We start from the raw sequence: 72,089 nt of genomic DNA, 5'->3' as shown, positions 1-72,089 counted from the left end.
TTTTTTTCATAATTTAAAATAAAACATTTATGATATCAAAATATAATATTTAAACAAAAACAACGTAAGGCATACACTAAGTTTTGAGTCAACTTTATTTAAATGCAAAGTTGATAGATTTAAAAAATAACATTTCTACATCATTAGATAAACATTCCTTAGTAGTTATGCAGTTGTATATGATCAATCTTTCACATTGTCATCTATCTCTTGCAAGACATGCATTATAATATGTGTTTCAATCACCCCCTTAAAATTTAGAAGAATACATGCATTTAAAAGTATACCCTATCCCTTCATTGGTGTCACACACTTTTCAAGATCGCGTTACTATATCACTACTCCACCACCTTTCACTACACCACCTTTCATGGCATTTATAACTATACCAACACCTTTCATGAATGCCATGCAATATAAGAATTGTCATTATGCTGAATCACTACTCTAGCACTTGCCTCCAAGTTTCATAGCTCTGTTCGCACCTGCCTCCATGTTTAACTTCAACCATCATTTTTTCTTGGGTAGCTCCACATAGCATTTGAGGTGCATGTTTCATGTTCAATACTACCTCGACCACTTACTTTTGTGAGTTGCAGCCGTTCTTGTTCTTTTGCTTTGGCACCATTGAACTTTCCTGGCAGGTGAGGTATCTCCACCTTCAAAAACTTTCCCTTCCTTTTTCGGCATTATTTATGGGGCATCAGATGGTAGATACTGTTGAGATATCGAGCTCCACTCGCGATATGCCAGGGTGACTGTTGTGCATTTATGTCACCGACCTGTTAGCTGGAGATGCGGTTGGTACACCGCCCACGAATAATAGCTGGATGACAACTATCCTTATCTACTCTAGTTTGTGGCTCAGTTAGTATGCCACCTTAGTTAGTTGAGTTTGGTTTGAGACGCACATATAGGGTTCTTCTATTTCTTTGTACTAGAGTTCTTTTGGCTTTCACAACTAAGAAGAGGAAAACTGTTTTTAGCCTCCACCTTTGTGTGTATTCCCCCATTGTGATTGTGAGAAAGCCTCAAGTGAGACTCCTTTCCTCTCTCCCACAATCTTCACATGGTATCAGAGCCTTGTTCGTGGTTAGGAGCTCAAGAAAGCAAGCCAAGTTCGTGGTGTCCTGGTAAGAGGACCAGTGTTGCTTTCCTATTTCGAGTTTGGGAGCAAATCTCTGCAGGTAGCACAGCCAGAAGTGCAGGAGTTCACTGTTTCAGATTGAGACGCCCTTCGCGGTGTGGCGAGAGCGCAGTATATGCTGCGAGATTGGGCGAAGCCCTCAGTGAGTTTATTTTTCTGATTTGAGGCCGTTTCGGGGCCCGTTTTGAAGGCGGAAGTTCTTCGCAGGCACTCAGAAAAAGGCCCTATTTTTTGCTGTGCAGTTATGTACTGGCTGTCTATCAGTATTTCGGACTCCATGATTGTGCATATTCAGGATGCAAATACACCAAAGGAGGCATGGGATACTTTGGCAAAAATGTATAGCACAAATACGCAAGCCAGGAAAATGCAACTCAAACAGGAGTTACACAATGTGCAGAGAGAAAATTTGAGCATAAATGACTACCACATGTAAGTGAAGAAAATTGCAGATGCACTTGCTTCCATTGGGTCGCCAGTGGATGATGATGATTTGGTTTCTGTGACCTTGAATGGTCTAGGAAAGGATTATGCACAGTTCTGGACATCCATTGCCGTCCGTGAAAACTTTCCTGATTTTGAGGAGTTGATTGCTCTTCTAATTTCTGAAGAGCAGAGAAATGGGGGTGCATCTTCTTCAGTAGGAACTTCAAAAGAAACTGTCTTCTACTCAAATGCTGGCAGAGGTAGAGGCAGAGGTAGAGGAGGCCGATCTGCAGGCCGTGGTAGAAATCAGAATATGCAAAAAACGCAAGAAAACCAGTCCTATGCAGGAGGACGTGGTAACTCTAGAGGCAGGGGGAGCCAAAGAGGCCGTGGTGGATGGCAGAGAAGCCAAAATGCAAACAGCAATGTTGAATGCTACTATTGTGGCAAAATGGGTCATATGGCTAAAGACTGCTACAAAAAGCAGAATGACATTATGAGTGGAAAATTGCAGCAAGGCAATTATGCATCCTCTAGTAGACAGGGCGATGACAGAAATGAGCATTTGTTTATGGTGCAGCATATGACAAATTCTGTAACAAGTGCAGAAGAAAGCAATGATGTGTGGTATGTTGACTCGGGTGCGTCAAACAACATGACAGGTCACGCTGAATGGATGCAGGATGCAAGAAAAATGGAAAAACCAGGATTTGTGGAGACTGGTGATGATACTGCACATCCTATTGTGCAGATTGGCAAAATTCCTTTGTCTATGCAGGATGGGAAAAAGAAATACTTGTCTGATGTATTTCATGTCCCGAACATCACCAAGAACCTGGTTTCTGTTGGTCAAATGGTTGAGCAGGGCTTGCAGGTTAGATTTAATCCTCATGGATGCTTTGTTGAGGATATGAAAAATAACGGTCGCTTGATAGCAAAAGGAAAGAAGAAGGGCAGGATGTTTACGTTGGATGCAGACATGCCTGAATTGAGTGCAGCAATGTTTGCACATGGGACCGGTGTAGTTGCAGATATTGATATATGGCACAAACGCATTGGTCATGTTAATATACAGCGACTAAAATCAATGCAAGCCCAAAATATTGTTGCAGGATTGCCTAAATTCAAGGTTGCAGAAATGCACAAGGTTTGTGAAGCATGTCAATTTGGGAAACAGGCAAGGAAACCTTTTCCTAGGCATGTTCAAGAGAGTAAAAAGCCATTGGAATTAATCCACTCTGATGTGTGGACTACAAAAGCTGCATCTATTGGAGGCTGTCACTATTTTGTCACATTTATTGATGACTTCAGCAGAAAACTGTGGGTGTATTTTATGAAAAAGAAAAGTGAAGTGTTTGGACACTTCAAAGCTTTCAAAGCTATGGTTGAAAAAGAAATAGGCCTGCAAATAAAATGCCTAAGGTCAGATGGAGGGGGAGAGTACCTCTCAAATGAGTTTGCAAGGTTCTTGCAGGAGCATGGTATAAAGCAGCAATATTCATGCAGTCATACCCCACAACAAAATGGAATTGCAGAAAGAAAAAACAGGCATATTGGAGAGGTATCTCGGGCTATGCTAAATGAAAAAGATCTACCAGATTATTATTGGGCTGAAGCAGTTGCTACAGCAGTCTATATAATGAACAGGACTCCCACTGCAGCAATACATGGCATGACGCCAGAGGAGATGTATACTGGTAGGAAACCAGATATTTCTCATTTGAAGATTTTTGGTTGCATTGCTTATGTCCATGTGCCAGATGAGTTGAGGTCCAAGTTGGATCCAAAATCTGAGAAGTGCGTCTTTTATTGGTTATTCTCTGCAGCAGAAAGGGTATAGATGCTATAATCCTTCTACACGTAAGTTCACAGTGAGCAGAGATGTTGTTTTTGATGAGATGAGCAGCTGGTATAAACCAGTAAATGTGATGATTGATGTAGATGCACAAAATGGTAATGCTGCACAGAATGCACAGCAGCAATCACAAAATATCAGTGGACCTGGAGTGTCCTCTACCAGTGGTTCACATACTTCGCCATGGACAGGCAGATTGAGATCAGGAGAATCCCCTCAAAGCAATGCAGATAGTGGTACGCAGGTATAACAAAAAGGAAAAGAGAAGGTAGATCAGCCCATGTTTGATGTGAATGCAGGTCACTCTTATGTGGATGGTGAATCCAGTGGCTCAGAACAGAGCATTGATGATGAGTTGGGTATTCCTTCTGTTGTTACACCTGGAGTAAGGAAGACCAGGGATGTTTTGAGAGCACCTGGAAGTGAGCCTATTTTGCGCAGGTCTACCAGGGTTAGGTATCCTGTGGATAGGCTGAAATATGATGGATTTACAGCCATTCACTATGCCTATATGGTCAAAGTGATACAGGAACTAGAACCCACTTCTTTTGAGCAAGCCATGGGAAATGAAAAATGGGAGAAAGCCATGGATGAAGAAATGGATGCCTTGGATGCTAATGCTACATGGGAATTGGTGCCTTTGCCTAAAGGCAAGAATGCAATTGGTTGTAAGTGGGTTTATAAGATCAAGCACAATGCAGATGGTTCTGTGAATAGATACAAGGCAAGATTAGTTGTCAAGGGGTATGCACAGACATATGGCATTGATTATGAAGAAACTTTCAGCCCGGTTGCAAGGATGGCAACTGTAAGAGCAGCCATTGCTATGGCTGCATCAAAGGGATGGTCTTTACATCAGATGGATGTAAAGAATGCCTTCTTGCATGGTGATTTGCAAGAAGAGGTCTTTATGGAGCAGCCAGCAAGTTATGTTCATGCTATTCATCCTGAGTTTGTTTGCAGGTTGAAGAAAGCCTTGTATGGCTTGAAGCAAGCACCTAGAGCATGGTCTGACAAGATAGGACAGTATCTTGTCACTATTGGCTTTCAGATTTCCAAGGCAGATTTCTCACTCTATGTGAGAAAAACAGAGAAAGGGATTATGCTGCTGGTCATTTATGTTGATGATTTGATCATCACAGGTGATAGTGATGAAGATATCCTTCATGTGAAAATGCTATTGAGGTAGAAGTTTGAGATGAAGGATTTGGGAGAGCTGCGCTATTTCTTGGGCATTGAGGTGATTAGATCACCAAGTGGGATACAGCTCTTGCAGAGGCAGTATGGATTGGACATGCTGTCCAAATATGGGATGACAGGCTGTAAGCCTATTTTAGTTCCTTTGGAGCAGAATGTGAAGCTGAGCACAGATGCAGGTGAGCTTCTGGAAGACCCTACTATGTACAGATGCATAGTAGGAAGTTTGATTTACATGACTATTACCAGGCCAGATTTGAGCTATGCTGTTGGGTTGGTAAGTCAGTTTATGCAGGCTCCAAGGAAACCGCATTTGGATGCGGCTAGACGCATACTCAGGTATGTGAAGTCCACATTGCAGTATGGACTATTTTATGAGGCTGGGGTTCAGATACAGTTGCATGGATACACTGATGCTGATTGGGTTGGTAGCATTTCTGACAGACGATCTACCAGTGGATATGTGTTCTCTTTTGGGAGTGTTGCAGTCACTTGGAGCAGCAAGAAACAGCCTACAGTTGCCTTGTCGAGCACAGAGGCTGAGTACAGGGGTGCAGCAATGGCTGCATGTGAGGTAGCTTGGTTGCATAAGCTACTCTATGATATGCATCAGTCTACAAATGGGCCAGTTGTCATTTATTGTGACAACATGAGTAGTATACATTTGGCAAAGAACCCAGTCTTTCATGCCAGAACAAAGCACATTGAGGTGCATTATCACTATGTGCGGGAGAAGGTTTTACTAGGTCTCATTGATCTAGTTTATGTCAGCACAGAGGATCAGGTAGCTGACATCTTCACGAAAGCATTGGGCGCAGAGAAGCTGTGCAAGTTCAGAGACCTGCTTGGTGTGCAGGAATTGGGATTGAGCTCGAGGGGGAGTGTTGAGATATCGAGCTCCACTCGCGATATGCCAGGGTGACTGTTGTGCATTTATGTCACCGACCTGTTAGCTGGAGATGCGATTGGTACACCGCCCACGAATAATAGCTGGATGATAGCTATCCTTATCTACTCTAGTTTGTGGCTCAGTTAGTATGTCACCTTAGTTAGTTGAGTTTGGTTTGAGACCCACATTTAGGGTTCTTCTATTTCTTTGTACTAGAGTTCTTTTGGCTTTCACAACTAAGAAGAGGAAAACTGTTTTCAGCCTCCACCTTTGTGTGTATTCCCCCATTGTGATTGTGAGAAAGCCTCAACTGAGACTCCTTCCCTCTCTCCCACAATCTTCACAGATACTTCTTGACTTCTACAGTCTACTACAATTGCTTTCACAGATTTTGAAGCTTCTTCTGTAAAAGGAAAAGCATTTATCCTTGTTCGAAAGCTTTGTGATGGAAATGGAGAGTGTGTTATGCTTCATGACGAGAATGGTGTTTTGTTGCTACAAAAGGTTGCTCAAAACGGTGTGTGCATGCTTGAGAAGAATGAAATAGTTTTTGTCTTCAATTTGATTTCTTCTACCATCAGGATTCACCAGTGTATGGATGTGTCACAGTAAGAGGTTGTGTTTGAAGTGCCATTTGCAATGAGAGGAGATGGGAGGGAATATACCTTGGACATTCAATTCGGGAAGAAGTTCATTGTGACTGGGGATAGATTGCCTTCAATAGAAAGAGACAAAGATAAGCCATTCCACAGTGTCATTGACTTGTTACATAAATTGCCACCTTCTAATTCTCTTTTTATTTCTTTCCAAATGGTCTCTTCAATTAAATTTGTCAAGGAGCTACCTAAGTCGTATGATGGAAATATTCTGTTTGAGCTGCCTCCAACATTCCAGGAGCAAAAGACAGTAGGATTGGAAAACAAGTTTGATGGTCATGTCTAGAGTGAGGATGTTACAACAAATATTGCTAGCTTCAATGGGATAGTTAGATTGAGAAAATCTGCAGGGTCGATTGCAATGTGATAGTAAGATGTGTCCTTTCTTTCTGAGATCAGGTGTTAGAAATGAGAGTCATTGTAAGGGACGATTAATAAAGATTCCAGAGATCCACCACACAGGTGGTACTCTCAAATGCTATCATTGCAAGACTAGTCCACTTTGCATTGCCAGCTGTCCTTGCAAATTGTACATATGTCTTCCAAGAGACACCATGGAGCATCCAGTGAGTAGATGTGAGATTCACATTGGTTTTCATATGCATTTGGTGGTAGAGGGATCATCTAGGAGTGAGTTGGATGAGTTGAAAGGAAAGGTTTCTAAAATGGTGGAAAGTAAGCATCCTTCTAGGCCTAAGGCTTTGCAAAAGATGGTGGCGGAAGAGATGGTGTTGGAAGCTATCATTCAAAACAATGATCGATCCAATGCTTTGACTGATACTGAAATGGATTTGTTGCTAAAAAAGATGGAGCCTTTGCTTGACAATCCAAACACACAAGAAACTCTGCAATTGACTGTAAGGATCTTCATCATCTATGCCTTTAAAATTTTGGAACTTTACTTTGATATTGGAGCTAGACTTGAACTTCTCTGCCCAAAACTTGAGTAGGTGTGTCTATTGCTTAGAAGAATTGACTTGCTCACTTCCCACCCATCACCTTCCTGATTGTGAGGATGTTGTAGACCCTTGACTTGGTTGATATTGTCCTCAAGACTCCAAGGTGCAACCGGATGTATACCTATGGCCGAGTAGATTCTCTTTATCTAGTGCGAGGAACTCAAGAAAATTGCCTTGGTTGCTCTTCATTGACCCTTGGCCTATGGTGTTGTCTCTCTCCATCAAAATCACGCTTGTCTTCATGACGATGGATTCTTTGTCCAGCTATCATAGCTGATCTTCTGGATTCATCCCTTTTTGGACATTCTCTTTCAAGTACAATAGCTGACTAATGTTGAAGACGTTCTCGTCGCTCTTTGAGTTGGTCTTCACGTTCATTTTGTTATTCCATCGAGGAGATGACCATCCATTCAAAATCCATTCTTTTCATGGATGAGTGCTCGGATTCCATTTGCCATGATGGGCCTTCACCCACAAATCTTCTGGGATGCCTCTACCCAACACCATTGTTCTGATCTTTTGGCTCTGCATAGTGGTCAACTTACGTGCTTGGGGTAGTGTGGCTGAGTGTCTCTTCTCATGCTCATCATTCCTATTGGATAGTTGCCCCTGCCAGCCTCCTTTGGGGATTGAAACTCTAGTTCTGAGACTACTCCAACTTGTATAGTTGGATATAGCCATTGCCACTGGTTTAGATATTCTTCATGTCTAGCCGCAGATCTTCTTCTTCTCTCCAAGCCTTTGTCAACCATTTCTTAATTCAAAAAGCAATCGCAGAACAATCCAATTACTTTTTGTGCTCCACACCTCGATCTTCAAGGACTCTATCAGTTGTTGCCATTGACTTGGATTTGCTTGAATAAACTTCCTATAGTCACCCATGATTCCCAGCATTGGTTTGGCTTTGTCACAAGTAATCATGAACTCTCATTTTCACCACTAACACTAAAAGCTTATTGACTCGATTCTCTAAATTTCCTACCCTAATAGCTTGTCAACTCGCAATTCCCTTGAACTTTCCCTTGCAGAATTGCCAAAATGTTGACACTCGTGTTCACTCACCCTACTAACTTGGAACTCTCGGGTTAGTTCTTAACCTAGTTCTATACCTCATGAAGATGATCACACTTGTAACCCCAAGGTAGGGGTGCAAAGACGTGCCAAAATGTTGACACTCGTGTTCACTCACCCTACTAACTTGGAACTCTCGGGTTAGTTCTTAACCTAGTTCTATACCTCATGAAGATGATCACACTTGTAACCCCAAGGTAGGGGTGCCAAAAATTAACACTTGGAGGTCGGGGTTAGCTAACGAGATAGAACCATGTGGTGATGATATAATATTGAGTTATCATCCACACTAACACTTAGTAAACCACACAATAAGTGGAAAACCAAGAAGAGAGACTTTTGCTCATTCATCCAATCAGAATCACTATTTACTATGAAGCCACCTCATCTTGCAATGAACACTCCCTAACCTATCAACTCAGGTCGGAGGAAGAGAACTTGGCACAGTGCTCTCTTGTTTTTTCCCCGCCTATTAAGTTAACTTCTACCTAAGAACTGCCTTTCATTTTAGCACGCGCTTGGTGTGCTCATTGCTACTCACCTATAGGTCGATACCTTGAAATCATCAGTACCCACTACTGCAAAACGATGCTCAGCTGCTGATCCTGCTATCTGTGCTCAATGCTCGGTGACAGCATACCATTTGGTTTGACCCATGATCAACAATATCATATAGTATTTGCCCTTGATTTGATTGAGGTGGTCGATTTCTAATAATACATATTTCTTGTTGAATTTGTGGTGTATGAATCTAAGATTGTAGCCTTCAACTCATCCCATGTCTCAAAGTTTCCATTGGGATACCAGCTGTACCATTCGATGGCTTTGTTGACAAAAGTGGTAGGGTATAGCTAAAATTTCACTAGTATCTTTGGTCCCCTTGCTTCATCGTCTCTCTAGTGAGGGCTTGCTACTGGACTTATCAGTGAGGTGTCTTCATCTAGGGAAAGCAGACCTCTGGCCAGATTGACATATGCTTAGAAAGGCAAAGCAATTCAAGTGGAAACCACCAACTATGCTCTTATGCTTGCTCTTCTTGATTTGATCTTCTCCTTGCTGATGATGATGAGGATCCACTCATTTTTCCTTGCCAAAGCTCACCCAAATTTGTTGGGGATGGGGCTTGTCAACCCTTTTGACCACTTCCTTCTTCATCTCTTTGTTTGACATCGATAGTGACAAACTCTTTTGACCACTTCCTTCTTTGTCTCTTTGTTTGACATTGGCAATGCCAAACTCATCAGCCTACTCACTTCCCTTGATCAAGGATTTAGGTTCTTCAACAATCTTCTCAAGCCTTCTTGTATTTACTTCAAGTCTAGCAATCCACTTCTCTCTTTATCGTGGGTATCTGATTTGATGTCTTGTTCTCATGTCCTTTTGCTCCTTCATCGTTCACTATAAGCTATTTCATTTACACTCCATTGGCTTCTCCAATGCTACAAAATTTTATTTCCCCAATAGGATCATCAATTGTTGATGCTGAATTATAGTGATGGTGGTATTGATTTGTCAATTCATCGCATGTCCCTTTGTTCATGCAAGTATGCAATGTGATTGGCTTTGCTAGATGGCCATAAGGGTGATTGACTTTGCTAGATGGCCGTAAGGGTGTCACCCTCCTCAAGTGAATGTGAATTGGGGTGAAGCAGCATGGGGGCAAGTGGGAAACAAACAACTCATGAATTACTGAAAGAGAGAGAGAGAGAGAGAGAGAGAGAGAGAGAGAGAGAGAGAGAGAGAGAGAGAGAGAGAGAGAGAGGTTACAATGCTTGAAAGAAAGTGCTTTTCCACTACTTAGCCCAAATGTCTCAAATACAAAACAACTCTTTGTTGTATTTCACACACATGAGTTGCCTATGTTGCAAGAAAAACCCTAACTTCTAGGACTCTAGAACCTTATATACAAGACTCTATACTAAAATTCACGGTGGGTAAAACACACAACTTTACAACATTTCACATCTCCCTTGTCAATCCTTGCTATGCCAATTTCCAAATCCATCCTTTGGCACGTAGCTCTACTTGCTTTGTCCTTTATGTTGTGATCTCTCCTTTGATCCAAGTTAAATCCCCAAAACATTAGTTTCAGGGTTCAACAAAGATAATATGTGAGTCAATCAACATTAATAATCATGGATAGCAATATGAAAAATATTAACTTTCATAAAAAACAAATATTTTTTTGGCCAATGCAAATCACACCAATGTATGTGTGCAACCAAAATCAATATGCATTGTCAAATTTCAATGTCATGAATGGAAGTTACACAAAGCAAATACAAAAGTAAAAAAACCATACAAAGATATCAATAAAAAAGATGATCAAAGCCTAGATGATCTAACATGGTTCAAGATAGAGTGTCTTCCTTAGAAAAAATTCTTGAAATGTGCTTTAAAATAACCTTAACAAATCCCTTTGGAGATGTTCATAAGGATTTTAAAACTTTGAACTTGAGGTGTTTGAAATGACATCGAAACTTTTACAACAAGCCTTGAAATTTTTGAATTCAAAATAGGGTTAGAAGTAGTAGGTCACTTGGAAGCCTTGGGGTCATAGATTTTTTTCCATTGATAGAGTTTCAAATTTTTCTTGAGATCCTTCAAGAAGCTTGAGCATAGTTTAAGTTAACAAGTCGAAAAGTGATCAAGAAGATGTAAAACTTCATTTGAATAGTTAGAATAGAATTTTGGCTAAGGGTAAAAGGAATCTCATTTACTATGTATGAAAAGAGGATACCATTATAGGATAATTCTCATGGATGACCTCCCACATGTTCAAATATGGTGAAGATGGAGAAGCCACCACATATGTGTTATGTGTTATGTTTCCCAATGCTTGTGTTGCTGCATTGTTGCTACAAGTTGATTGTCATTCGCAAATTCATAGACAATGCGAATCCCAAGAGTGGCAAAAGAAAGTTGCCAATGTTTTCCATTCACTATGGTTCATCATAATGAGAAAATGATGCTCATGGGGCATTAGTGCATGTGGCAAGTTCAAGGTGGGAAACAACCTTTATAATGGCTATAGCACTTGACCAAGAACCCTTTAAGGGAGTGTGAATCAATGAGTGATTTTGTTAACGAAAAATTCATCATCCTAGAGTGGCCAAAGGAGAAAGTACATCTCTCAAAAAAATATTCCCTCTATCTTCTCCACGATGGAACAATTTTATAAGGATCACATAAGGCTCTCTTCACACTTGACACCACATGTCCTTGTCTACTTCTTTGTCTACATGTCCCTGCATGCTTTTCTTGTTTCCTTTCTAAAAAAATTACAAAGCGCTCGCACAAGTTTCAAAACTTTATGCTTTCACAAAATCATATGCTTTCCAAACACACCCTATGGTGAGTATAGCTTAGCAGTTGCACATTTCTACTATTTGGGTTTATAATACTTTGTTGTGCTTTCTATTGCATTTTTGTGGGCTATGTTAGCAATTTTGGTTTCATTTTTAAAAAGTGTAATCTATTTGGTGTACGTTGAATTTTCATTCTTGAATAGTTTAATCTATCTGTGCATGTAGTAGAGGTTGAACTTTCAAACCTAATTGTTAGGTTTTCCGACCATATGATGCAAGTTTAGGAATTTTTGGTTTCCACGGAACTTTTATGTGGTTTTCCCAATATTATCTTCAATGAGCGAGTCTCTTAAAGCAAAATCACAACTCTTTAGTCTCATTTTAGACAATTGCAAGTTGGAATAATGAGATTTTACAAAGTCAAATTATTGTAGGTGTCAACTATCTCAACTAAGTAGACCCACATTAACTAGGGTCTAAGTTTATACAAGGGTGGGCAAACTAGTTTCCAGAAAGTAAAAATCAAGAGACTTTTAACTCAATGATGTTCAAGTCTACCCCTCTTGCTAACCAAGTCTTATGCTAGTTGCTTTCAATACCTCCCAATACTCTAACACTCAACCTTACAACCTCTTTTTATCTTCATGCTAAGGGGAAAAGGCACCCATCTAAGGTAAATAGACACTCAACCTTACAAGCTTTATCCATATTCATGCTAAGGTGAAAAGGAACTCATCCACAATGACTTTGATACTCTTAAGGAAATATTGAATGTTACTCTAAAGTCTCCTAGAAGCACCCCATTAGCCTTACCAATTGAAAGATTGGGAACTACAAAGTTATGGGTGACTATGCAAATGTGCCTTTTACATTAGTTGATGATTTCTAGATTTATCAGGTGTGCCTTTTTTAGGATTGACAACAAAGAAACATTTTAGACGCTAGACATGTGGTCATAATTTGGATACAAATTTCATGAAATATCTATGTTGTGTATGTAAATTACAAAAAATAATTATACAAAGGGACCATCCTTATCAGCAAAGGTAGTTCTTTAATGGATGAGTTCCAGCACAGAAACCCAATTTGAATTAGTTTGCATGCATGGCATGTAAGGTGGAGCCTCTAAAGAAAAGGATGTGTATGCCAACACAAATATCTAAAACTCCAACATGATCACAAAGAACAAATCATTGAGACAATTATAAGAAAGAAAAGAAATAAGACAATTGTGACTTTGATTAGGATATCTGTGACGTGAGACTCTTGATAGATATATTCACAACCCTTTCTCGTGACATTTTCAATTTGTAAATAAGAGGTCATTCTAGCACTCTAGAGCATCATGAAGCCCTTTTAGACTACAGTGCTTCAATGGGACATTACTCCAATGTCAATTAAGTAGATGCCTTGACTGTGAAGCATGCGTTGTTGAATGATGGAAATACACATGATCATACATTTTCTCAGGTCCATCTAGTGCTGCACAAGGTAGTAATGGATATCTTTTAGTCTTTTTTATTTTTTTTCCAAGACTATAGAACTTAAATTATCACAAATGAAACAATTGCTCCATCTTTCTTTTTGTTGCCAAGACTATGAAACTTACCAAAAAAACACTTAGCAAATATTAATGTACCTAGCTTCTATTATAAGACAATGATAGAGACAATATCACAATGACCTACTCCATCATATACCAAGCCACACAATGAGTATTCTACATAAATGTGTGTCTTGATACCGCCTTCCATTTGGGATCACCTTCCTAATTTTCATTACAATAGCCAAATGAGTTGTGGCTTTGAGATATCCTTTCTTTAAGGTATGACATTTTAATATGGTTTCTTGCCCCACTAAGGTTTTTAAAAATACTCTATTGCAATGGTATGCATATTGTTTCAACATAAATAGCCTAAATTTTTTACTGCATAGCATACATTGCTTTATGTTGCTATTATGAATATATTAGCTATAAAATGGAAGTTGAAAAAGATTCTCTAAATCTTAAGCATATTATTACCAACTCAATGGCCATGCTAACTAGAATGGCATCCAACTTATTGGAAAGTTCAAGCATAGAATCAATGTACTTTATTTGATAAGATAAGCAAAGACTTATCATTGTTTTGAGATTTAAGAAAGGCTTGTTGAATTTTTCGCAAGGCTTTTAGTGTTCTACATCCCACTAGATTGTATCCCTATCATATCGATTTAGATGGGAGAGGCAACTAAATATGAGCAAATGTAACCACTCAAGACATGACTACTCCCTCCTATTTGACTGAGATTAAGTCAATCTTCTTATGGTTAAACTTCTCTAATGTGGTCCAAAATGAAACCAATATAGTTTAACTTCTCTAAGTAGTATAGTTCCAAATCGCAACAATGGATTTTTGGACACTTCACACATTATAACTTTTGACTACCACACCTTGCTTGTATGCACGCAAGGGGGGGGGGACACGCATGCGCACAAGTTTTTTCTTTGCCAACAGCCAATAGTCCATACCAAAATTCAAGTGGCTTACTATAATATAAGAAACAATGCATCTCATGATGTTCATGTAAGAAGAACCATGTTTTCTTCATCCAAACTTCTTGCTATATGATGAGTTGGTCTACACTCCAATTATAAGTGATGTCATCAAGCATCTAAAAGGGCTCATCTCAAGTCCATTTTGCAACATGTCAACCAAGAATATCTTGGTATACTTAAATTAAAAATTAGGGCAAGTGTGCAAAGAGTATTCAAAAGGAAAAAGGTTATATGTTTGAGGCAGCCACACAACTACATGTTCAGCTAGCATTGAGGACTACAAACAATGGGGGTCATCACTACATCCGAGCCTATTGAATGGTAAGGTATTGACAACAACAGAAGGGGGATAAACATGTAGAAAAGATGAGATATGAAAAGTGAAGAATATGGTTACATGGTCTACCAAATTTGTGGGCCTAATGAGATTTACACTAAAAGACATCAATAGTTGTCCTAGCAGATGATCAATTAGTCTGGATTTTTGTATTTTTCTTCTTCTATTTATTCTTTCTTTCCCCTTAAATAAATCATCAGTAATCAGACAACCTTAGGTAATAGGAGTCTCTAATGTTGGCTTGGTGGTCTTGCCATTGCTTCACTTAAGTTACTACCAAATACTCTCATAAAAGTTACCTTCCGAAACCAACACAACCTTTCGAGCGAGCCAGAGATGATGTGTGAATATTGTCAATTGGTGTGTATGAAGAAATAAGATTTCGTTAGCCAAAATGAGGAGGAACTACTGAACATCTTGTTTAGTAGCAACTATAAGGACTTTTGGCAAATATTTTTTGAGTGACGGTCCCCTTCACACCTGACAGGTTTGGCATGATTATGCACACACACTATACGAGATTCCACACATCTGCTACTCCTGACCTCTCTCACACACACCTCGCTCCACCTCCTCCACACTCTTCACTAAGGGGGGTGTTAAGGATGTTGTGATGAAGCTTCATAATGGCCGAGCGAAAGAACGTGAGGGACTATGCACAGAATTGATTGCATACGGGATTTAACATCCTAGCCTCGATCCTAGCAAAGCTCTTTAATGAAGTTGTTTGGGTTTGTGTCCCATGCACTTGGACTCATAATACCATTTCACCCATTCGAAAGGCAGGGGGTCCTACGAGTAGGAGAACTACAGGACCATTATGATCGAGCATGTCATGTCCAAGATTTATGTATCAGGGCTTGATTTTGATGTCAATCGATTCGCAGAGATGCAGGGGCTTAAGACAGAGGGGTAGATAGAGTTCCAATGGGATCACGTGACCATGGATCACATTCTCACAATCAGGTGTATCATTGAGAAGGAGAGAAGCAGAGGGCATATTGCTGCTTTGTGGGTTTCCACAAAGCTTTTGATACAATATCGATAGCCCGCCTCATCAGACGTCTGCAGGTTTTGGGTTATGACCAGAATATTGTTTGGGTTGTCATGGTACTTTATGAGCGAGTCGAATGATTTGAAGGTCAATCTTGGTAAGACCAAGGTCATGATCTTCAATACATCTCAGAGAGCCATACATAGAGAGCAGTTCACCTTCGATGGATCACCGGTTGTCTCCTCTTACACACACTTAAACCTTTTTTCGACCCTATTTTTATGATGAGGCCCACAATGCAGGCCCATCTGAGCAAAGGATATGCTTTGCTAGCCAGGCTAGAGAGGCAATGCTTTCACTCACACTTCTAGGACCCTCGGACTAAGGCCCTCCTGTTTGACTCCTTGGTTTGACCAAGGGGGATGCATGGCAACCCTTGTTTGGGGCCGGATCTCTCAGATGCAAAGTGGGCACGTGTGGAGCGCCTACACGTTCTCATGCTATCACGGATGATACACAGTAAGCCGTCAGTTCCTCATCAAGTCATCCAAGTTGAGTTTGGGTCATCTCTATTGTAGGTTGATGTAGCATTCTAGGTCATCACTTATCTACATCGGGTCAAGGGATACGAGGACTACACTTTTGGATGTCGCAAACTATTGTGGCTAGCATTATCCTCATCTATGGTCCTGGCAGCTACTACAGGTGACGAGAGATGCTGGTATGCACACATCGGCAGGTGCTTTGAGCAACTAGGGCTTCTCATGGATAGACTTTTTTTCTTGTAGTGCAGCATTGGTATGCCATTTCTCCCACTCATGTATCACGAGGTTAACAATCTCATACGAGAAGATTGGAACCGAGTGAAGTCTCAATGAAGCTCGGCTTCTATAGAGATCATTGCCTATTTGTTTCAGAGGGTGGATTTATTGACCCTCCCAGATATACGTGGATTCGCCTACCCCATTCACTCAGGATCTCTATTAAGCAGTTCCGAATCTCTTCATATAGACTCCGCATTGAGAGTGATAGGGCAAAGAGATTACCCAAGGAGAGACACATATGCACCTTTTGTGACCTATAAGAGATTTGAGTCACAACAGCATTTCATTTTCTGATGCCCAATGCACTATGAGATTCAAGGGCGCTTCTATTGTCTCTTCAAAGATAGCTCAAGACTATTATCTCGCTTCCTCTCTCTTCTAGACCAGAGATGCTTAGCTGCTTTCATTCACGACACCAAGAGTGCCTACTTACATCATAGAGACAGGAGCAGAGACTATGATCACTAAGTTTTTCCATCCAAGCCATACCGACTCACCCCACGAGCCCCTAGCACAATCATGAACCAAAGCCGACAACGCAATAGATTCAACAAAGGACAAACGCACGAGTACACTTGGGGGCATCCCCTCCTTGTTCAGAGTTGGAGTGCGATTGACAGGGATCACCATAGCCCTTGTAACACACAAAGCCATGGCCAAGAGATAGCACATGATCGCGTCCACAAGCAACCGACAACATTCTATCTCTAACTTCATGCTACAACTCCCCCTCACCATTATGACAAAGGAAGGAAGGGGAGGCCATAGCCACAATATTGGATCGAATTTCACTTTGTACTCTAATAACATATTATATGATATGATGATGTAGATGATCATTAGGTCTTCATGCTTATGATGGTATCATTGATGTTATTATGGCTATGTAGCAAGTAGCATTCAGCATGGGTGTTGATGCTCCTTTAGTAGCTCCACCCTTAGCTTGTTTGTATCAAGTTTCTCATGGTCTCATACACCATCGCTCTTCCGTAAACTTTAATAAACTCACACACACAAACATGCACCTCAAGTGTTGACATGGTGACCTCCAAGCCATACCTTGTGATTGCTGCAATCCAGTTACAACACATGGTGACCTCCAAGCCATACTTTGAAATTTTTGCAATAAGGTTGCATGCATGTGTATGAGTGTGCGCGCGCGGCTATGTTTGTATGAGTGAGGTTTTTATCAATGCTTTTAGTTATGAGTAGTAGCTGTCCCACTCTGTTTGTATGAGTGAGGTTCTTATCAATGCTTTTAGTTATGAGTAGTAGCTGTCCCAAAGTGTGACAGCTATGAATAAATGCTTTCTTAATGCAAAATTCCTTGTACCCAAAAAAAAAAGTGTGCGCCCACACTCGCATGCCACCAAGATGTTGAAATTTTGGAATTCCTATGAATTAATTGTGGGGAAAAGAAGAGGAGTGAAAAGGAAGATGGCAAGGCCATGATTAAACTAAGGGATAAAGGGGGTAGGAAAGGAGTTTCAATTAAAGAATAATGGATGTATGGACATTAAAGAAGTAGCCACGTGAGGTAACATTGGGGAGGGGGGACGGACCACTTATGAAGGGGGCATCGCATAATAGCATGCTGCACATGACTTTTACGTGGTAGTTATTTTACCCAATTCCCTACAGTTATAGGAGTTGAAACCATCGTTTTACCAAAAGGCTGTGTGATAAACAAATAATCAATATTATTAAAACTGTAATAGCAATGCACTAAATGGGTACCCGCTGAACGAATTTCAATATGACCTCACACAAACAGCTCAAGCAAGAGGCTGTTGAATGACTGTCTACACTTACATAATCCAATGATAAGCCGAGACAACTTATAAAATGTTACCTTGTCAGAATATGGTTTAAGTACTATAATGAATTTTGATTTGAACAGCCCAAGCAAGAGGCTGTTGAATGATTGTCTACACTTGAACAATCCAGTGATGAGCTGAGACAAACCAATCATCCACAAAATGTTAACTACTAATAAACGGTTAAGTACCATATTGTTTTTATTATCCCCGAGTGTGATGGTCATTTTTCCAATAGTTAAGAGGTCTTCTCAGTCTTGTCAGGACAAAATTGGAGTCCTGAAATGATCCCAGAATACCGGAGTGACTACAGATACCGTGGCTTTAGAATACAGCCACCAATGGTGACAGCGCGCATATCCAAAGTACAGTATGTGTCCATAGCCAAGGAGAAAATTGAAGGCTCACAGGCTCTCATCTTCTAGTAAGACAATAGAGTGTCTTAATGAAATAGGGGTTAGTATACAATCTCTCATAATTTTTAAAGCATGAAACAGGCATCCATACAGCATGCTTATCGTAACGCTCCTTGAAAATTGAGCCTGAACAAGGAGCATTGATATTTGAACACCAGCAAAGAGTCAATGTGCACAAAACCTCATCAACTGGGCAACAAGATTTTCAAACTAAGTCAGAAGAGTCAAGGCGCCATTATCCCATGGATGGTATATGAAAGAGATTTGGCCCAATCCGCCTTAAAAAGCAATGTTTGAAGAGTGTTCATGATATTATAGTCTGGATCCAACTTACGCTGCCAACCCTGCCATTTCAAAAAAAACAGAATGTCAATAATAACCAGACAGTTGAGGTCGACATTGAAAATGTATCACTTGAAATGAAGAGAACCAACTACAGTAAAATTGCATGTCAGAGCAAAGCCACAGTATTAACCAGGTGATGGCAGTCCCAGTCCAATTCCACTAAAGCCCATGTCTGATCCCAATAAAAGCAATTCAATTAGAGATTAACATCAAAAGGCCTGCTGGTACCAAACCTGTGAATCCTAACTTTTTGCAATGGTGATTGCTTTAACACCTGGGAGCATCAATTTATATGTATTGTATTACCTGTCTCACCAACTATTGGATGGAGGCAGAATCCCATTAATTATACTTGCAAGCTGACGATAGAATATCAAGGTATAATGGTTAACACATGCATACATTCCTGGTCAGGCAACTCTGCCACTAGAAAGCAAATTTTCACCATGCCAAAGTTCCTACAGTAAACTGTTATGTCCCTTAACAGTACGTTTAGTTTGCCAAGTTTGCCAAGTTCGTGAATAATGATCCTATAAGGTACATTGGAGTATGGAATGCCAGACTAATCTTCAAACTACAAGAGCAAATCAAATCAACATATATACCTTTGTAAGACTAGAATAAGTCCAATCATACAAATTTAAATTTTTTGTTGTTCTAAAGATAAAAAATCTACAAAGAATATAAAAGAGAAAATGAAAGAGAAGAAAAAAGAGGTAAACAAAAACTTTTATGAAAAACAAAAAGAAGACATACTTAGCAAGCAAAGCAACACTTATGCTTATGTTGTCATCAGTGCCCAAGCATAAGCAACTGTACTGGGTTTCTAAAGACCCGCGGAGTCTCTTGGGCAAACCTAATGCTTACTAAAATACGTCAAATAAACAAAAGAGAAAGAAAACAAGAAATAAAGAAGAAAGGAAGCAGGTGACTAAGCAAAAATAAACAAGCAAGTCAAGAAACAAAATCTTCCAAAAACTGGAATCTCTCTCTCTCTCTCTCTCTCTCTCTCTCTCTCTCTTATTTAAAACATAAAAAGCTAAATGGCCCTTTGTACTTATGTATCGTTTCTACAAAGAGGAAAAAATACATTTCTAACTTCGAAAGCACAAGCATACTCAAACAAACTCTCTTTTGAAACTAAAAGAAAAACGGGCTATTCAGCTCCTTGCTTTTTGTTTTCAGCTTATGTTCAATCATTCTAAACATACCTAAGGCCGATACACCATAGATAAAAGACTTCATATCTAAGAATGTGCGAACTTTTTTCATTATTTTCCTTGGATTATACCTCTTGTATAATAGTAAAGTGATCAAATTACTACATTGAGTGATAAAAGACTCCTTAGTTGTACAAAAGCGAGAAAATCTATGGAATTGGGAAGAAATGACTCCGTATTTTGCCAAATCAGAAATGTTTTGAGTCAATGTGAGGCATTTTTATAATGTGTAAACCACTATATTCAGGTTGTTCACGTTTATCATATATATCAACCTCTAATCCTATGGTAGATTGAGAAAGTCTAAGATCACAAGAATCCCCTCTTAAAGTGCAGTTCAATTCACAAGAGTCACGAAAATAGATTCCTTCTAGCGTCTTCGTACATAAAGTCTTGAAAGTTAGGAACATCTGGTACAAATAAATCATCTATAAAACGCCTAACTTAGCTAAGCTTGTGTAAAATGATAGGGCAGGTATTGATAGAAATAAGACGTTGCATAAACTCAAATTCATAAGTGAAAAGATAAAAGTTTGCTAAAAAGACGGCACAATTAGTGCCCATGGGGATTCCTATAATTTGTTGAAACAAAGAATCACCTATTGTGATGTAAAGATTATCTAAAAGAAAATCTATCCAAGAGCAAACATCTTCCCTACTTACTACCTTTGTGTATCTTTTCTTTTTAGAACCTATGCCATGATCTTTATTTTTTAGCCACAAAAAGTCAAAGCATAAGGCTATTTTCTCAACTTATAGCACTTTGCATCTATCTTTGTCAAATCTCAGCTTGAAAACTCCAACCACTAGCTTTTTAATTCTAATCTTCACGTCTTCCAGCTCGATCTTTGTGTAAAGCATGGTAAAATCATAGATTTGAAGGAGAATAGGAGACTCTTTTTCTTGAATGCTTTGAGAGGAATTAAAAAATTTTACAACAGTAATCACTCCTAAGTAGTCATTTAAAATCCAGCTTGAGTGCAAGGGGACATCTGCCTCTTTTAATAAGTCTCTCCAAAGTTCATGGACACTAGGCAACATGGCTTTGAAGCAGTAGCTTAGCCATTTCGAGACATCCGTCAAAGTAGTCTCACAAGCAGCTGCAATAAATCTTGGCTTTTTTGGAGTTTTGTGAAAATTCCAAGCAGCACAAAGAAAAGGTATACTTGGATTGCAAACAAACCCATAAGACTTGCAAAAACTTTGATGTTTTGAGATCAAATTCTTTTGAGAAACTAAGGCAAGGGCGTAAGTTTTGGCAAACGAGTTCACTTCTTTCAAAAGAGATTCTTAGTAAAACTTTTTGCAAATAAAAACAAAGTTATTGGAACGTTTGTCCATATAAGAAATGACAAAATTCTTATGGAATTTTCAAAAAAGAGTTTCATCTTCTTTAGAAAGATGGTTACTTTTCTTTGAGCAATCAACCAAAGGGACTTCTTCTAGTTTCAAAGCAACTTTCTTCTAAATCTTCCCTTTCCATTCTGATAAGATATTTTGAACTCCTAAACATTCTTCTAATTGCAAATCAAATCAAACCCACATCCACTGTATTGGTATGACAAACTGATGAGAAACTTCAAGAGTGGAGCCAAAGACAAAAGCAAGTACAATCCCTGTCTAACCTCTTTTACAAGACTTTAATAAACGTATGATTGAACTCCAAGGAACCAACGTATCTACCAGGATGGTTGTCCCATTCGGAGGCTTGCACCTTCACCACTACTTTTGAGATCCCTAGGTAAACTTAAAAGAGGTTGAAGCCAAACAAGGATGAAGTCTCCAACAATGGACCAGTAGAGCGGAGACCTAGTCGGGACAGAATTTTAGTTACAACTTACATAAAGCAAGTATCCAGCTAAATCCTAATGCTCAACAAGCTCTAAAAATCCAGCTGAAACAGAACAATCTCATAAAATAACTGACCAGCAGCTAGGAAGCATCTCAGCTCCCCAGGAAACTGCTAGGCTGAGTGTCCCTCACCTTCCAGCTCCCTCTACAGCTTGTCACCTCTGCTGTCTTCTTGCCTATTATCCTGCTGCCATTTTCCCGCCTCTGCTCAGTCCACCTCTACTGCCTTCCTCCTGCTGCCATCTCACCTGTTCTTGGCACGACTCTTTCCTTTCAAGACCACCAGTCCATCCATCTTAGTTCATGTTGGCCCCATTCATTCACCCTTCTTGACACCTCATTTTCTTTTGGGCCATTCTAGCTAGATCATGTCATCAAGCAGATTATAGAGGGTTCCCTCTTTGAAGGGGGATGGAGGTGGGTCATCTCCCCCATGCACCCAAGCAGTTACGGACCAAACCCATTCCATCAGTGTAAGGGGGACATCCTCTTTTCTACTCATATCAGGAGAGACGATTGCTCGTTATTCAACCATCTTCTACAAGGGACTCGCCAGATTCACACAATGCTTGCTGTCGCAATATTGTGTCCACTTCATCTCAACAACAGACCAACTACCTAATCAAACCCTTGTAACATGGGACACAAGTTCGTCCTCCTAAGCAATACAGTGGATATCATAATCCAAGACCCATAGTCACTTTAAAACATATCTCTTTCACAATAAAGTACATTTCTTTTAATAAAAATGTTGTGAGATCCTGCTCATGTCAAAATGTTTCCTTATTTAAAAAAACTTGGGCCCGACTTGAACCAACTACCTAATCAAACCCTCACAACATGGGACACATGTTCGTCCTCCTAAACAATACAGTGGATATCATAATCCAAGACCCATAGTCACTTTAAAACATAGTTCTTTCACAATAAAGCACATTTCTTTTAATAAAAATGTTGTGAGATCCTGCTCATGTCAAAATGTTTCCTTATTTAAAAAAACTTGGGCCGGACTTGAACAGTATGCGAAATAGGGGAGAACACAATAGTTGGAAGAATGGATTGTAGGGTCTTAAAACAAAATCCTAAACCTAACCAAAACAAAAATTTTCAGAGTGACGTGTAATCTAATGCTACCATGTCAAAAATACTCAAATTTACTATGCTAAAATGCCCTAGATATCTCAGCTTTGATATCATGTTCTAAAAGGGTCATTTAATGAGCTACCAGATCCTAAATTGTTTACACAATTGTTGGTCCCAGTGACACATGAACCTAGTGGTGACAATCATAAATAATTACAATCAAGAGGACATTATCCAAAATGGTTACAATGATTGAGAAGAAAGAATCTCCCTTATGGTAGTGTCTCTCTGAAGATACATACTCGGACCTGAATATATTCAGAAGTTTCACAGATAAAGTGGTACTTTACATCATATACTTGATCCAGGAATTACACACATGATTCTTGACCAAAGCAATGCAAAATCAGTTATCACAACCAATATCGATAGGACCTTTCTGTGATCACCCACTAACCTCTGAAACCATATAGCTTCGCACTCTGCGCTGACGTTATGCCCATGAGATGATCCCACTGCTGATTGAAGAATTGTAACCTATGATTGCCTTCTTGTACTTACCATCTGCTTCTCGCTTGGTTCTTGACACTTGATTTCAGCCCTGCTTCTTGCTTGGTTGTTGACATTTGCGCCTGTGCAGGATTTGCAACTTGACCAGCTCTTTGCGTATTGCTCAAGCGACGCCAGTGTGCCAACGTAGTGCTCGTCTGTACAAGTTTGGAGAATCATCAACAAATTCTCTGTACAGCCTTCCTTTTAACCGTGCATCTATACCGCAACTCTTCCATACAACTACCGTAATTGTTGTATATTTGAGGTATTTTTTTAATGTGTACCATCCTACGCCAAACTGCACCAAGGCAACCGTACGTCTCATGTTGCTTGAAAGGAGCATTTTCAAAGGACAATAAGCTTAGTGGGCTCAAGTCCCATGATTGGCACAAGGTCTTACAGGTATTCTAAGCTGTAGAATTAGTGTACCGATAATCGTGATGCGTTAGCGTAATTATGGTTATGTTAGATTGCAGAATATTTCCAGATTTGCAGGCTATTTTGTCACATTTGACTAGATAGCAGTGACATTTGGGTCCATTAATCTGACACTGGGGTTCTCAGTGACATTGACAAGAAATAGCAGCAGATTTGGTCAATTTGCAGTTTTGTAGCTTAGAATTTGGGGCTTTTGCCACATTTGATGTCAATTTCAATGGCATTTGCATTAGGAAAAAAAGGAGCTCATTTTGGGGCCTTTTAGTCCAAAAGGAAAATAGCCCTCCACCAATCAAAGGAGGGCCAACGTAACATTGGAAAAAATCAGAAAAAGGAAAGGAAAAGAAATACCGTCGAGTTTGCATTCAACAAGGATACTTGAGCTACTTTATTATATCGGACATACGGTGCAGAATTTGGTATTTCTGACATCACTGGCACATCCGGAGCGGGCCAAAACCCTCGGAAAGACTTTTGAAACGTTGAAAACGGACCTGGTCCAACCCATCAAATCGCTTTAATTTGTACAGGTGGCTTTCCAAGCCTTTTTAGCCTTCTTCGGCCCTCCAAGGCCGGTCCAACCTGTCAAATCGCTTTCATTTGTACATGTGGCTTTTCGAGCCTTTCCCGGCCCTACAGGGGCCATTTCAACAAACTATTCGGGGGTTTCGGCCCGCTCCGGACGTGCCGGTGATGTCAAAAATACCAAATTCTGCACCGTACGTCAATGGGACTATGTCATATTTTATTGTTTTAGAAGAAAGAAAAATGAAGAAATCGTGAATTTCTCTCAAGGCCCCAAAATGAGTTCCCTTTTTCCCTAATGCTTGGTGCATCTCAATTTGGGATATTCTTGCATTTTACCTTTGATTTGGGCTGGTCATTTGCAAAACAGCTATTTGTAGGGGGAGTCCTTTGATTGGACAAACACTTTCTTGCAAGTCATTTTTTGGGACAGCTTGTACATTTTGCTCAGTGTTTGAGCAGCCATCTTGGCATTGACACTTGCAGACATTTGATGTCATTTTTGGTCTAACATTGCAGCCAGCAGACAGACATTTGGGCAGCCAGCTCTTTGCATTGTAGCCTTGAGGCTGTGACATTTGCAAGGCACTTTTATTCTTAACTTTTTGAGGATTTTCATTTGCAACGACAAACCATGAATCTTTTGGGATGCTTGCTGATGCTGAGAACAAGCTTGATGGCATCAATTATCCCATGTGATCGTACTTTGTGTGCCACCTATTGGTGTCCATGAACTTTTGGGGAATTGTATTTGGATCAAAGACTAGACCTATCTCATCATCACAGGTGCCTGCTACCACCGCAACTCTTCTGCCACTTCTAGTTCATCTACCACTACTCCCTCAGTGCCTATGGTATTAGAGCCCAAACCTACATCTGATACCTCATCCTCTTCTTCTCCTACGGAAACAAGCTGATCACCCATGGCCACTAGTCTTAGTGTTATAGCAAATCCCTAATATGAGTCAGTGAGTCCATTGAGTGTGATGGACACAACCTGTGAGTTTGGTACATTCTCATCAACATTGATGAGCTGCTCTCTGAAGTCCTTGACCTGTGTCAAACAGGCATCCATGCTGCTTCATTCATCTTACCATTATCAAGCTGCCTGCGCAAATAAGCAACTCTCGCCTCATTACGTATCTAATAAAGACTAGCCAAAGTGTACCATGCAGCCTTGGTTGTCTTGCAAGACCGAATGTGAGGTATAACAACTCTCTTGCAATTCATGGCAATCACTGCATGTGTCTGTGCATCTCACTGATCCCAACCAATCTGTTCTTGTGTTGGAGGGTCGGCGGTAGGCACTGAGGGAGTAGTGGTAGATGAACCAGAAGTGGCAAACGTGGCAGCGGTGGCAGTAAGTGCATGTGATGAAGAGACGGGTCTAGTCTCCGAGCCAGATACAATGCCCCAAAAGTAGGGACAGCAAGGTCTTGCTGTCACAAATACTCTAGCTGCTCATGTCACAAATACAAAGGTAGCCAATCTTGCTCTTGATGAGTGAGAATTGTGGAGTGTAATTATGATCCTACTCTGCATGATTCAGCTTTTGCAGCCTCACATTGGAACTTTGACAGTGATGCTTCCGAACACATCACTTCCTACCAAAATCTCATTCACATATTGAGTGGTATTCCGAAGAGGGGCACTGTCACTTGTGCAAATAATGCAGCATATCCCGTGAAAGGATTGGTCAAGTGCTTGTCACTGTGGAAGTTTTATATGTTCCAGGTATAAAAAAGAATCTGATTTCTATCTTAGTGATCTCCACACATGGCTTCAGAGTTCTTTTTTATGGTTATCGCTGTGCCGTTTATGATCAGTACAATAACTATATTGTACTTACTGAAACACTTGATAGAGCACTATATCATCTTGACATATATGCACAACATGCTGCTATAGAAACTAATGCCATGGATGAATCTGTAATTTCTGATACACATCTATGGCATGAGAGATTGGGACATCTCAACTTCAACAGTTTGGTGAAGATGCATACCGTAGATCTTCCACCCATGCATGCACTTAAAAAACATGTATGTGAGGGCTGCTTGTTAAGCAAAATACATAGGTTTCCATTTCCCAAGGACGGGACCCTTGGTGTATCCAAGAAGTTGCATCTCGTACATAGTGATCTATGCGGACCGATGCCGATAGCACCACTTGGGGGGTACTATTACTTTGTTAATTTTATAAATGACTTCACTAGGTTCACTTGGATATATCCCATGAAGCTGAAGGCAAATGTCTTCTCTTGCTTCAAGCATTGGATTGCCTTGGCCAAGAATGAGAGTGGGGAGAAAGTCTTGACCTTCCACACTGACAAGGGGGATGAGTACATGTCTAGGGGATTTTCTGATTTTTTAGCAGCCCGAGGTATCACTCATCAGTGCACAGTGCCATACACTCTGCAACAGAATGGGCTTGCAAAGCGTAAGATTTTACCTTCCAATACTTTTCTTTGAAAATCAATTGGGAAGAAATAATATAGCATTTACAGCCTCTAACCACGATAAGTTATATAGGCCTCCACTTTTCAAAAATGTCTCAAAAGTCTTCATCTGTAATGCAATCTCTGCTGTCAATAATCCTTCAAAAGCTTCTAGTTCCTAATGAATAAAATACACCCACATTTCCAGAAAGGAATGTCGCCCTAGAAATGCGTGCCACCCTTGTAAAAGCTTTGCCTATGTTATTTTGCCTTCATGAATGCCTCATGTAATTTAGTTTCGGAAAAGAAAGCCACATCATCTTATAATGCTGTTGTGGTACTTTCCCCTTTCCAAGTCAAGGTGGCCATGGCATTCATGTAATTGCTGCCTTTAAATACCAGGAATGCTCGAGGATTGGTAAAAGAAGCACACAACGTATGCATGCAATCTCCCCTCTTTTCATGCGCTACCAAAACGACTCACAAGGCAGTTGTACCATATCGGGAACACACTACACCAAGACCAGGAGCACGTGACAAAGGACCCCACAATGACTTTGGATCCTCCAACAGGTGAGGAAAATCCCCACCTCTTGAGGCTTCATTGCAAAAGCCTTTTGCTAAGCATGAGGCACCAGCGGCAGACAAAGGGAACCCCCCTCCCCTCCGTGACCCCTCTCCCTCCCAGCACTGCTCAGCCATCCTCTTACGATGCCCGCTCCCGCCCCCAATCTAATCCCTCTATCAGCCAGCCATGATCCAGCCTCCCTCACGAGTCACAACCCCCCAATATCCCACCGGCAGATTCACCCATTGCTTCTCACCCCAACCCCAACTCACCCCTTAGCTCAGATCCCATAGTGACTCCATCCTCAGCAACACCTTCCTTCCAAAAATGGGGCCTCAAGCCCCCTCCCAGACACTTGCGGTGGTGATCCTCCATTTGGGGAAAGGTCTCTTTATACTGTGGTTGGGAGTGTATCCCACCCATTCTAGGACTGTAATTTTGCACCCACAAGAGTGGAGCAACAGACCCCGACACTCGTGCATCATCAAACGAGAGCTCTGATAGCAAGGGCTTCTCAGGAACAACCCATGCACTAGGGGGCAGTGGCAGCATTCATATAGATGGATCTTCTCAGAGGCCCCCCTCACGATGAAGGGTTCCCCCATGATGAGGAGCCTCCATAGGGTCTGGCAGAGATTGCAAGGGGCCTCATCCGTGCTCAGCCCCATTGCAGAGAGGAGTTCGAGCGTCAGCCTCTCATTTGGCACCCGAAGATTAGGGCTCAAGATGGACGTATGCTTGGACAGCGGACTCACATTGGATGGGCACAATGGACAATGGCCCAGCCTGCTCCTTTGGTAGATGGAGAAGATTACCCATGGAGGCAGAGGCAAGGCTTGGAGCCATAGCGCATATGCAAGGGGCAGGGCAGCAGATGACAAAGATTGACCTATGGTGGGAGGGACTCCGCATGTGGATGGACAGCAGTTGGTTGGGTCAGCTTTCTTGGACTGGGGTCCCTTTGAGGATGATGATTCAGCGAGGCAGCAAGCAGCTCGGCTTCTTCCGTGTAGGGCCTGGAGGCCTACTTCAAGCACTCACTGAGAGAGACCCAGAGATGGACGAGAGTTTGGATGGGATTCATTGGCAAATGATCAAAGTTGTGGGCCAATTGGGGAAGGAGTAGCACATTGATTCCCCCATCATTCCAAAGCAGGATGCCCTAGATGGTGCCTCTAGCTTTGGGAAGGTAGGCCCCTGAGGGAGGTCCTGTGGGATCCGCGAGAGTGGTTTTGGCCTCACTGAGTAGGTGGACGAGGTGCCCTTCTTTTCCTATACCACTCGGATTGGTAGGAGGCTTCAGATGGACTCTTCGACATGGACCCCTTCGAGGGAGAGGCATTGGGTGGGTCCAGAGGGTGCCCTAGGAGGTCCGTTCCAGGTTTTGGACGCGCCTATGGTCCAATTTGCGGCCAAGGAAGATCTCCTACCTTTTTTGCCTGGCCATCCACGGAGACTTGCCCATAGGCTCGTGGTTGGAGCAAATGCAGGTGGAGAAGCATAGTCGTTGTTGCTCTCCTGGTGTTCTGGAGAATATCTCTCACTGTCTTTGGATCTGTTGTAGTGCAGAGAGGATCTTGATGGGAGCCCTCAGGATGAGCATCCGGTTCCACCCTCGGCTACCTTGGTTGCCATCTGGCAGGATATCATCTACACCCTGCGCACCACCTGGAAGCGTGGGACCCCGAGCTCTAGAGCGATTGTCAGAGGCACCTACATTTCTGCAAGGCTTGGCCTCTAGGAGTTTTCTACATATTCACTCCCGCAAGGGATTTGCTGGTTGTATAGTCCCCCCACTTGGCTGTTAGCCCTTGTACCAAAGATTCCCTAGGCAATGAGCTAGGTCTCTCTGGAACAGGCTGGTTTTTCTTCTTTCAGCCTCTATTGGGTTTTTCCATAGTCAACACCTTCGGGGCTGCTGTTTTGTATGAATTTTTTCAAGCATTAATAGAAGGTTCCTTTCTTTGCCCAAAAAAAAAAAGAGAGCTCCGATGATGAACATGTTGGGCAATTGGCTAGGCCTTCGAGGGTGGGGCCTATGGCTCAAGTACATAACACTTCCAAAAGTGAATGAAGGGCTATTAACGGAAAGGTGAGAGTGGAGCTTGTCCGACACAGGGCCATAGGTAGGAGACCACAGCAAACCATGCATATTGATCATCGCCAATGCTCTATCACGTGTTCTATGCCACCACAACCCCATACACACCGAAACTTCCCATGGACTTGACTCTTCAGCTAGCATCCAGAGGATCACCACAGTGACGCCTACTACGCTTTCCTTAAACTCAATTTCTATAAAGATCATTACTTAACGGATCTCAAAGGAGGGGTTTATCAAACCATCGGTTACACCCAGATTCATCTCCCACATGCATTGAGGATCTCTATTGGTCACTTCCACGTTGCTTCGCACAACATAGAGATCATCTCATATGAGCACAAAGGAGAGCATAGGATGGACCTGCCAAGCCTAATCGATCCCGGGTTTAATTTGAGTCAAGGATAGCAAGGACCAGACGTAGCACAGAGCCAAAGTCACGATTCAACAAACCCGACCTCGGGTGGACACCCGCATGAGGACTGCACACTTTTTGATGTGGGACCACTAGAATGATGATAGCACTTGTTAGACAGCGAGCTACCTCATGGAGACTACAGAGGAAGAGGAGGGCCCTGGACAAACCAACCATCCATCCCTAATTTTATTCCTTGACGTCAGCCCTCACCATACTCAAGGAGCCACTGTCAGACGAGCTCCTCTAGTCTCTTCCCAGTCATCCAGTGGAGTTGGTCCCACAGACATCATACATAGGTTCAATCACTTAGATGGATAGCTAACCGATTGGTAGATGACCAAGAGCTCCCCCTCGTCGTTTTCCCCTTTTTCGGATTTTCCAATGACATGGCGATTGTATCTATTCTTTTCTCGTCACATGGGTATGGGTGCCCTATTTAGTGGCCATGCCTTAGCTTTCATTGTATATAGTTTTTTCTAGTGTCATGGACCCTTCGGTCTTCCGTAGACATCAATAAACTCTCTCTCTCTCTCTCTCTCTCTCTCTCTCTCTCTCTCCAAGGGCGGTGCCAAAACGATAAACTTTTTGTACGAATTTAATAAGTTCAAGCTGGTTGCTTGCCAGTAAGTTTGGTTCATCCGGAGACACAAAAGAGAGTAGGATGATACAACAATATTCCATTTGTAATGGTCTATTGTTCGGAAAGAAAAGTTTGTGTTCCTGACATTGAGAATATCTGCAAGCAAATTCTTTATGAACGTCATCATGTTCCTGGTGCAGAATTTAGAGGGATCCATAGAATCTTAGGCTCAGTGGAAGTTTTTTCGCGGGTCGCAAATGAAATAGGATGTAGAGGATTATGTGAAACACTAACAGCCCAATAAGGTGGGAACGCTTAAGAACAGCTGGCTCCCTCCATGAGAGATTCTAGACGCTGATTGGCTGCACATTATTCCCAAGGAGTTTGTGATTACCATGTACTGATAGAGGGAATGATGCTCTCTGGATAATAGTCACTAGACTAATGGGAAATGAGCTTCCTCCCCGCTTTTGACTTACCCCTCGACTTTTTCACCAAACCTTCCAAAGAAAAATTGGACAATCTCCACCCTCTCCCTTTTGCGTACAACTGAAACTGCCCTGATACCCAATGACTTGCTGTCATGAATAAGACAAGCATTCATGTGCCAAAGTGCTTGAAAAAGTAAAGGCACTCAATGCAACTATGCCCTGCCCACCAAGAGAGTACTTCTTTGTTACTGATACCACAAGACTAAGATTACAACTCAGGTGGACCACCAGTCATCTTTCCTGCTGCCTTCCAACTGTCCACAAGGATGGACTGTCTGTGCTGTGTGCTTGACTGCTTGTATGGCAGCATTGCGTGCCTGTACTGCTGTCTGCAATTGTGTGGCAGACATTTCAGCCTCCATGGCCTGCTGCAGCTGTCCGAAGCCCTGAGTCCTGCCTGCATGGCAGCCACATGGCTGTTCGACTGGTTGGGGGCGCCTGCATGGCAACCCTTTGCTGCCCCAGATATGCCTATACCTGCAGACATTCTTAGTGGGATAGACATGACCAGTGTCTGGACCAGAGTGGCACGACCCTCCTTGTGCTTGGTTATACTCTTTGCAGAGCCTTTCTCCCTACCCCATAGGTTGTGAAGGTTGAGATCACTTACGGGGTCCATTGTTCATGTGATCTTAGATTTTTGGTTTGGTTTAGTTTTCCATAGGTTGCTATGGCTTCTGCCATTATTGCACAACCCACAGGGACTATTCTTTAGATTCTTTCAGCGTTACGTGATAGAGAAAGATCCTTTTAGCCCCCAAAAAAAAAAGGCCTCTGAGTCGCTCATGCGGCCGACTAGGATTATTATTTAAGCAATGTACTCTCACGTGGGACCACCCATCAGATAACACCACGTATCACTTCAAAACTTGAGTAAATCTATTATCTAATGAAGACTGCCACCCAGCCAAACTTCAACTGCATGAAGAAAGCCTAAGTAGTAGATATATGTGTTCACAATCACAATTTTACAATCTGCCAAATAAGCTCCCAATTCAAAATTTCAAGACTGATGGTTGTCCTTCTCTGATATAGCACACCAGAACAGTCTGTCAAGTTGAGAAAAGAATCAATTTTAGAAGCTATTTGAGCCTGCCTTCTATGAAAGCGTCTGCCAAAGACGTAAGTCTCAAATAATATTACTCTCTTTCATATAAAACAATGCAGTCCAAGCTTCAAAGGGCAGAAAATAGGACCCTACTGTATACATTAAAATGTTCTCACAAACCTAAACTGACATTACGTATGCTTGGACAAGTGAACATGGCAAAAAAGGAGGGGATGCTTTCTATCATGTTTGCAAAGTGTACCATTGACACGCTTCACAACAAATTACCTCGAGAACCATTGTCGTGACCATTACAGTACAAACGTCACCATCAACATTCACCCTGTGTCTTCTGACCTGCTCCAAAAGGTCTTGCATGCACTCTCCTGGGCGCATATCATCACTCTCCTCAGAACCCCAAAATTTGAAGGAAGTCTCAACCTCCTGCAAAGACAGATTTAAGAAACTCTCTCTCTCTCTCTCTCTCTCTCTCTCTCTCTATATATATATATATATATATATATATACATATGTGGGGCAAACAATTAAACTGTGGCATGTACCTTAATAAACGCTGTGGGGTTAGGACAAGATTGAACTCTTGAAAACTTAAGAGCACACTCTGCAGCTGTCCGTCCATCCCTTAGGGCCACAGCCTTAAAAAAGTCCAAAAGGTTGGCACGGTCCGTCTTCGAAAGTTCAGCTGTCATACCCACATCAAGGAAAATAACATGTGGTCTTGACCGGAACAACCCTTTTCCAGAGGGATTCTTACTCTTTTCTACACGAACTAAAATATTGCCAGGATGCATGTCTGCATGAATAAAGTTATCAACCTGAATCACAATAACACATTAGAAACAACCAAAAGTGAGTTGATTGGCCCAAATAGAAGCCTCTCTCTCTCTCTCTCTCTCTCTCTCTCTCTCTCTCTCTCTGTGGTTCGTTCCGAACTTCACGTCACAGATTCTCAGGGTAGAGCACCAAGCTTTAGTGCCAACTGCCTTCATGAGTCCCATATCATGGCCTCCAGGAAGATGGCAGTAGATATATACTCTATTAGTATGGCCTTTCCCAAGTCTATATAAGTTGAAACTAGTAAGCAACTTGCCAGCCTACCTTGTATCACTGTTATGTTGCTCAAATACAGTAAATCTTGGTGGTCCACGTATAAGTTGAAAGGATTTCCCGGTCTGTAGTGCCTAAAGCTTTTGCACACTGTAATCATACCTATGGCCTTTCTCGATCGGCAACTATCAAGGGTTGGTATATATCTTCACCTTGCTATCCTCCGTGCGTATGGTAAACATCTTTGTACCCTAATATTCACACCTCCACAAACAGGGTCTGCCTAATGCAGGGGGTATGCAGACTTAACGGTATGGTAAAGGCCACCAGTATTGATGCATACATCTCTTAGTATCCTCTTTGGTGTGACGGCGTGCTAGTCCACCATGTGGACTCAGAATGCGGAAGGTTACAACTGCCATCACTTCTATTCCTTAGATATGATGTTTTTACACTGCCATAACTTCCTCATCAATTCCTTAGATATAATGTTTTTACACTAGACCCTTGTCAATGATCACACCCTTGATGGTTGTGTTCTTTAGTTTTACCAAGATATTTGCAACTAAATCATCTACCAATGGGGTTCCGGCTACAAGAAATGTTACATCAATAATAGCGTGGTGTGGCGTTACCGCATTACCCTTGGAGGACATTCCCACGATGCTAAAGCTGTAGTTGGAGACTTTCTAACCTTGAAAATCGGTGAGGACGTGAGAACAATACAAATTTTAAAATTTCTGAGGAGCCTGCCTACATTCACGCTCCAATTTCTAGATTTGCATGCATATGATTGGGCGAAAAGCGTGGATTCCTACATTCAAGCTTATTCTCTCCCATTTTTGCGATTTTAGCGCAGCCTTCTATCTCCCAGCTGAAAACCAAGAAAAGAACAAAAAGAGGGGGGGAGTGAAAGTCACAAGATACGTGGGAATGCCCTCATGGTTACCTAGGTCTAAGTGTCCTAAGAGGCTAGTAGTAACGAGATGTGCTCAATGACATAGTAGGCATTAATGTCCCATTACACATTTGGTGTGTGGCCACTAGTCTTAGGGGTCCTTGATGGTACACCTAGGAGGGTTTTCTAGTAGTAGGTGAATTGTGGGGCAATAAGGTATTGCTTTTGGAATTGTCTGACCTATGCTAGTAGTCGGACCTTGAGAAGTGGGTTATCTGCATAGAGTTGTCGTGTGGTGGAGATTGTATGCCACGAACTGGTCTGCATGCAAGTGCCATTCCTCACACAACAACAAATTGGGATTGCAATAATGGGGCACACTGCTTGTGTAAAGCATGAGCACACATTGTGAAATGATGATTGTTAGGCAATTGAGTGTGGCATGAGCATAGATGGCAGCCGATGGTGAAGGAGCAAATGGTTGATTGGTAAAATCCATGTGAATGTCGATAATCTAAGGAAGGTGGCTACCTACTGATAAATGATTGGGTGGTGACCGTCAATTTGTGCATTACTGATATGAGACAACAATAATCACTTCAACAGCATGGATATGATTGCATTGGTTATTGCATGACTTGTCAGTTGTGAAGGAATCTTCTGCGTGACCCAAGCAAAAGACTAATCACTACGAGCGTGGCTCATTTGATGCAATATCTGCACATGGAATATTGTTACCACTATGCAATTGTGAATTGCACTACGGTGTGTTGTCTTGCGATTGATTGCCTACCCAACAAGAAGCAAATTGCCCAAAAAGCCATTCGTTTTGAATATAAGTTTTTGGGAAGAGGTAGTCATTACTAACCTTTCTTATACAAAACACTAGAAGCATCGCCTTCCTTGCAAGTACATGATATCTTATATTGAGGACATTACTATGCTGCATACTTTTTCCCACCAACAACAGCCTTGGACTTGTATGCTGATTGCCTACCCAACAAGAGAGATCATCAAAGCAAATTGCCCAAAAAGCCATTCGTTTTGAATATAAGTTTTTGTCATCTTTGTATAGTCACGACTGACAAATTTGGGAGAAGTTCAACTTGCAATCATATAATTTGAAGCTTATCCTTCAGGTTAGTTTCCTATCATATTTCATCATGCAATCTTCTCTCACGCACTTGGACTTAGTGGTGAGCGGGCTTCTGATGAGGCTGGCTAAATGTTAGATCCAGAGCAGAATGTATCAATCACCCAATATCGAGCCCATAGTCTTGAAAGATTAGAAAGGGAACCAGAGCTTCATGAGCTCAATGATGGCTTTTATGGTACTCCCTATGAATTTCAAAAGCTTGAGCTTAAAATTGAGCCTTTCGAAAGAACACTCTTAATCTACATGAACCAGTTATAATCTTAACATCATTACGTAATAAAGCCTTTTGAGGATCAAGCAAGAATGGATATTCAAAACATTACTCTAGCACACAGAGATTCCCTAGGCAGTAAGCTGGGATCTCTGATATAGGCTAGTTGACAACCAGCTTCCGTTTTCTAGAGTTCTCCCACAATCAGCAACTCACAGATTATTGATTTTATATGATTGTTTTAATAGAAAGTTCCTTTCTCTGGATAAAAACCAGGTTAAAATCATAAATTCCATCATGCATAAAAGGAAATAGCTACTATGGCATACGCTCTCACACATAAGAGCATCCATTTTTAGAAAGCTCTTTGTACTAAGCGTCTGTCAGCACTCCAGACGGCCACAAAGAGAGACTAAACTAAAAATTTACAAGCTTTAAATTGAAACCCCAAATTGCAAACTTCACTCTATGGTGTCTAAACCGCAATGGAGTAGAAAAAACGTAAGGATACATTAAGCAAAAAAATGTAATATTTAATATAATTCTTTTTACATTTTTTGGGAATAGGGGCCCCCAAAAGTTTCTTTGAGAGAGAAACAACATCTCAGAAATTCTGAAAGCTTTTAAAACAGGTTTTGATGCAACTATCTTCATTGTTACTGTCACCACATTGTAGGTGCTGTAACAGTACCTTCACCTCAAAGTTTCTGGAAACAATACCCGGAAACCCTTTCTGTATGTGTGTATGTGTGTGTGTGTGTGTGTGTGTGTGTGTATAACTTCATAAGACTATAATATATCCAATATTACGAATTAAAAATTTATATGAATAAGCAAAAGAACAAACGAAAGAAGGGAGCTTGTAAATGACTTTCGACGAAATTATGAGTAAATGAGAGAAATCAAAAATCAAAATAGCTTAGTACTGCTTATTCCCTAAACAAAAGCTGCTTGTCTTGAAAATTCCTGACAATGAGATGTAGATCCTACTTACCAATAGCATTTTGAGAAGTGTATGCGTTCCAATATGTGCAAGGGCGCTGTTGATACGACTTTTCTCTGACAGCTCAACAAAACGTGAAACACATTCCCCTTGCTCGTATGTCTCGACCAAGACTGCAGGATGAACTAATGGATAAAGGGGTTTCGGAAAAGACACATCTTTGCATCTTCGAAAGTTATATAGAAACCGGCTAAGATGTGCTGCTTCTCTGGCAAGGTCTACTTGTGTCAGCATAAAGACAGCAAACTGTTGCACACTCTCGTCCAACCTGAGCCACCTTAATCCTGGAACAAGGGTGGATAATCGTGCGATGCAATTTATTATCATAAAATCACGCCGTATCACATCACTGACACCAGGATGCCTTACTTTGACTGCCACCAGAATAGGTTTTGACTTCTGGCCTGGATGACTGAACCGCAGAGTTGCCTTGTGGACCTGTGCAATGCTTCCTGAAGCTACCGGCTCTTCCTCAAAATCCTCAAAAAGTTCATGGAGCTTGCGCCCAAATGCTCCTTCGACAGTGCGAAGTGTGTGTGAAAACTTGTGGGCTGGTGCCTTTGTGTGAAGCTTAGACAGTTCCACGCAAAGATCCCTTGGAAACAAATCTGGCCTGGTAGCTGCCCACTGCCCCCATTTGATAAATGCTGCACCTGCAAACTCTAGAGTGTGATGCACAAGATGCAACCATGCCTGACGAAATTGACTTCCTAATGAGTCTGCAAATGGAGCAGTTAGAACTGCAGGCATGAACAAAATTATCAGGTATACTGCTCTTGAAAACAGTCCAACAAATTCTAGCAGAGAATAGAAATGTGATAGGAGAAATAGAGGTGGACGCTGTGGATGACTGTAGAGTGAGGCATTGCCATGAGATTGTTCCGCTTCAGCTATACTTTGGTTCATACTCCCAATAATGACTGCAACAACTCCTAAAGAAAGATGGGACCGTGTACATGCAAGGCTAACTGCCCTAACAACCAATCCAAAAGGCGGAAGAAGCGACTTGCAAAATCCATGTCTGGCATTAAATTTTTGCCAGGCTCTCTGCCCACGTATGAAACCATTTCTTTCATGAAGCCTTTCCCAAGCTCTCTGTCCATGGGCTGTCACATCGATTTTTAGAGAAAATCCAGTTCCTTTCAAAGCCAGCCTGGAATCACGTATGAGCTGCTGCCCAAGCCTTGTCAACACCATAAACCAAGCTCGGCTACCATTTCTGGCACTCATTTGCAGGCTGGCCTCACCTATCCTACCCCAAATAGAGCTTCCTTGTAAGAGCAAGCCTCTAGACTGTGGGCATCCAGCCACAGGTATTCCAGCGCCTCTGGTGTATGTTCTGTAGGTTCTATGTCCATCCCTGAAACAACTTGAATAGCCAGCTGAAGACGTCCCAGCTTGTGGATGAAGTGCCCCCCTCAATAAAACCCTGAAAAACAAATTACCTGAACATCAGACTCGCTTATTGTAAAAATATCTGCCGAATGCATTTCTTCGAAAAATGGCATTCGCAATTCTCCTTCCACCCACACATCAAACGGTCTCGATACGAGCATGAATAGAGAAGGAGCAAAAAGAGCCCACGACAAGAAGAATTCAAAATCATCTTCATCTGAGCCCCCAAAGACACATCTGTTATCAATCTCTTTAGCCCTTTATAAAATTGAAACGGCATCTCTACGTGTGTAGCCAACCATAGCCACTCGCTCTGTAAATATCTTATTAAGTTCTGTTCTTGTTTTGCTTGTCCAAAGACTGGGCTTTGCCGCCGCCATATTTAAAGCAGTTGTCGCTGACATGAATTGCCATGCTGTTATACGCCAAACAATCAAAACTGGCTATTCCTCGACAAAGATGGTGGCCTCGTCTGGCAACATCACTTTGTGCATCTGCTTCAGAAGGGTGCTCTACCAGTAATGTTCACCCAATAATCTTCACCTGGATAGCCTTGTTCCTTTCCGTAACATTGAGGCGGCTTTGCCTTATGTCGATGCAGATCTCCCGACCAGTGGATCCGATATATAATCCATTCTGAAAGTTTCTGAATTTTGTCCATTGCTGTCTTCTGCAGCTTTGTGCATTTTGAGCCGTTTATTAGACCTGCTGCTGGCGCTACTGCACGTGCGCGAGAGGCTTTCGCGAATCGTGCCTCGAGAGCAATTAGGACACAAGGGAAGGAAGCGAGACCCAAAATCGGCAAACAAAAAGGAAGGTTGAAGAATGAAAGATGGGGCAAGAAAAGGAGCAACAAACCTGAAAGAACAGTGCTGCATCGTGCTATGTGAATTGGGAGCTCAACATTGTTGAGGAAGGCCATGCTTCAAGCAAGAAAGACAGGTTCCATCGCCAAAGAGATCACAAAAATGAGCTTCGGCGGCCACAAATTCAAAGCAGCAACCAAGATTAACGAACTCCTATACACAACCAAAAAAAGATTCAACCGAATATTCACCTCCTCACGCCCTACATTATTATTAGCACTAGTGTTTGCACTATTGCTTCACACGTGTCATAGCCCTTCCTCCACGTGTCACAACCTCCGCCTCTCCCCCCCTCGTGCCATCCCCCACTAGATGATGACCTTTTCATCCCCCTTTGCTTCGACGCGATTTAACACCCACCGGCCTCCACCCCCCCCGCCACAGCTCTCGCTAACGGACCACTGTCGCACTTGCACGTTCCACACGACGAACGTCTAAGTATTGAAAACATCAAGTTGTTGAGGTCTGGGACGAAGATCTGTGATTGGTGCAGATCCAAATGACGGTAGGGATGAGGGGCAAGAGGGACGGCACGAGGAGTATCGAACATACCCTCGTCCACTAGTCATGTTTTGCTCAAATCCACTCTTGCCAATTCAACGAACACCCGTGTTGGAGCCAAGGCATCCAATTGGTCTGAACCCGCCCTTATGTATTTGCATGGGGACATAAGGGATGTGAATATGTGCCCCTACTCAACTTTTAGTGGAAATGCGGAGAAGTGGCAACTCAAGGGGTAGGGCATCTACCTAGAGAGCTGGCTGCCGCGTTCAAGTCCTGCTGCTTGTAGCACAGTGTGCCATTTGATGGGGTTGAGTCCAAATAATAGAACCAATAAGAACAACTTTTAGCCTTTCCGAATGAAATTTATTAAAGAATCTTAATGGCCTCAAGGGGTAGGGCATCTACCTAGAGAGCTGGCTGCCGCGTTCAAGTCCTGCTGCTTGTAGCACAGTGTGCCATTTGATGGGGTTGAGTCCAAATAATAGAACCAATAAGAACAACTTTTAGCCTTTCCGAATGAAATTTATTAAAGAATCTTAATGGCCCCAATGAAAGATTAATCTTACTAAGGTAAGTTAATTGGTCCCTAATTAATCTTATTAACATATTGACCCCCTTCCTCCTCATCTATGCACAACTTTGTGTGAGGTAACTTTGTATGTCTTGTACTTCTCTGAGACGACCATGCAACAATTGCCCGTGTCTCTCAACATAGCAACCTCCTCTAATGTCGCCTTGAGCTTGGTAGCCTCTCACGTACACCTTGCTAGGCAAGCATCACAAATACCCTACAGGGAAGTCCCTCAAGCATGTAGATGTTGAAGTCTTAGCGATGCACTTCATACATTCGAAGGTTTTCCCAAGCCAATCCAAGGATGTGTACTTGGTTCTCAGATGTCTATGTGGATGGCTTCTACTTCATGTGGCTTTCACACTTATACATTTCCATCTACTGCAACTGAAGATAAGATGCTTGCCTATGCTTGGGTCGACAACAACTGTTTTGGTTAGGGCTACTACGAATCCATTTGACCCTAGCTATTATCAAGCTGATCCCTAGAGGATTCAGGGAGGATTCTTGGTAAAGGGGCTTATTCTAGGTATCCCGGTGAGTTGCTTATTCATACACTGACAGGGAGTAGTTTCAATGCTCATGATGTGAAGGACCTCTCCCTTCCCCTCCAATCTAGTCCTGATGTGTGAAGGGTGACTAAAAATGTTCTTCTTGCAATGTTGTCAATCCCAGGTGCTAGTCTCAAATTTGGGACAAAGCTATGCAAGAGCAATTCTAGAGCCTTGGTGTAGCATTCTACTAGGGTGCAAATTGCTACGTACTTGTTTGCGATATGAACATCATGAACTCTTTTGATAATCTCGATAATTGGCAGGACAAGTTCCTTATTCAAGTATTCCTACTCGGATATGTGACTTGATACCCTGGCTAAGGCATAAGGGGAAGGTGGAGGTATGGCAATGGGAAAGAGGCAGCTGGATAGGTTTAACAGCAGTGGTTAGAATATGGGTTAGGGACCAGGGTTAAGGTTAGGTTAGGTTGGGTGGATTGTGCTAATCCAAGGTAGGTTAAGCTAGTATCATTAGGGAAAAAGGGAACTCATTTTGGGGCCCTGTAAGAAATTCACTATTTTTTGATTTATTTCTCTCCTAAAAGACCTCAAAAATAGTAAAATATGGAAACGTGGCTCAGAACTGTCAGTAAGGACTACAGAACTGTCAATTCAAAAAGGAATAAGATAATCTTTTGTCTGACTAACACGATTTTGCATTAAATATCTCCTTAGATTTTTTTTTGTTTACCAAAGATTCCGCATATCTTTTGCCGACGTGTGCAGGCCTTTCATAAAGAATCCATCACTGAACTTGGTGATTGCAAGTTTTCAAAATATTCACATGGATACAGCCACACTTCCACGATTCATGTTACAAAACGACTATGAGATTGAAAAACAAACTTCGCAACCTCAGAAGCACAAAAAATGGCCGATACTAGTGAGTCACTATCTCAGAAGAAGCGATTACACCATCTTCACATCGACTTAGAAGAACAATATGCTCCAGCACAAAAAAGATGAAAGGATACGGTGCTGAATGCTCAACAGCAGGAAAATATGAGAAGAGAAGGGCTTCAACATATTGACTTATGGTGCGATGGAAGCATATATCCAAAATGTCAAGTAAAAAACTCTACACCTCCATTTGTCAATCCCACCACATTACTGAGGTTTGCCGGCGATGGACAAAATGGACTTCTTGGTTATATTTCAGCGCAGTCTGCATTTGCGAAAACGTATAAAATGATGTACCTACAAGAAAAGGGGGCCAAGATGCAGGAGATAGCCATTTGTGCAAAATTCGAGCAGCAGTTGCAGAATAAAATTGAGGAGCATTCAAAGAGTAAAAAAGAGTTGACAAGAGCAAGAAAGAAGAGAACCGTGCTTGGAGACAGACTACGTAGCACGAAGATTAAAAACATTGCAAATTTGAAGGCTGGGACTGGTGGATGCAAGCGATGAATTCAGGAAGCAAGGTTAGATTGAAATTTATCATTTTGTATACTCAAAAAGGCTCTCAAATGACTATATCTATTTCGTCGATTATCGCAAAACAAGAATGGAGGTGCTGAATGATATAGGCATATTGTGTTGTTACTACAGGAAATTATTGGAGCCTGCAAAAGAAAATATGGACCCGAACCTTCTTCCTGTTAAACAAATGACAGGATTGCTTCCTTGCGGTGTAGCAAAAGGTTTGATTGAGGAAAAAAATACAAAACAGTCAAACGCAATGTTGTAGAGGACTTTGTATCCAATAGTCAAGTTGATGGCGCTATAATCCAAGAGGCTCTTGATGTTAGTGGAGTTAGCAGGAAGGGATATAGTTCGATTTTCCATGCGATATCCTCAACTTTGAAAGATCAAAGGATTAAACGAGTTTTACTGCCAAATCCAGCAACTGTGTGGAGGATAAGAGTTCATTTGAATGAAAGTATAGATGAATTTATTGGGCAATATATCCATATTGAAGAAATATTTCATGGTGGTAAAGGAACCACTGTGTTGTAGATCTTCAACAACTTCAAAGAAGAATGGTCGAGTTTTATGGAATAACATTTGAGGAGTGCAAAGGCATTTTGAAATTTGTTATCAAACTGGATGAGTGTGAGGTTGTAAAGGAAAAGAAAATGGAAAGAGTTACTATTACATTGATGAATGGAGCAATTGATACATCATTGACTGAAGCGAGTTCGAAGTATTTTAGTGTGCAGTCAGAGAAACACATTTGGTGGTTAGGCTCGTTCCAGGTATGATCATTTTTTGTTTTATACTTGATTTTGGTCATTGTTTTCAAATCTATTATAGTAAGACTTTTGTTTTCTATAATCTGGCAGGTGAAAGACAGAAGACCATGAAACACTAGATTGGGTGTTTCACCACACGGAAATACCAAGAATAATCAAAAGACAAGTGCAAGGCGAGAATCTCCATGTTGCACGAAAAGGTGATTTTCAAGTAGAGTGGCACATGGCCGGGGATCTTAAAACACTTAAGTGCATGTATAACATTAGTAAAGGAGGCAACTCAAAGTCTCCTTGTCTTTACTGCAAAGAATTAGCTCAAGTAATGGATTTAAAATGGTGGAAGAGAGCACCTAATAGAGATAAAGTTGACCCTGACTTCAAGGCCATTCTGGACATTCCACTATGTAATGTTCACATCTGCACATTGCATGGTCTATGTCAAATTATTGAGAAATTGGTATTTTTATATATTGGATTTGCTTGGAAACTCCGTCCCGAAAAAAATAGAAAGGATGCTCTTCAAGCATTGGAAAAAGTGTTATCCGATATATGTCTGCATGGAGGAGATGTTCAAATCACAAAGGATTTTAAAAAGTCTACCAATGGCAAGGAGGTACCAATCAAGCCCTCTATTGGTGGTGTTAAGGCAAGAAGATTCTTGTCTCGACCCAAACACAGTAAGCAAGTAAGGCAAGGTAGAACAGTTTCAAATATTAATTATGGATTGTGGAAGCAAGTCCATAATGCTGTGAAAGATCATGAGGCAGATGGGGAAGCACGAAATAGGAAGGCAGAGGTGTGGAGGTCTCTTGATCAACTCTTCATGTTCTGTGACAAAGTAACATGGACAAAGAGTGATTACAAGAACTTTGAGGAGGCAATTAAACATTTTGGGAAGTCAATGAAAGACGCGTGGATAGCCTGCAATATAACTCACTACATGGTAAGGTTCTGTCTTCTTCTTTTAATTAAGTGTGATCCTCTTTTTTTTATTACTTACTATGCATTCTTATGTCTTACAACCACCTTCCCTACTTTGTCAAAAAGTATGGATGCCCAGCAATTTGGTCTACCCAAGGCATGGAGAAGTCTCACTACATGGCATGTAATGCATTTTTCAGACACACACAACACTATGGAGGGAGTCAGAAGGCAAATAGTTTGAAGGAAGTCTTCCAATGGTTTTACCGAGGCATACTATAGAGGCTGCATGCTAAAAGAAAAGTTGCTAGCTCCAAAATCAAGCTTGCTTTTCTTCTAGCCCAAAAGCAAAGACGAAGACAAACTCTAGACAATTCAATGGCAGCAGAGAGACATAGACAATGGAGGGAATCGAAGATATTTAGAAACCATAAATGGACAAGTAAACATGAATAGGACTCATTTGTAACTTATTGGTGTTATGTCCACATGTTTTCAAACTCAATCAAACTCAATCATTTGTGGAACAAGTGACTCTTGGTGTTATGCATCAAAAGTATTTCTTTGTGAAACATATGATCTAAACGTAATACAATTTGTTCACAATTTCAATATATTGTTTGTTTAATATTTAACGACACCACTCTATCTAAATGTACAAATCATTTCATCTTCAACTTATTGTTCATTTATGCAAGATCATACCAGATATCAAAGACTTTGTACAAATCAATAATGTTTGTGCTATATTTGATGACTAAATCCTATTTCTCCCAGGGCCTGCCGATCGGAACTCTCTTTTTGATCTTGATTGGAGTCTTTTTCTTCTTTATTGGCTTGATGTCGACTGTTTGCTTATCAATGCTTGCCTCTGTTGCTTGTCTGGGAGGGGTATCCTTTTCTTCAGCTATCTCCACCTGTCCTTCTTCTTGGATTGTGTGGCCTGATGCAATCATGGGTGGCTCTCAAAACCTTATGAGCTTGTGTTTTCCATAGCCCTCCAAACATTTGGGCTCCTTAACACCACATGCTAATGCATAAGAAGTGTAAGACAAAAAGTAAGCGACCCTAGAGGCCTGCTTATTCACATAATCTCCAAATATATCTATGGCAGACAACCTCTCTATCAAAATGATCTTTTCCTTTTGCCATGAAAGATCATGTCCACCTAAAGCCCTGGACAAACATTTTAAGAAGTAAACAATGGCTTCTCCGTTGTTGCTCAACTGCCTATGGTAAATCAAGATCTTAGCACTGCCTAGATCATGAATATAATGAGCTAGGCCTGACATTTTGTGAAACCCAACCGGCCTGCTTCCACTTGATCTCTGGAGGAATGTGTCATCCTCAATTTGTAGCTGCCACATATCAAAAGATTGGAGTGAGCCTAATACACAACCTACAAAACAAAGTTAAGCAGAAGACAAAGTATTTGATTTGAAGTACCTTCTCATTTTCATCAGCAACAAGCAGTTCATCTTTCCAAAGATTTATTCCTCTCCCCTCTTGTCCAGCCTCTTCTTTAGGCTTTTCTGTGTATAGTGCTGAGAGATTCATAGCTTCCTGTGTGAGCTGGAAGGCAGCTTCATCTGGCTCTTGGAACTTTTCAGGCTCCTTGAAACAAAAAGTAAGGGCCTCTGCAGGATCAAAAATTGTTTCCAAAGCCAGTAGTGAATGGGTCATCCTCTATGCCAACCTCCTTGTCAAGCCTTGAAGCCTAGGCAATAAGGAAAATGGCATAGTCCTCCCTCAAATTGAACATACACTCTATATCATGGAGGAAAACATAATCTTTTCCACCAATCAAGACACCTGGAAGCATGGGCACTGCATGGTTTCTCCTTTGAACATCAAAATCTTCAATTGGCTCTGCTCCCCTCAGAGTTTTTGTCCTCAGTTGAACAAGGTCAAAAGCAACCACTTGCAACCCCTCATCCTGAAGGTTGATATCTTCTTCTTGCTCTGCCATTTCTGTTACCAAAGAAACATCCTCTTTTTCCTCTGCTTCAGATGTGTCTTCTTCTTCAGTCTCCTGCCCTTGTTCATCCAAAGACTCCTGACTGAAGACAATGTACATAAGGAATGCCATGGTTTCCTCAAGCACTCTGCACTTTCTGGTGTGCAAGTTACAGTTGAATTTATATTGATCAGGCAGGCTGTCAAATCTTCTGTTCACATGGTACCTCAGCCTGTCAATGGAGACAATATGATTTATATGCACAAAAACCTTTTCTCCTTCCACAATTCTTCCTGCCTCTGTCAGTTCTTTGAAGGTATCCCAATAATCTGAAAGGAAATCTTTGTGATGCTCCAGTACAGAGCTCATTGTGAACTCCATGTTGAAAATACTGCAGTATATGTGGAAGTTACTCTGAGCTTTGCATTTGTGAAGAAACTCAAATAGGAGCAAATCTAGAGACTTGTCCTCTTCTGGTTCCTTTTGTTTTGTGATGGAAGAATCAACATTCTGCTCCAGTCTCTTCTTTTTGCCTGTTCAAAAACTTATATACTTTGAATTCTATATGCTGACATATGCAATCAGTGAATGCATAGGATATCACCAGATAATTCCTTCATGAGCTCTCATGACTCACCTGGTGATTGCTGTGGTCTAATAATAGCAGCAGAAAAGTCCAGCTTCCTCTTGAAAGGTGGGGCTTGGGAGTCAATTGTTCCAAAGCAAAAACATTTCTCATCATCAAGGAAGAATTCCACATGGCTAAAGATAGCAAAACAATGAGGTAGAAGTGAGAACCAAATCAGACACAAGAATTTGCAGTAAAATGCGATGGGGGACCATTTGGAAAATATAAAGCACTCTCCTCGCATTTTGTTGCAAATTCTCCAGTTCTGTTCATATGCATGTCAAATCAAACACTAGGTTCATCTCATTGATTCCTGGACAGTATGATTTGATATGCAAGAGAAAGGCTGGAGCTGAGTGAAACTTTTCATGAGGAATGTGTCAACAACAATAATTTGCAGCAAAATGCGATATGGGCTATTTAGAGATGTATAAACCACTCTCCTCGCATTTTGTTGCAAATTTCTAGGTTCTATTCATATCCATCTCCAATCAAATTCCTGGGTGATTTACCACATTCTTGGACAGTATCAATTGAATATGTAACAAGAAGGGTGGAGCTGAGTGAAGACATTTGGACATCAAAAATCCAATGGATGGAAGAAATATATGTAAAAAAACATTGAAAACAATCTAGAATTCTGACCTTTTTTTCCTTTTCCATGCTGTTGGAGTTGCACTGGTGAATCTCCTGCTCTTTCACTAGCTTGAACTCTGCACTCTAGGTAACCTGGAAATCTAGCAGTGGTAGTAGTCTTCAGGCAGGTTGCAGTCTGGATGGAGTGTGCTGGGTAGGAAAGGATCAGAGAGAGAAGGAAATGGAAGATGCGAGGGTCCTGGCAGGGATGAAAGATTGGGAGGCAGGGGAGGGAAGAGTGGTTATGGAATTGATTATGAAATCATGAATGGCACAAGTTCCAAGGCATAAAGTGTACCTTTCACACGTGCCAAATTTCAAACTCCAAGAGATCTGGGTCCCATCCACATGTGTGAAAAATGACTACATTCCACACGTGTGGGATTTAGAAGATGCCTTATTTGTATTTTGCACTTATTTGTGGTATCCTGTTTCAGCCCTCTTGCCCTCCAGTCTCTACTCTCTTGCCTCCCTACCTCCATACTTTGCAACATCAGCATCCTGACTAGCAGCACAGGTTCATCCCCAGCACAGGGTACTCATCAGCAGCACAGCACATCCACAGATAGATTTCAGGTCAGTAATAATGGGTTCTTCCCTCAGTCTCTGCAATCTTCTTGCCTACCATAGAAACAATCCATCCTGCATGGAAATGCATAGACTCAGTCCATATTTTATTTAGTTGTCAAGACAGAGAAATCACTGTAGGAATGCAGATCTTCAAGTGTGATATTTGCATGTGAGGGTAAAACTGTACTTATGGGTTCTTCCTTCAGTCTGTGCACACTTCTTGCCTTCCATAGACTCAATCCATCCTGCATGGACATGCAAACACCTTCAAATGACTGAAGGCATATTCTAGCATGCTGCCTCATGAATTTGTAGGAAAATGTGAGGAGAAGGCCTTAGGAATTTCAAACAGTTGAAATCGCGTTTTGTTGCAAATATTGAAATGTTGCTTCATCCACCCCTGTCATTCTGGTTTTGTGACTTCCATAGCTATCCATGGCTGTACTCTTCTTGCATAAACTCCATTCATACTGTATTTAGTTGTAAAGACAGAGAAATCACTATAGGAATGCACCAGCATGTCATTTCAGGAATTTGTAGGAAAACGCGATCTGGACCTGTTAGAAATTTCAAACTCCTCGTATCGCGTTTTATTGCAAATTTTTCTATGTTGCTTCATCCATCCCTGTGATTGCCTTTTTTTTGTCAAAACATGTTCTCCATGTCTGTAATCTCTTTCCATTGCTTTGTATGCAGTTTGTCAGAGTGATGGCAAGAACCAAGCCAACTGCAAGGAAAGCTGGCAAAGGGCCAGGGCTTGCAGCAACAGCAGCTGGGGCAGGTACCAAGAAATTTAGTGTGCCTCCAAAGGGAAGAGCTGCATATGGCAGGAAGGGTAAGCCAATGAGCCTGCTCAAGAAAAAGACCAAGAGATTGAATCATGGTGCAGGTGTGCTAAGGGAGATCAGGAAGCAACAGAAAGCTATAGGCTTTGCAATCCCCAGGGCACCTTTTCAAAGACTAGTGAGAGAAATATGTGATAGTTGGCACCTTGGGTTCAGGTGGAACAGAACTGCCATTCTTTCCTTACAGGAAATGGTAGAGGATTACTTGGAAAAATATTTTGAAGATGCAATGCTAGTAGCAGCCAATGCTCACAGGGTGACTTTGATGGCCAAAGACTTCAACACTTTGTCCAGAGTGAGATGGAGGTATGACAAGCTTGTTCATCCTGTGGAATGGCAGGACATAAAGATGAGAGACATATTGTTAATTCCACCTACAAGGAAGTTGAAGGTAGATAAGGTTAAGGTTGTTGAAGTAACCCACTCAAAGAACACCAGAGGGAAGCAGCAAATAAAAGAAACAAAATCTGTTATAGATGTGGAGACTAGAAAGAGGGACCTGCAGATACATAGAAGGTTGCAGGAGTTGGGCCCTAATATAGTTGTCCATATTGAGGATGAATTTTCAGTGAATGATTTTGACTTGACAAAACCATGCTTGGTAGAATTGGCTCATAAGAATGAGTATTGCTCAGATACTATCATCCTTGCAATGCTCTAGTAAGTGTCTATTATTTTACATTTTTTGCAAACTAATCCTCCTTGTACCTCCTTTATAACCTACCCTAATTATTTTTTGGTCCTATGCAGCATGATGAGAAGCTGGCTTCACCCCTCTGTATAGCATACAGTCCATATTATTGATCCTGCCATTTCTTCTAAGTTAAGAGATGCAAAGGAAACTCCCATCAGTATTTCCAGTTGGTTTAGACACTGCAATTTTGAAGTAATTGATGTTTTGCTACTTCCATACCATAATAGGTATGTGGGTGACTACTTCTTTTAAGATTCTTCTTTAAGATTGAGAACTCTTGTAGCCTTTGATTTCCTAATGCTTTTTTCCTTATGCAGTGACCACTGGAGTTTTGTTTCTATTGACATCCAGCAGAAGCAATGCTTTATATTCAACTCTCTTAAAAACACACACAGAGAGCTGAAATTGTAAGTGCTGTGTGTGCTTTTTGAACTTAAAACTTCATTATTTTGATATCATACTAACTAAATTATATATATTGTAGTTGTATTAGAAGGCTTTTAGATGCATTAGATCACTGTCCTCCCAATGTCTCTCTTTTGGATTCATAGAGCCAATAAATCTAGAGGTAAAAAGTCGTTCCCTATACTGATGTCTATTTCATGCTATGTCTTTGAACTTATTGAATAATTTTGTTTTGTTCAGATGTTAACAGTTTCTAACATATCTTTCCAACTGTACAGACCACCACAACAAGATGATTCAAGTAGCTGCAGATGGAGAGTGCTGATCAGTGCCAAATATCTACTTTCAAGCTATTTTGAGAAAGAACAGCCAGACCTTGTAAGAAAAAATAATTTTCATTTAGCTTGAAGATAATTCATATTGATACAAAGTGTTCTAAATTATCATATGCCATTGCAAATGAAAGAAGATAGCTTCAGCTCAAACTATGTATATAATTTTAGAGCTCATACAATTTGGAGGTTTTTGAGCTATGCCTCCCCCAAACTTATTGTACCAGCTACTGTGGAGTTGGGTGAGAGCTCTAAAGTACAAGAAGGTGTCATACACCTTGATGTCACAGATGAAGCACCTAGTGCTAAGGAGGAGAAGCCACAGGAGCAAGCACCTAGTGCTGAGGAGGAGAAGCCACAGGAGCAAGGACCTGCTGCTGATGTTGTTGAGGAGAAGATGGAGCAGTAGCACACAGATGCTCCTGGGGCAGTGGAGGAGACAATGGAGCAGCACCAAGATACTGTACAGGATAGGATGGAGCAGCAGAAAAAAGATTCTCCAAAAAATGATGATAGGGAGATCTTGGACCATGTAGAGCAGCCTCTGGATCAAGCTATACATAAATAGAAAATGGATGTCAGAAATATGTTTTACATGTTTAACTAAACACTTCTGTACAAAATCTTACTTGATTGAATACAAAACCTTTGTTTATGGAGTCTGTGTTACCTCAATTTTTAAATTTCAATGTCTTTGATTTTTATTGAGCTCTCTCTTCTTTTAAGCAATTGTAAAAAAGCAATATGAATCAGAGCGGTAAAGTAAACTAATAGCAATGCTTAATGAGACTAGGATAAATCAGATGGTGTACCTTTTTGTTGTTGTAGATAAATAAAAAGTCGTTTGAAATAGAACCTTCCGTCTCAAACAGAATGTCATTGCGCAATTGAGCTAGGGGGCAACATTCTCTTAATGAGATATTGACTAGCACATCACCATTCTCAACAACATCAATATCAAGAAGTTTATTTTCTGCACCAAAAGAATCTTCATCTTGATCCATTGGGACTAGTTTTGTGCCTAGCATTCGATTGCGCTTGTAATAAAAAGAGAAAATAAAATTTTGTGATGCAACCATGTACTTCAGTTGCATAGAAGGTTGGACAACCTCACAAAACACTGAACTACATGTCTTCTTATCCCAACCTTTATCCAAAAATTGTGGTATGCATGCCGAACTTGTTGCTTTAACTGTGAACATTGTTTTTGAAACCTTCACTGGAAATGTATTAAACAAGTCCACAAAAACTGTGAGAGGCATGCATAAAGAAATTTTTATTATCCTTGTGGCAATATTGGGCCTTAGAGCTTTCTGTACTTTAACACACCATGTGTGTTGGCATTGTCCAGCAACTGATAAAAATGATCAGTAAAAAATATACCCGATTAAGCTAGCTCTGTTGCACATCGACCTTGGTATTGTTGTTCTCCTATCGATCCATGCAGAACATCTATAAATCCCAGAATACAATCAATGTTTTGCCATGTCTCATACGATGAAGGATATAAATCTGAAATAAAACAACACAAGAATGTCAATAAGCAAAGAGAGAAAGCTTCATCTTAAAAATCCATACACCTCGTAAAGAAAAAAACGACAATAGAAAAATATACAATGAGGCATGTGTTGCGGAAGATCTTTTGGATAGTCTCGCAAGACAAGTTCTTTATGCATGTACACATGCTGAATCAAAACTTCTTTCACGGATATCTTCCATCTAGTGATTTTAAAATCTCGTACTCTTCCCTTCCATGACGCCAAGAAAATGTTTTTTGTCTGGGGTCTTTTTCTTTTGCTAAGTTGCATGAGCACCCATGCTCCTTTCGAAACACTAAACCTTTCCCAAGTTCCTTCCGTTTCGGCTGTACTTGAATTCTCTACCGAGGAAATAGAAGAAGCAGTTCGACGGGGTAAGGATGTGTGGTATAATTCTGCCTTCATAGCATTATCATCCACAGAGCGTCTTCCACAAAAATGGCCATGGTTTTTATTCACCATGGAGATTTTCTAAATCTGTAACAATAGCAAAGTAATGTAAATAAGATAACAAATTGAAGTTTCAAGAAAGAGAAAGTGGGCAGATAGATAGTTGACAAGAAACATCTTACTCTACGCCAAACAGGATCAAGGGAGCAGTTTTGGAAAAGAAGAGGCCGCTACACAATGAGGCAGTGGTGTAGAATGGTAGACCTTTCAAAGGAAAGGTGGCACAACAGTTCAAAGTTCAAAGGAAGGTGGAAGCGGGAAGGCCCTTTGTCAGATAAAATGTCTCTCTTCTTTTTGTACCTACATAAAGTATTGTTTCTATTTTCTATTTTCTCTTATTTTCGTGAATTTCCAACATTACATTGGCCCTCTATTGATTGGTTGAGAGCTTATTTTTCCAAACCGTAAAAGGCCCCAAAATGAGCTCCCTTTTTTCCTAATGTGTTGCTAGTACCTTAAGGAAGGTAAAAGCAATGTGATTTACCCTCATTTAATGTGAATTTTCAAGTTCTAGATTGAATTCACATTTTAGCATGACTTTCATTCAGATTTTTATAAAAATATTGACTTTGAGATCATGCCAATCAAACTTTTGGATATTTTCCCCTTTTCAGCTATTGATATAAATTCCAATTAATTTCTAGGCATCTACGCCTACTCAACTATTAATGGAAACTCCAATTAATTAGTTCTTCTCCCCTCCCCAAATGAAATTTATTAAAGTAAATGAATGGCCCCCATGAAAAATTAATCTTACCAAGTAAGTTAATTGGCCCCCACTTAATCTTATTGACATAGCGCCCCCCCCTTCCAATCCTCATCTCTGCACAGCACTTGTGAGGTCACCTTGTTTGCCTCCCATCTCATGTTCTCTGAGATGGCCATGCAGTAGAGCTAGCCCTGCCTCTCAATGCAATAGCCTCCTCTGATGTGGCCTTGAGCTTGGCAGCCTCTTAGGTCCTCCTTGCTAGGCAGGCATCAAAATCTCCTGCACAAAAGTCCCTCAAGCCTATAAATGTTGAAGTCTATTGATGCACTTCATACATTTGAAGGTTTTCCAAAGCTGGTCCAAGATTGTGTACTTGTTTCTCAAATGTTTATGTGGGTGGCTTTTGCTTGAATTCCTAAATTGGTCCAAGGTTTTCTGAAGCTAGTCCAAGGTTGTGTACTTGGTTCTCAAATGTCTATGTGGGTGGCTTTTGCTTGAATTCCTATGGCTTTCACGCTTATACATTGTAGCACAAGATTATATGCTTACCAAAGCTGGGGTCAAGAACTGTTTTGGTTGGAGCTGCTATGAATTTGTTTAATATTGGCTATTATCAAGGTGATGCAGTTGATCCCCTAGACGATGTTCGGTAAAGGGGCTTATCTTGGGTATCCGATGAGTTGCTAAGTCATACACCAATGGGGAGCAATTTCAATGCTTATGGCACAAATGACCTCTCCCTTTCCCTCCAATCTTGTCCCAATGTGATTGAAACGTGATAAAAAAAAGTTCCTCTTGCAATTTGTTGATCCCAAGCTACTAGTCGCAAATCTAGGACACCACCTCGACACTACCAACACGAGCATTTTTGGAGCCTTAGTGTGGCTTTCTACAGGGGTGCAGACTATTGTGTACTTGTTTATGATGTGAATGTCATAAAGTCTTTTGACTAATCTAGATAATTGGTGGATTGAGATCCTTATTCAGGTATCCCTACTGGGGTATGCGATGTGACACTCGATTTGAGATTGCTGGCTAGAATGGAAGGCGAAGGTGGAAATATTGCAATGGGGGAGAGGTGGCTAGACAAGTCTATCATGTGAGCAATTAAGATATGGGTTAGGGCTAGGTTGGGTTAGGTTAGGGTTAGTTTGGATGGGTTGTGTTAGTCTAGGATAGGTTAATCTAGTATGGCTATTAGTTCCTTAAGGAAGGTAAGAGCAATGTGATTTGATCTGATTTAATATAAGTTTTCAACTTCTAGATTGAATTCACTTTTTAGCATGTGAGGTCACTTCATTTGCCTCCCGTCTCATGTTCTTCTCTGAGATGGCCATGTAGTTGCTAGCCTTGCCTCTCAATGCAATAGCCTCCTCTGATGTGGCCTTATGCTTAGCAGCCTCTCAAGTCCTCCTTGCTAGGCGCCTAGGCATCAAAAGTCTCCTGCAACAAGGAAGTCCCTCAAGCCTATAAATGTTGAAGTCTAGTGATGCACTTCATACATTCAAAGGTTTTCCAAAGCTAGTCCAAGGTTGTGTACTTGGTTCTCAAATGTCTATGTGGGTGGCTTTTGCTTGAATTCCTAAGCTGGTCTAAGGTTTTCCAAAGTTGGTCCAAGGTTGTGTACTTTGTTCTCCAATGTCTATGTGGGTTGCTTTTGCTTGAATTCCTATGGCTTTCATGCTTATACATTGCAACACAAGATCATATGCTTGCTTAAGCTGGGATCAAGAACTATTTTGGTTGGGGTTGCTACGAATTGTTTAACACTGGCTATTATCAAGGTGATGCAGTTGATCCCCCCAGATGATTTTCAGTAAAGGGGCTTATCCTGGGTATTTGATGAGTTGCTAACTTATACACCAACATGGAGCAATTTCAATGCTTATGGCACAAATGACCTCTCTTTTTCCCTCTAATCTTGTCCCAAAATATCTAGCCTGTCCACTTATTCATGGAATGTTAAATATTCTGAATTATGCAATGGAAAAAAGTTGACATGTATTTGGAAAAGTACATAGTAGTAGAGTTCATAACAATACGGAGCATGCATCAAGGACCTACAAATCATTCTAAACACCAGGCGTAGTGAGAATCCATGTTTAGTAAGTGGACATGTACAAAGACAATGTCCTCTAGGTCCTTAACATTTGTCTAATCCAATATCTCCACCTTCGCCTTTCACTCTAGCCAACAATCTCAAATCGAGTGTCACATCGCAAACCCTAGTAGGGATACCTGAATAAGGAACTCATTCCACCAATTATCTCCACCTTATTTTGTTGGTAATATAATATGCAATTGTGCATTACATGAAGCCAAGTATGAAGGTTTTTTAAACATAGCTTCAAGAAGGTTTTGTGCACTCAAATTAAAAATCTTGTGTGAAGTTCACAAGAGTGGTTCTAGCTTTGTCAATGCCAAAGTGTGATATGTGAGAATTGTTCACAAGCCATGTAGGCTTATGATATTATCCATAAGATTTGAGATTTCCTCTTTGGCAATGTGTTTGCAATTTCGGAGGTCTACTTCTTGAAACTTGAGCCTTAGAGTGATCTATGAATTGGTTCATCTAGGTTCTTGATCTATGGATTTTGCATGTTGTTGGTAAAACCCTTGGTCCTTGTGATCTACAAGGTCTATGTGTCAAGCTACATGATGCTTCTTATACCTCTTAGGGGTTCAAGGGTATCCTTGTCCTCTAGATTTTGTAGTGTTAAAAGTAGCAAATATGCATCCACGTGGCATCTTGCAAGTTGAGATTTACAAGTCATTGCCTTCCATACATGTCACAACTTCAGTCTTCATACCACAAGACCTACCATTAAGTTCACCCAAAGTCATGAGATAGTTGCCCATTCCTTCTATTTCTATGGGCCCTCGGATCGCTAAAATATATTTCATATTAATGCATGAATCTTGATACTTACATAATATTTGGAAGCATGAATAAGCATTCTTTCAAATTTTTTTCTTTTTGGCATTTTATGTGCATGAAGAATAAAGATACTTCTATATGTTTATTATTATATGTATTCTTACATTTTGCATGAATAAAAATTGTTTACATATTCATGGAAGGCTTTTTGTTATAAGTCTAAGAGTATGGTCATTACTACATTTATGAATTGAAATGTTGTCTCTAAGAAAAGTTTGATTTGACCTATAGAGGAAAATATAATGTATGAACACCAATTTGTAGGTTGAAAGAAGTTGAGTGACTCAGAGGCAGGTTTAATTCTCCTAAAGCAATTCTAATTCCAAATTTTGGACAAAATGGAAAAATGACTATAATATGGTTCCATGCTTATTTTATAAGTCATTTTCTTCTCTGTATTCTCTTCTTTCATCTTTTGTTCTATCAATTTCTACCTTGTTTACCTACTCTGGTATTTTTTGCAAATGTGGTGAGGATCAGCTTCCTTGTCATTGCCAAAACTCACCCAAAATCACTAGTGATGGAGTTCCTTAACTTATTTGGTCTCCCCCATTAGTCACTCAGCGTTTGGCATTAGTGATGGTGAATTGTCCGATCTGCTCATGCATCTCTACTCTTCTTTTTTTGTTGTCGAGGCCTACAAACAAGCTACGAGTGTCTCAATTGTCTTTTAGGTCTTTTGTTGGGTAGCTCCATCATGCACTACACTTGAATCACTCATACACAACTAGTTTCTCTAATGCGCGATTTATACTCCCCAATGAGATCGCCAAATGTGCGGATTGCATGCTACGATTAGGTCTCTTGTCTCGTGGCCTCTTCATCTTAAGTGGTGGGGCAATTGTTATTTCTAAATAGATGGATGAATGTCATCCTTTGTCAAAATAATGCAAAACAAACACAGCATATGCAAAGCGAGTCATAAAAGAAAGAATCCTTGTGTGATTCGGTCTCTTGTCTTGTGGCCTCTTTGTCTTCTGGGTGACAGGGTGATTGCCATTTTTGGATAGTTGAATGAGTGTCATCCTCATCAAATGAATGCAAAACAAGTGTAGCGTACACGAAGCAAGTCATATTAGAAAGATTGCATGCAAATGCAAGAGTAGAGGTGAAAAGGAATGAAGAGAGTTTCTATTTCATATGGCTAATCAACTGCAAATATAGTACCACATCTGCACTCGAGACACGCATAGCTCTTCCTCTAGATTCTCTAGCTTAACTATAGGACTTCAACTCCTTTTTATACTAGTTGTGAAATTGATACAAACGGCGGGTACTATCCACCACACCTTTATACGAGTTCAAGGGCTGTGAGATTTGCTCTAACATACCTTTTTATTCATCCCTAACATGCCATCATGCTCCATTGACTTCTATTCTTCCCAGCATCCTGTGCCTTCACTACCCTTGAAGTCGAGATCATGAAGGCGATACTGATAGCTAGGTTTATGGTGCTAATGCCTTGCCAGGTCTATTACAATTCCTAAATAAGAGGGCTCTCTCTGCTCATTCCTCCCAGCCATGGTTTCCTGGTGATCCCCTTCTCATGAGTACTATTTCTTTTTTTGTCACTTTGGAGATCTCTCTTTGGAAACCTCCCTTGAGCCCAATGCTTGCAAAGTGGCCTCCTCTTTTGGTGCCATGTGTCCCACAAGGGACCTTACCCTTCTAGCCCCCTCATGGGCTCTCCTTTGCACCTCTTAACTAATTTCTAGGCCTAGGCGTGACCCTAGACCCAAACCCTCTAGGCCTCATAGTATGCAAGCATCATCAAGCCTTTTGGTTTCTCGCCTAACCACAATCACAATACATGGTTCTGGGATTATGGTGGTTGACGTAACATTCCCTTCCCCTTAAGAATCATTTACGTTCTTGAAAACAAAATTGGGAAACCTCCTTTGGAGACTACTTACCGTTTCCCATGTTGAACTCTCTTCAGATCTATCTTTCCACTTAACAAGACATTCTTGCCATATAGTATGTCACGTTCTTTTTTCTTGTCTATCTAAAATTCTTTCTGGTTCATGTGGTAAAGATGCGGGTTCAATGAGTTCAACTAGGACTTCATTTCTAATGAGATTATTATCATCTCCTAATTTTCTTTTTAGCCTACTAACATGAAAAACTGGATGTACTCTACATCCCTCAGGTAAGGCTAATTTGTAAGCAAGTTCTCCAATCCTCTTAAGTATTGTGAATGGTCCACAATACCTAGGAGACAACTTCAGACAATTACCTGTATTTAGAGATTTTGAAGATTCAGGTACCTTAGGGTAGAATTTCTCCTTTACTTCAAACTCCAACTTTCTACGGTGGGGGTTTGCATAACTTCATGCTCTATCTTGAGCTCTTCTTATGCTATCTTTAGCTAACTTAAGCATTTGATTCATATATTTAATAAAGTCTTTGGCCACTTGAACCTTCTCTTTTTCGAGTCCGACTGTCATTGGGGCTCTTGGTTGAAATCCATACGTCATCATGAATGGACTAAAACCTGTAGCTGAATGTTTGGCACTGTTATATGCAAATTCTAATATGGATAGATAATGTTCCCAATTAGTTTTCAGTTTACTCAAATATGCTCGAAGCATATCCTCAATGATCTGATTGGCTCTTTCCATTTGACCATCACTCTGTGGATGATCCACGGTGCTCATATTCAATGAAGTTTCCAACCTCTTAAACATAGCCCTCCAAAAATGGTTCTTAAATTTGCTATCTTGGTCGCTAACAATATTGACTGGTAGCCCATATAGTCTATAGATATGCTCCACCAATAGCCTAGCTCATTCTAGAGTTTAACATCTTCATTGACATGAATAAAATAAGCCATCTTGGTCAACCGATCCACAGTTACCCACACAGAGTTGTGCCCCCTCTGTGTCCTAGGTAACCCCATAATGAAATCCAGGGAGATGCTTTCCCATTTGCCAGATGAAATCTCCACTGGACCTCCTACCTTAAGGCATTTAGCCTTATTGATTGGCATTTTTGGCACTTCAATACATAATCTTGGACGTCCTTACCTATTCCAGGCCAAAAGAATTGTCTTTTCAGAAGCACATATGTCTTCTGAACTCTCGGGTGTCCAGCACTCGGACTATCATGACATTCAAAAAGGATTTGATGCCTAATGTCATTATCATCTAGGACACATACTCTACCCTTGTAGAGCAGGTAGCCATCTTCAATAATATATTTTTTTCCACTTGAGTCCTTGATCACCACCTTGTGGTGTGTTGCCATTTCCATTCGACTCCTCAGTGAAAGCCTCTCGATTAGTTGGATCCCTATTTCTAATTGCTTTCCATATTTCAAAGAAGTGAGGATCAAACTCACATTTGAGAAAGAATGTAACATCGTGCTAAACCTAGTGCACACAAGATTAGCAGAAGAACTAAGGAGGCTCAAAGCACACCAAATAAGACATGAGAGGGAGATAGCAAATCTATATCTCTTGCAATGTGTGTTCAACAATACATGATAGGCCTCTTATATAGAGAGTGCCCTTTGAATAGTCAACCATGTGGGATCCTTTCATCCACATCTCTCCTTGTGGATATCCTTCATCCACATCTCCACATCTTGTAATCCACATCCTAGGGTGGCTACTTTAATTCTTTCCTATACCAGACCTTAGCCCTTTAATCTATGTGCTCATGGCACCATATCTCTCAACACCTCCCCTTGGTGCCATGATCCTTTGCCTACTACAAGGTGGTCAGATGTGAGTTACATTCCATCACCTCCCCTTAGTGCATGCATTGCTACTGAAGGTGGTCAAGTGTGGCTTTTACATGTCAATACCTCCCCTGGGTGCTTTCATAGCTACTCTTAGGTGGTCAGGCTTGATTTACAAACATATGGGCTAAAGGTGGAAAGGATTTTACTTTTCAATGCTTCATGTCAATGGCATTCACTTCTTAGCTTGACATAGCTTGATGCATGATGTTTTGTTCTTCCATGTGCCTTGATGCTTTATGTGTGGATGCCATGTTTTGTGCTATGGTCATCTCATGCACTTGTGCTTTTGGCATGCCTTTTGCATTCATGCATCGCTTTTATATTTCTTGCAAAGGTCTTAGCACGAGCTTCATTTTACTTCAATGGCAGTGTCTAATTGTTAACAATGATTCTTATTTGACAGGCGCGTAGAGCTCAAAAAGACAATCACTTTTCCTTTTTGGAGTGTGGCCAAATTCTTCTTGGATTGCAAGTTACGCCTTGTTGAAGTTTGTGCGAAGAAGAGGGGGCCTTGATGATGTGGCATAGGGGGCATTCACATGCTGCAGATACATTGTGCTTAGTAGGGGCTATGTGCTTAGGTGGCACTATGCCACATGGCAACTAACTAAACCAAACTTACAAAGACTTAACCATGGTAAAGTTAGTCTAACCATAACTTTAACCCAAGGTTACCTACCCTTAAGCTCTGGTATGATTCTATCTGCCCCGTGTCCTAAGGTCTATACCTTAGGAAAAAAGAGAAATCTCTACTGCACAGTTGACGAAGCGCTTACGATGACTACGCAGTGAAGCATTGGACAATCTTACAGGCGAATTCGTTGCTGCAATTGGAGCTGCCGTGTGCATTGGAGCAAGGAGCCTGTGTCGCTGAAAGTGTACCATCTGTGGATGGTCACTGCTTGTAGTTCGTAGAGGTATGTCATTTCATTATAGGTTGGAGATTGTTAACAGCGAGTGTTGGTGCCTTTTTATCTTGGTCGCTTGCTGTTGTTTCTTGGTCACTTGCTGCTGGTAGGCACGTCTTGGTCGGTTGTTGCTACTTCAGATGGCCAACTGGTTGTCTACTAGTTGGCTATGGTTTTGGGGTCGTTGCATGTGGTCGATGAGCCGCTGTGCATAGCTATAGTCAAGAGACTAGGCAGATGGACTGGTTGAAGGAGCCGCTGGACGATGAGCTAGAGACGGAGAATCGATTTGAGAAGTCAGATCATTTCAAGGTTGCAAACATACACCACGCTCTTTGGAATTGCATGTCTCGTAGTCATGTATTGCACATCTCTCTAGAGCCTCGATCTATCTGGAAATAGATTGATCGAGGGGTTTCCTTTAGAGCTTAGTAAGCTCAATCAATTGCAAAAGCTTTACTGGGTCGATGGAGAGCGTAGCCAGGTTGCATGGCTCATAGCAGGCTAGCAATGGAGAGAAGACGGGCTTGGAGGAGATGTGCTGGGGTCGAGTCATTGCTTCTTACCCTTGGAGATGTTGAGATATCAAGCTCTACCCCCGATATATCTCCTGGATGACTATCATTTATGTCACCGCCTATGTTAGTTGTACTCGTGGTGTAGTTAGACTACCACGTATGTTTTTGGTTTGGGTTCACATATGAACCACGTATTCTAGGGTTTGACATATAGGGTATTTCCCTCTTCTATTGTATTGTTGTTATGTGCAAAAGTGAAGAAAGGCTTCACCCTCCAACCTTGTGTCCTCTCTCTTTTGTGTGTTGTGAAGAAAGCTGAACTTGAGTCTCCTATCTCTCTCCCTTATTCTTTACATGGTATCAGAGCCTTGTTCGTGGTAAGGAGCTCAAGAAAGCAAGCCAAGTTTGTGGTGTCCTGGTAAGAGGACCAGTGTTGCTTTCCTATTTCGAGTTTGGGAGCAAATCTCTGCAGGTAGCACAGCCAGAAGTGCAGGAGTGCACTGTTTCAGATTGAGAGGCCCTTTGCGGTGTGGTGAGAGCGCAGTATATGCTACGGGATAGGGCAAAGCCCTTGGTGACTTTATTTTTTTGATTTGAGGCCGTTTCGGGGCCCGTTTTGAAGGCGGAAGTTCTTCGCAAGCACTCAAAAAAAGGCCCTGTTTTTCGCTGTGCGACCACTACGCGGCTAGTCGGTGGAAAGGTGCCACAGAAATTGCATCGTATGCCTGTGTGCAGAGATATTGGGAGTTGCAGATTCATGCCTGTTGCCTGTTGATGCAAAATCGTCACTAGGAAGTGACTGTGTGGTGAAATACCACTTTCGTCAGTGTTGCAGATCTGCCCCTGTGAGGCTTTTTGCAGAAGTTTTGCTATTTGCCCTTGTGAGGCATTTGCTGTGTTTACAGGTTGCTGTTGCAATTCATGATTTGTAAAATGTCTGAGAATCTGTCTACCATTGTCAGTGAGAAGCTTGACAAGAACAACTTCCAAGCATGGAAGTTCAGGATGACAAACTTCCTTATGGGAAAGGGAGTTTGGGAGTACATCAGTGGTGAAACTGCAGAACCAGTTTTGGGTGCTGCTCCCACTCCTACTGAATTGAAGGCCTTTAAAGAATGGCATGAAAAAGCCAGAAAATGCCTGTATTGGCTGTCTGTTAGCATTTCAGATTCTATGATTGTGCATATACAGGATGTAGAGACGCCTAAGGAGGCATGGGATACATTGGTGAAGCTGTATAGCACAAATACCAAAGCACGAAAGATGCAGCTAAAGCAGGAGTTGCACAATGTGCAAAGGAAAAATCTGAATATAAATGAGTATTCCTTGAAGGTGAAAGGCCTTGCAGATTCTCTTGCCTCCATTGGAGCACCTGTTGATGATGAGAACTTAGTGTCCGTGACCTTGAATGGGGTCTTGGGAAAGATTATGCACAGTTTCGGACATCCATTGGAGTCCGTGAAACATTTCCTGATTTTTAGGAACTTATTGCTCTCTTGCTGAGTGAAGAGCAAAGGAATGGTGGTTCAGCCACCTCAACTTCTCAAGAGACTGCTTTCTACTCGAATACAGGTAGAGACAGGGGTAGAGGAAGAGGCCGTTTTGGTGGCCGTGCAGGAAATCAGAACCAACAGCAACAACAGGAAAACCAGTCCTATGGAGGAGGACGTGGTAGTTCTAGAGGCAGGGGGAGCCAAAGAGGCCGTGGTTCATGGCAAAGGAACCAGCAAGTAAATAGCAGCACAGAATGCTATTATTGTGGAAAGCCTGGACACAAGGAGAATACATGCTATAAAAAGCAGAATGACATCAAAAGTGGGAAGTTGCAGCAAAGCAACTATGCATCATCAAGTGGGCATGGTGACGATAGAAATGAGCACCTTTTTGTGATGCAGCATATGGTTAACTCCATGTCAGGAGATGCTGCAGCTTGCAATGATGTTTGGTATGTTGATTTAGGTGCCTCTAACCACATGACCAGTCATGGTGAGTGGTTTCATGATGTTAGAAATTTGGATAAGCCAGGTTATGTTGAAACAGGTGATGATACTGCGCACCCAATTACGCAGGTTGGTAAAGTGCCATTGGCTATGCAGGATGGCAAAACGAAGTACTTGGCAGATGTACTTCATGTTCCAAAAATCACTAAGAACCTGGTTTCAGTTGGCCAGATGGTTGAGCAAGGTCTGCAGGTTAGATTTAATCCTGATGGATGCTTTGTTGAGGACTTGAAAAATAAGTGCCGCTTGGTTGCGAAAGGCAACAAAAATGGCAGAATGTTCACCTTGGATGTTGATATGCCTGAGGTGAAAGCTGCTATGTTTGCACATGGGAGAGATGTCATTGCAGATATTGAGATATGGCACAAGCGCATTGGGCACGTGAATATACAAAGGCTGAAATCTATGCAAACGAAAAACATTGTTGCAGGTTTGCCTAAATTCAGAGTTGAGGGAATGCAAAAGGTATGTGAAGCATGCCAAATGGGTAAGCAGGCCAGACATGCATTTCCCAAAAATGCTAAGGTGAGTAGAAGACCTTTGGAAGTGATCCATTCAGATGTTTGGACAACCAAAGCTGCTTCTATTGGTGGATGCCATTATTATGTGACGTTTATTGATGACTACACTAGGAAGGTGTGGATTTATTTTATGAAGCACAAAAGTGAAGTGTTCAGCCATTTCAAGGCTTTTAAGGCCATGGTTGAAAAAGAGAAAGGTGTGCATATTAAAGTGCTAAGATCTGATGGAGGGGGAGAGTACTTTTTAGAAGAATTTTGTGAATATCTGAAAGAACAGGGAATTCAAAGGAAGTACTCATGCAGGTCTACCCCTCAGCAGAATGGGGTTGCAGAAAGGAAGAACAAGCATATTGCAGAAGTAGGACGGGCGATCCTAAATGAGAAAAACATGCCTGATTATTTTTGGGCTGAAGCAGTAGCAACTGCTGTTTATATTATGAACAGAACCCCCACTGCAGCTGTCCATGGCATGACGCCTGAAGAAATGTATACAGGCCAAAACCAGATATTTCTCACTTGAAGGTATTTGGTTGCATAGCTTATGTTCATGTTCTTGATGAGAAGAGAACAAAGCTGGATCCAAAGGCAGAAAAATGCATCTTTATTGGATATGCTCTGCACCAGAAAGGGTATCGCTATTATAACCCTTCCACCCGCAAAATGCAAGTGAGCAGAGATGTTGTTTTTGATGAAATGAGCAGCTGGTATGCACCAACTGTTATGGTAGGAGATGCAGATGCAGGAAATGGGAATGCTGCAATAAATGCAGAGCAGCAATCTCAAGCCTTGAGTGGACCCAGAGAGTCCTCTACTAGTGGATCTAATGCATGGACAGGGAGATTGAGATCTAGTGAATCGTCACATGGCAGTCCTGATAGTGTTGTGCAGGTATCACATAAGGGAAAAGAAAAAGTGGACCATGCTCCAGTGTTTGATGTGTCTGCTGGTAGCTCTCATGTTGATGGAGAGTCAAGCGGCTCTGAAATGAGCCTTGATGAGGAACTTGGGATTCCTTCTGTTGTTACACCTGGTGCAAGGAAAAGCAGGCATGATTTAAAGACTCCTGCAACTGATCCAGTTGTACGGAGGTCCACTCATATTAAGTATCCAGTTGACAGGCTGAGATATGATGGGTATACAGCACATCACTATGCTTATATGGTCAAGGTTCTAGAGGAGCCAGAGCCCACATGTTTTGAGGATGCAGCAGGGCATAAAAATTGGGAAGCAGCTATGGATGAAGAGATGGCTGCCTTGGATGCAAACCACACTTGGGATTTGATGCCTTTGCCTCATGATAAGAAGGCTATTGGCTACAAGTGGGTTTACAAAGTAAAGCACAATGCTGATGGGTCAGTTAGCAGGTACAAGGCAAGATTGGTTGCCAAAGGTTTTGCGCAGAGGAAACTTTCAGCCCAGTTGCAAGGATGGCAACCGTGAGAGCAGTAATTGCTATGGCTGCTGCAAAGGGATGGTCTTTGCATCAGATGGATGTGAAAAATGCCTTCTTGCATGGTGATTTGCAGGAAGAGGTTTATATGATGCAGCCAGAAGGTTATGAGAATAATTCACACCCCGATTTTGTATGCAGGTTGCGCAAAGCCTTGTATGGCTTAAAACAGGCGCCGAGGGCATGGTCAGACAAGATAGGGCAATATCTTGTCACTATTGGATTTCAGATTTCCAATTCAGATTTTTCACTTTATGTGAAAAGGACAAACAGAGGGATTGTGCTTGTAGTCATCTATGTTGATGACTTGATTATTACAGGTGATAGTGATGCAGACATTAATGAAGTGAAGCTGCTGTTGAAGCAGAAATTTGAGATGAAGGATTTGGGAGAGCTGCGTTACTTCTTGGGCATTGAGGTTATTAGATCCCCGAGTGGGATATGGCTGTTGCAAAGGCAATACGGTTTGGACATGCTGTCCAAATATGGGATGACAGGCTGTAAGCCTATCTCTGTTCCATTGGAGCAGAATGTGAAGCTCAATGCAGAGACAGGTGAGCTTCTTGAAGATATTACTATGTACAGGCGCATAGTAGGTAGCTTGATTTACATGACTATAACCAGACCAGATTTGAGCTATGCTGTGGGGCTGGTGAGTCAGTTTATGCAGGCACCGAGGAAGCCACATTTGGATGCGGCTAGGCGCATACTGCGGTATGTGAAGTCCACATTGCATTATGGACTGTTTTATGAAGCTGGGTGTGCATTACAGGTACATGGATACACAGATGCTGACTGGGCTGGTAGTGTCTCAGACAGGAGATCTACTAGTGGTTTTATGTTTTCCCTTGGGAGTGGTGCCATTAGTTGGAGCAGCAAGAAGCAGCCAACAGTTGCCTTGTCGAGCACAGAGGCTGAGTACAGGGGTGCAGCAATGGCTGCATGTGAGGTAGCTTGGTTACGGAAGCTACTTGCAGATATGGGACAGTCAATTCATACAGCAGTTGTCATTCATTGTGACAACATTAGCAGCATCATGCTTGCTAATAACCCAGTTTATCATGCTAGAACGAAGCACATTGAGGTGCATTATCACTTTGTGAGAGAGAAGGTTCTAGCTGGTGAGATTTATCTTGTCTATGTCAGCACTGAGGAGCAGGTGGCTGATATTTTTACGAAGGCATTGGGTACTGAGAAGCTTCGCAGATTTAGGAGCTTGCTTGGTGTACGTGAGATGGATTTGAGCTTGAGGGGGAGTGTTGAGATATCAAGCTCTACCCCCGATATATCTCCTGGATGACTATCATTTATGTCACCGCCTATGTTAGTTGTACTCGTGGTGTAGTTAGACTACCACGTATGTTTTTGGTTTGGGTTCACATATGAACCACGTATTCTAGGGTTTGACATATAGGGTATTTCCCTCTTCTATTGTATTGTTGTTATGTGCAAAAGTGAAGAAAGGCTTCACCCTCCAACCTTGTGTCCTCTCTCTTTTGTGTGTTGTGAAGAAAGCTGAACTTGAGTCTCCTATCTCTCTCCCTTATTCTTTACAGGAGACTTGTAGAAGCCGCCTTGAAGATTCGAGGCTACTGGATGTGCTTGGAGCTAGGATGCTGAGTCGCTATGGATGGAGAGATCTGTGGAGCTGTAGAAGAGCTCCGAGTTGCTACTGTCATTTAGAGATGGAGGGGCTGCCCATCATTGAACTAGAAAGTGAGGTTGTTGCTGTTGTTGGTGGAGTAGCCCGTGAGGCTTGGAGGTGGTGTAGCTATGTGTGGAGGTAATTCTACAGTCCGTGGAAGAAGCTGATTGATAAGGCATTGCATCTTATCACTCCTTGTCTACTAGAGATGCAGTTGCTGCTACTGCTATGTAACTTACTAAGCAGGGGTCTCCTTTACTAAGTATGTCCTCATTGAGGCATCATCGTTGAGGCTGGTTGTTGAGGTCGAGCATAGACGAGGATAGAGAGATATAGTCTCTCTCGAACATTCCTCACACTCTTGTTAATCTCTTTCTCCAAGATCTCTCAAGAAGTTAAATGAATGGAATTCCTTGAAGAAGATGGATTTCTCTCACTCTTTCTCTCAATGAATTCTATCTCACAAGAACTCTCGAGATCTAAAACTAATCTTACATTTTGAAACTAATGTAAGAATGGAAGCAATCCTAGTGAACTACTAATGAGCTAAACTAGGAGAGCTAAACCTACACTCTGATACCATGAGAAAGAATGTAAGATCATGCTAAACCTAGTGCACACAAGATCAGCAGAAGAACTAAGGAGGCTCAAAGCATACTAAATAAGACATGAGAGGGAGATAGCAAATCTATATCTCTTGCAATGTGTGTTCAACAATACATGATAGGCCTCTTATATAGAGAGTGCCCTTTGAATAGTCAACCATGTGGGATCCTCTCATCCACATCTCTCCTTGTGGATATCCTTCATCCAGATCTCCACATCTTGTAGTCCACATCCTAGGGTGGCTACTTTAATTCTTTCCTATACCATACCTTAGCCCTTTAATCTATCTGCTCATGGCACCATATCTCTCAACAACATTTCCCCTTTAAGGACTCTAGGAAATCATTATGGAATTGAGTAAAACTCAACTCATTAACAATTGGCATTCAGCTAAGAGAGTCTACTACCACATTGAACTTCCCTTTCCGATATGTTAATTGTATTTAAAACTCTTGCATTAACTCAGCCCATCTAGGTTTTTTACCTTTAAGCTCTGGCTGATTACAAATCACTTAATGCTCTCTTGATCAAAGATGATCTCAAATTTTGCACCATATAAGTAGTGCCTCCACTTTTTTAAAGCATAGACTATAGCATATAGTTCCTTCTCATATGCCGAGTAATTCTGTTGGGCACAATCTAACTTTTTGCTTTCAAAGCCACTGGTTGACCTTTTTGTATAAGTACCGCTCCAATAGCAAAATTATTGGCATCTGTCTCAACCACGAATGGTCCATTGGGATCCACTACTTTTAAGATAGGAGCTGCTGCTATAGCTACCTTTAATTTTTCAAAACTGCTCTTTTGAGGTTCATCTCATATGAAGGTGCTTCCCTTCCCGTTAATCTAGTCCGTCATCGGAACAGCAATCCTAGCATAATCCTTTTTGTATAAGTACTACCCCAATAGCAAAATCACTGGCATCTGTCTCAACCACGAATGGTTCATTGGGATTCACTACTTTTAAGACAGGAGCTGCTGCTTTAGCTACCTTTAATTTTTCAAAACTTCTCTTTTGAGGTTCATCACATATGAAGGTGCTTCCCTTTCCCTTAAGCTGGTACGTCATCGAAATAGCAATCCTAGCATAATTCTGGATGAATCTCCTATAGAATCCTGATAAACTAAGAATATATGTAATTCTTCTAGATTTGTAGGATGTGGCCATTCCAATATGGCCCTTACTTTGTCAAGGTCCATACAAACCCCTTCTTGGGATATTATATGTCCCAAGTATTTCAGTTCTTTTGCAAAGAATTCACATTTGGATTTTTTAGCAAAAAGTGAATTATCTTTAAGCACTTGCAACACTTTTTACTAATGTTCCAAATACTTTTTTCTGGTTTTACTATAGATAAGGATATTGTCTAAAGATACTACAACAAATTTCCCTAGATATGGCCTTAAGACACTATTCATAAGTGTCATGAAAGTTGCTGGAGCATTTGTTAATCCAAATGGCATTACTTTAAATTGATAATGCCCATATCTAGTATGAAATGATGTCTTAGGGACATCCTCTTACCTAATTCGTACTTGGTAATATCCTGATCTTAAATCAATTTTAGTAAAGAATTTTGCCCCTTGCAATTGATCAAAGACCTCATCAATGCGAGGCATAGGATACTTATTTTTTATGGTGATTTTATCTAGTGCTTGGTAATCTATGCATGAATGCATAGTACCGTCCTTTTTCTTTACTAGTAAAACTAGTGCAGACCAAGGTGAGCTACTTGGTTGAATTTGGCCCTTCCTAAGATATTCCGTTAATTGTCTTTCTACCTCACATTCCTCCGTTTGACTAAGCCTATATGGGGGTTTACAAACAGGGGTAGATCCAGTAATTAAATCTATTTTATGATCTACTCTCTCAGGAGGTAAACCATTAGGTAAATCAGATAGAAAAACATCTTTAAATTCAAACATTAAATCATTGAAAGAAGATTTATACTTTTTAACATTATAAAAAACAACATTTCTTCTTTCCAATGTAGAAGACATAAAATCACCAATAAAAGTAAGTTCACAAAGATATACCTCACATTCTTCTTGGTGTAGTAGTCATTCTAATTCCATCAAACAAATAAGAGGAGAGTTAGGCACATCATGTTCTCCTTGAGTCTAGAAGACTCTACCCTCTTTTTCAAACATAATGGAGTTATTAAGATAACTCCTCTATAAGCTATGCCCAAGACTATACAACCATTCTCGACTAAGCCCTACATCTGTTTGGTCGAGATGCATGATTTGGAAATCCAAGGCATTCTGATAACCCTAAATATCCACCTCTACACCATGTATCATGGTGTCCCAAACTTTTTTATCATTGCCCTTCGCCAAAGAGACCACATATTTATGGGCATTGGGACTCTCAAGCAATTTTAATTTATTAACTAAGGAGTAGTTTAAGAAATTATGTGTTGCACTATCATTGACTATCACTCTTACTCTTTGCCCCTTAATTTTTCCATGCATCCTCATTAAATCATGAGGACCAAAGGTGGGCTGCCACATTGCCAATGATAGATAGCACATGTGGGTGCTATCCTCATGATAGACCTCTACCTCAGTGTACTTTTCAGTACCATTAAGTGGCAACATTTGCATTGCATGCACTTGTTTTTGTGGAGGTCTCTTTGGGGCTTGAGCTCCCATTGGTTTATTTTTAGGGCAGTTCCAAGCAACATGGTCTTTGCCCAAACATTTGAAGCAAAGATTTTCTTGCCTGGCCCTTTCATAATCCTCTTTCTTCAAGAGAGGATGATTTTGTGTTAGAGGTTTCTTAGGTGGTGCCTGAGGAACCTCCTTAAAGTGCCCCTTCCTTTTCAAATTGGGAAATTTATTGAACTTTGGAACAAAACCTGTTTGCTCTAAAATTCCAACTCTGAATTTTCTCATCATATCATCGTATATTTGGGCATACTTAATGGCTTCCTCGAAGGTTTTAGGAGAATTTCTTTTCACCTCAACCTTATAAGTGTCTTTGAAACCTCTCACGAAACCCCTTATCTTTTGGAATCCATCAATTTGCTTCAGCTTAAGGACTGCCTCCCTATAGTTCACTAGACTAGAGTATTGTTACCCATAGTGCAATTGTCCCAAGCCTCCCACGCTCTTTCTAATTCATTTTCCAGTAAAAGCTCCTTTAGGAAGGATTGTTCAAACTCAGTCCAATACCTAGGAATTCTTTCACTCTCCCTAAGGCTCATAAACATTTTATAGGCTTTATTTCCAATCGAAAGACTTGCTTCCATGACTTGATTTTCAAGAGATGTATTCCGGAGTCGGTGGAAGTCTTGCCACTTTTGCAAGAATGTATTAATCACATCTTTATTATGCTCCTTTTCTTCCCCATTGAAAATTGCCGGTTTTAAGTCCTTAAGGATGTTCGAGGTTTCTCTAATTCAAGAGGTGGACATCTCAACTTAATTAGGAGGAATCGGTGATTTTTTAGTAATAGATACCGATTGAGAATTGGCTATCTTAGTTATAGCCTTAGCTAGGGTTTTTAGTGTTTCATTGATAACTCCTAGTTGTGTATCTATATTTTGCATTCGAGTTTCAAGTTTAGTAAATTCCGCATACGGAATTCCATAATCACCGTACTCTCTGTCCTCCATTTCCACGTTATCCTCTTGATTTTCAATTTGTACTTCCTCATGTGTTTCCTCTCCAACTATTGCTTTTCCCTTTCTAGCCCTTTCCTCGGCCCCCTTGATCATACCATCCCTTTTTGGAGTTGTCATTTTAAAGATGTACATTTTCTAGAAATTATAAAGCAAAGCGTTTTATATCAGAGAGAAAAATGCGATGCCCACTTCCTTGGTATTTGTTCCACGCATCGAATTTGTCTTCGAAGTTGTCTCGCTTTCTTTGATTCATGGATTCGCCTTTTAATTCTGCGCTTTCCCTTCTTTGGATCTTAACTCCTCGTATTATGTGCCGTGTGCAACAACTGTAGCCTAACTCTTGAATGACTATGAGTATGAGCTCTCGTTATGAGGATGAGCTCACTGACGACCTTTCAAGAAGTCTTGAGCATTGCTTGGAGTGACCATTCAAGAAGTCTTGAACTTGCTGTTGCGCCGATCCTGCTTGAGTTTGAACTTTGGACTCTAGATAGTTGCACTCTCATACATCATCCCGGGCTGCTGCTGTGCTACTATAGTAGAATTGCCAATTTCCATCTCTACACGTGTGACCCCTTCCTCATCAACGATACCCATCAAAGGACCTACTCTAATACCAATATTATAATTCTTGAATAAGAGGGCTCTCTTTGCTCATTCCTTCAGCCAAGGTTTCCTAGTGATCCCCTTCTCATGAGTACTCTTTCTTTTTTTGTCACCCTAGAGATCTCTCTCTGGAAACCTCCCCCAATCCCAATGCTTGCAAAGTGGCCTCCTCTTTTGGTGTTATGTGTCCCACAAGGAACCTTACCCTTCTAGCCCCCTCATGGGCTCTCCTTTGCACCTCTTAACTGATGTCTAGGACTAGGCATGACCCTAGACCCAAACCCTTAGCCTCATAGTATGCAAGCATCGTCAAGCCCTCTGGTTTCCTATCTAACCACAATCACAATACATGGTTCTGGGATTATGGCTAATGTAACAAGGTCCTTCAGCCACTTGGTCCAAGAAGTCATCTGGGGGAAGTCATACTTGGCTAATTCGTCCCTCACTCATTTGGCCTTCATCCTTCATCCTTTGGCCTAGACTCTTGGCTTGGTGCAACTCGAGTTGTAACAATGGACTACCTCCTACCTTTCAAGCTTCATTCATTCTTTTACAATGTTTTCTACATCATCCACTCACTTCCATGTCCACTTTGGATTCATTTGACTGATGTCAAGGCTTCTTGGTCATGTCAACCACGAGATGCACCATGTGACTAGTTGTTTTTGCAAACTACCTTTGTGATGTCGGTTAATTCTATTACATATTAGTGTTGAATGGGATATCACTAAATATTTTAAATTTTATGGATGTTTGTTGGTGGCACATATCGTACTATAATTCCTTATGAGACTAGAAAGCACCCAAGTTGTAAAGTATACACATTTTTCTCTTTTTCATACCCAAAAATTATGCATTTCTTGCTTTTATGATCAAAGTTACTTTACTCATCTTTAGACACACAAGTACAAGCTGTTGATGCAACAATTGTTATAAGATGCAGATAGGAGGTAGACAGTAGGCATATGTCTAGTCCATGCTTCTACTAGTTTTATATATTGTAAAGCATTGCTGAGTATTCCTTTTATTAGATAGGCCATTTTACTTCTCTCCAATAGTCAAGCATGTGAGAGAGAGAGAGAGAGAGAGAGAGAGAGAGAGAGAGAGTGTTTGTGCATGCATGCACATTAAAAGACAACTTTCTCACACTAGTAAATTCCAAGCTACTCTCTCTTCCTTTAGCTTACTAGTCCCTCCACACAAATACCTATTAATACATTTTCCTCCACTTAAGACTTGATAAACACTTAGCTTCCTTCACTAGCTTTCTCCTTGGAAAAAGGGTTGAGAATCAATAGGCAAATTTTCCATATTCATTTCATTATTTGAG

At 41.1% G+C, this 72,089-nt stretch overlaps 1 protein-coding gene across 1 annotated transcript; it reads right to left on the bottom strand.

Annotated features, from left to right (window-relative positions):
* Positions 1-18,189: 18,189 nt before the first annotated feature.
* On the bottom strand, positions 18,190-38,856 carry LOC147880083 (uncharacterized). Its single transcript, XM_087371573.1, has 5 exons — positions 38,682-38,856; positions 36,420-37,857; positions 32,656-32,928; positions 32,381-32,536; positions 18,190-18,779 (listed from the first exon to the last, which is right to left on the bottom strand). The coding sequence occupies exons 1-5, from the start codon at positions 38,699-38,701 to the stop codon at positions 18,660-18,662; spliced, it is 2,007 nt and encodes a 668-aa protein (XP_087227699.1). The 5' UTR covers positions 38,702-38,856; the 3' UTR covers positions 18,190-18,659.
* Positions 38,857-72,089: the final 33,233 nt, after the last annotated feature.

Source organism: Dipteris shenzhenensis, chromosome 33 (assembly GCF_047967505.1).
Source record: "Dipteris shenzhenensis isolate YYH24624 ecotype China chromosome 33, Dip_SZ_1.0, whole genome shotgun sequence".
Lineage (NCBI taxonomy): Eukaryota > Viridiplantae > Streptophyta > Polypodiopsida > Gleicheniales > Dipteridaceae > Dipteris > Dipteris shenzhenensis.
The sequence above is the reverse complement of the archived record's forward strand: the minus strand, read 5'-3'. Positions and strand labels throughout refer to the sequence as shown.

Bases quoted from the DNA above. Each gene is read 5' to 3' on its own strand.
- LOC147880083 (XM_087371573.1), bottom strand. From the start codon at position 38,701: ATGCAGCACTGTTCTTTCAG. The intron at 37,858-38,681 runs GTTTGTTGCTCC...TTTGTTTTTCAG, and splicing joins ATGCAGCACTGTTCTTTCAG to GGTTTTATTGAGGGGGGCAC. The intron at 18,780-32,380 runs GTAATTTGTTGT...TTGAAATGGCAG, and splicing joins TCACGACAATGGTTCTCGAG to GGTTGGCAGCGTAAGTTGGA.